The sequence below is a fragment of the Medicago sativa genome, chromosome 4 (assembly GCF_051527215.1).
Source record: "Medicago sativa cultivar Bolivia chromosome 4, Bolivia_mono, whole genome shotgun sequence".
NCBI classification, from domain to species: Eukaryota; Viridiplantae; Streptophyta; class Magnoliopsida; order Fabales; family Fabaceae; genus Medicago; species Medicago sativa.
In genome coordinates this window covers 57,041,251-57,112,201 of record NC_140752.1, presented here as the reverse complement: position 1 = coordinate 57,112,201, position 70,951 = coordinate 57,041,251, and the positions used below count along the sequence as shown (strand labels likewise).

The window sequence follows — 70,951 nt, the reverse complement described above, 5'->3', positions numbered from 1 at the left end:
GCTAGCTGCGCGGTTAGCTAAGGTGATGAGTCCTATTATTTCCGCTTCTCAATCGACGTTTTTAAAAGGGAGACATTTGGTGGAAGGGGTATTAATAGTCAATGAGGTGGTGGATCTTGCAAAAAGAAAGAAAAAGGAGTGCTTAATTCTTAAAGTGGATTTTGAAAAGGCCTACGACTCGGTGGATTGGGGCTTTTTGGAGTACATGTTGAGAAGGTGCCGGTTTTGTGATAAATGGAGGGATTGGATGAAAGCATGTGTGTTTGGTGGAATATGAGACTTTGAAACAAGGTGATCCTTTAGCTCCATTTCTTTTTCTTCTTGTGGCGGAAGGGTTTAGTGGGTTGATGCGGAATATGGTGGATCGTAATATGTTTGAAGGTTTTGAAGTCAAAAGGGGGGGTATCACTCTCACGTCTACAATATGCGGATGATACTATTTGTATTGGCAAATCTAGTGTGGAGAACCTTTGGACATTAAAGGCGATTTTGAGGGGTTTTGAGTTGGTTTCGGGTCTCAAAGTGAACTTACACAAGAGTTGTTTAATTGGTGTTAATGTGCCTCTGGATTTTATGGAAAGAGCTTGTTTATTTTTGAATTGTAGACAAGGAACGGTGTCATTTATGTATTTGGGTCTTCCGGTGGGGGCTAATCCTAGAAGAGTGGAGACTTGGGAACCTTTGGTGGAACATTTGAGGCGAAGACTTCTTTCTTGGGGAAATAGGTATATTAGTTTGGGAGGACGAATTGTTCTTCTAAACTCGGTGCTTAATTCTATTCCTATTTTCTACCTTTCTTTGATGAAGATGACGGCTAAGGTGGTGAAGTTGATTGTGTCACACCAAAGAAAGTTCCTTTGCAGAGGGGTGATGGGGAGGAGGAGGCTATGTTGGGTGAAGTGGTCGAGAGTTTGTCAACCAAGGTTAAAAGGGGGGTTGGGAGTGAGGGATATTAGGCTAGTTAATATAAGCTTACTAGCGAAATGGAGATGGAGGCTTCTTACGGATAATGGATCTTTATGGAAGAAGGTGCTTTAAGATAAGTATGGGGAGGGTGTAGTGGCCTTGGGGGTATCGAGTGGAGAGATTCGGTGTAGTGTGGCTTCTAATTGGTGGAAGGATTTGATGAAGATGGAAGGTGGTGGAGGGGATAGTTGGTTTGTTACAAAGGTAGTTCGTAAATTGGGAGATGGGATGAATACGAGTTTTTGGAATGATAAATGGCATTCTGAAGGGGTTCTCCGTAATCTTTTTCCGAGACTTTATGCTTTGTCAACCCATAAAAATATTAGTATAGGTGAAGTGGGGATTGGAAGTGGGGAAGGAAGAGTTTGGGAGTTTACTTGGAGGAGAGCACTTTTTGAGTGGGAAAGAGCTAACCTTCAAAATTTGTTGGGTTTGTTGGAGGGGGTGAGGTTAGGTGGGGGGTCGGATGTGTGGAGGTGGCGCCCGGGGAAGGAGGGGGTTTTCATGGTTAACTCTTGCTATAAATTGTTGGAGGGCTTGTGGTTGGTAGATGGGGAATTGAATGGTCTTGAGAAGGTGGTGTTCGATCATCTTTGGAAGTCCCGGGCAATGGCGAAAGTTTTGGCTTTTGTGTGGGCTACTCTTATTAACCGGATTCCAACTAGAGGTAACTTGGCGGCTAGAGGGGTTTTGGAGGAAGGTAGTCCGAGAAGTTGTGTTGTGTGCGGTGTAAGCGATGAAACGGAGGTGCATCTATTCTTGCATTGTGAAGAGGTTCAAAGAGTTTGGAGAAAGCAAATGTGTTGGTTAAATTGTAATTTTATTATTCCTAATAACCTTTTGGTACATTTGGAATGTTGGTCGAAAGAGGTGTCCACTAAAATACTTCGACAAGGTTTTTGGTTAATTTGGCATGCGTCTTTATGGGAGATTTGGAAGTCAAGGAATGATATTATTTTCAATAATGGGACGTTTGATGTTGAGGCGGTGGTGGAGAATATTAAAGTTTTATCGTGGTCTTGGAGCCTACATCGACTTAAGATTGGTACGAGCTTGTTTTATGAATGGTGTTGGAATCCTCGTGAATGTCTTCTTAGATAGCTTGGAGAGGGTCCGTTCTGTTGGTGTGTTTTTTCAGGATGAGGCTTCGGCAGATTTGGTCCTGTTAGGTGCCCATGTATTTGGTCAACTATAGGCTTTGTTTTATTTGCAGATGTTTTTTCCTCCTGTTAGTTCACGCCTTATACAGTTTGGCTTGTGGGGAGGTTTTTTATTTTCTGCGTGTTGTGTTCCTAAGCTTTGGCGCTGGGAATTTTGTACTGTTCTGTTCAACAACATTTTCCTTTTCTCATGGATTTGCTTGTTTAATAACATTGGTTGTTCAAAAAAAAAAACTTATAGCTGATGACTAATGAGTGATAGCTGATAAACTAATTGAAGTGTTTGGTAAAATTAGTGGTTCAACTACCTCATAAACGTAAAATGACATAAAAGGACAATTTTAATTCATAAAAAAATTTATATCAATTGATATTTAAAATATTTTCTTTAAAAAAAATATTTAGAATGCTTAAAATTTAGTAAATTTAAATTTATTATTCTAATATATATATATATATATATATATGTATATATATATATATATATATATATATATATATATATATATATTATACACTATTATTAAATTAATATTCTCCACTGAAATTTTATTTTAAACTTGTATTCATTTAAGTTTTAACTAACAAAGAAATTTAAGAATAAAATATATTTCTTTTTTCTTTAAGAAAAATAAAATATGTTTCTATCTATCCATTTTAAATTATAAATCAAAGAATAAAATTATAAACTATAAACTAACCATAAAAATGTTAAATTTAACTAACAATGCACATATATGTGCCTTAAAAAGAAGCGTAACAACATATTTTTTTTTAAGAAAAAAAAAAGGTAACAATATATGTATTATTATAAACGTAACTTAGCTATGCGGAAGGGTTTGGAATTTGCAAAAGACATGTCTTTTCTGAATCTTATCGCAGAATCAGATGCTTCTAATGTGGTTTTAGCGTTGAATGATCACCAACAATCTTCCAACTATGTTGGCTCTATTATTCGAGATCGTATTAGTTTTAAGGGTAGTTTTGGTAGTTTAAATTTTTTGCATGTTAGGCGTGAAGCCAACCAAGCTGCTCATTATTTAGCTAAATATGCTCTTAAGAATTTAGATTGCATATGGGTAGAAGAAACTCTGCTTTGTATTTCTACAGTCTTGGCATTTGATTTATTGCCAGACTTTGGTTATTGAAATTGTCTTTAACGTCAAAAAAAAAAGAAACGTAAAATGTAAAAAAAAAAAGAATATATTGTTTAAAAAAAATATAAACCTAACACTTTGTTAAATATATATATATATATATATATATATATAATCGTAACATGTTAGTCAAAACAATCTTTAAAAAAAATGTTAGTCAAAACAAAATATATAAAGTAACATTAAATAAATTATAAAGGGGTAGAAATGGATATTAGATAAATCAATAAGGGTAAAGATGGAAGAAAATATGATAAGTTATAAGCTATAAGCTCCAACGCTACTTGAAATAGCGTCTGAAAAATAAGCTATAAGCTCCTGAAATTAGTTATAAGCTCATTGTAAAAAGACCGTTACCAAACGGGGCTTTATTTGTCATACGAGCTTATAAGCTATCCGTTATAAGCTATAAGCTAATATTTTTGTCTTGCCAAACAGAGCCAATGTGAGTTCTAAAGCAAACATTAAAATGAGACCTAACAAAGAAACGTGGCTTTTTCTCAACATTACAAAAAAAGTAAGAAATAATAACATAATAAAAATTATATTTTAAAAAATAAACTAAGATTTTTTTTTTTACAAAAGTTTATATATATATATATATATATATATATATATATATATATATATATAAATTATGTCTGGGTTTCGCATAGAATGTAACAATTCGTTAATATGGGTCAAAAAACATGTTCAAAGAATCTGACCAGCCATTAAAACTGGTAAAACCCTTTGAAACTGTTCTAGACACTCTGCGGTGGTTCAGATTATACAATTTAAAACTGTTTCAGATACATTTGAATAATAAAATCCTAACTGCTTCAATAATGTGTTAAAACTCGTACTTTATGAAGTGAGGGAAATTTTGGATTACACAATATCCGAACCTGTTTAGATTTTTTTTATATGGTCCACATTGTACCGACAGTTTATGTGGTCCACAATACCCTAAAACATCTATAAATTAGTGTACATGTCTTCATAAGGAGTAAACCACACCAAAAAAATCATGGACATTGATGTCTTTGATTCGAACACCAAGCTAGCTGCAATTTACTACAACTGGGGAAAACCACCCGATATTTTCAAAGTTCGGAATGATGTCACACTCTTCGAGTTGAAGGATCAGCTGAATCAAATCAACCATAGACACAAGGGGGTGGATGGCGTTGAGTATAGACGTCCATCGACCGAATCAACTGAAAGAGTGTAGTTCAACAGGATGAAGCTTAGGATTGACAAGACGTGAGAATCATGCTCTCGATATTTGGTCAGTACAGTGCTAAAGGACCAATCGAGTTAGACGCTTCATTGGCAGATCTGTTGAAGATATTCATAAAAGTTTGATTCGGCCTAGAAACTACGAAGAGATCAGGGCTCTATTGGAGAAACCAGATGAAGAAATTAGTTTAGCTGATCCGTGATTTGTTATTTTTTATTTTATCATGTGTTTTACGTTGTTGAATTATGTCTCTAGTATATTTGAAATTGTTATATTTACTGTACGTCGCTGAAATTAAATTCACTGTGTTAAAACTCTTGTTTTGTAAGATGCAAGTCAGGTTCGAATTATATAATATGAACCCGTCCATCACAGGTTTTCCATGTGGTCCACATTGCACCGACAGTTTCAGTGGTCTAAGAACGCACCTAAACTTCTATAAATTGGTGTGCTCTGTTCATTTGTTGTAAAACAAAACAAAAAACTTTGAAAAATCATTCAAAAGATATGAACACCAAGAGGTTGCTATGAGCTAGATCTTGATGTCTTGGCAATAGGAATATGGCAGTTGGCAAGTCAGCATGATCTAACTCAAAGCATCCTCTTGAAACACTTTACCTTTCATCATCATGTTGCAGATCTGATTACAAAGAGGTTGTTGTGAACTTGATCTAGTTGATATTCCGATCGAAATATGTTAGTTGGCAACCCAACTGGATCAAGTACAAAAACCCCTCTTCAAACACATTCCCAGAAATTTCATCACTTTTGTTATTATGTTGTTTTATGTCGTTTAATTATATTTTTTTACCCTTTTTCTTCCTATGGCATTCACCATTAAAACCCTCTAAAAATCAAACTTAAACACTGTCTGCGACTGTTAAGATTATACAATCTGAAAGGTTTTAGATAGTGTCAGATTGTATAATTTGAAACCTCCCAGACTGTGTGGATTGTGGCGTTACACCTAAGGTTTGGACGGTTTGTGGCGTGTTTAATGCATTTTTGGTCAGTTTATGCATTGTATACATTTTATTTGATTGTAGATATAGTCTAGGATAGGTTTATGGCTATAAATAGCGTTGTATGCTTCAACATATTCACCCATTCTTCATTTCTCATCGTTTCTTACTTTTTCCTGCTCTTTTTTTAGTTAGGAGTGTTTATGATATAATGGTCACTGCTGGCCGCTTATACAATCTCTGAAATTGCTTTGCAGTTTATGCGAGGATTGTATGACAGTCAGCAGAGACCTTTAATATCAATTACAATATAGTTTTTATTTATCATGTTATATTTTTTATTATACAATCCGAAAACACCTACGAATCTGTTTCTTATTACAGAATCCGAACAAAGTGTATTTTCGAGAGAAAAAAAAGGGCGTGCAAGAATAAAATAGGGTGAAAAAAATATTAATCATTTCATTATTTGGTTTGGAAACTTAAAATCCCTTAAAAAATGTAATTTTTTGGAGGGCCTAAAAGCAAGGGTCTAGGCCGTCTTATGTTTTAGCCGACCTTGATTTCAGCACTCCACATTTTCAGGTGGCACTTCAGTGACTTTGTGTTGGGTGACTTTGGTGACTTTAGTGTATTTTAGATGAAAGTGAGTGATGATTGAATGATTAAAATAAATTATTTAGATGAGAGAGAATTATTGGTTAGGAGAGAGATAGAGACAAAGACACCCAAAGACATCAAAGGCAAAGACACCCAAGTGCTGCCCTTTTCATACATTCATTCAACAAACTATCACATCATTTACACCACTCTCTTTTTCTCTTTATTTAAAGGTGTACATTTTTTTTTTGAGAGGATTTAAAGGTGTACATATTCATATGAGATTTACACTAAACATTTTCTTTATCAATAATCAACAATATTATACAACAACAACCTTATAATTTCCATTCTTTCAGGTACATACTTTCTCATACGTTGTTTATGGTTCTCACTTTTGAATATAATTATTTTATTCAAACTCAAAGCTCTAGATTAATATGAGATGTAGCCAACCATTTTGAGGTAATATACGATTTCAAGACTATTTTGTTTGAGACTTAAGGAGACCAGGAATGTGTATATTCATCATATAATCTGTCCAATCAATGCTAGTGGGGTCAAAGTTCAATGCTTCATTCTCGGCCTTGAGATGATCCTTTGTTGCCATCCTTAAAATTTCCGTGTTGGTGTCATCAAAACTGAAATGAAAAATAATAAAAATGTTTCATAATTATGACAATAGTTGAATCAGGTAGATCAGATTTTCTACTAAATTAATCAAAGGGGGAATAGACCATCAAATTTTCTAACTTTGTAAGCGCTATAAAATAAATCCTTGATTTTACAAATATTTCAAAAAGATTTCTGACTCTATCAAAAGTATTTGTTATTAATCCTTTAAAAAATATGTTAGAGACTAATTGATAATAAGTGGATAAAACATATAGGAACAAACTGATAGCGAGTTTTTTTTTTTTTTTTTTTTTGAGAGGCAACTGATAGTGAGTTGTTAGTAATTGATTAAATTAACAGTAGTGCTATTCCTCCCGAAAAAAAAACAACCTGAAACCATCCCGAAAACTGCTTAGCCAATAGAATTTAGTTATTGCCGGAAAACATGGGAGGCATGGCATACACACAACAAAAGGATAAAAGTCGGGATAACGGTCGGGAAAGCTTTTTGGGGATAAACATCATTATCCTTAAATTAATTACAGAAACAAACTTAACAATTGAATTGAGTCAGATAACTTTTCGAAGTACTCATATATAATTTCAAGGACCTATTTGAGCATGTCCTACAAAACCGGTGAGTAATTTGATGGATTATTTGTTAAAGTCCGTAAAATTACGTACACAGACTTAAAAAACACAAATGGTCTGTATAGTTTTGCCAATCGTTCCATCATGCTAATGTTTATGCTTTTCTTCTCATAGACATCTTGGAAGCTATGGCGACAAATTTTGTTCACCAAATTTAAGACCTTGAAAATGTGTCAAACATGTAAATATGATTAATTAGTATAAAAAGTAAACAGTTGGAAGAATGATTAGGTTGTTGTCAGGCTATAATATGAATTTGGTAAAAAAAAAAAAAAAAGGCTATGATATTAGTGCAACGTACCATTAGTGGCAAGATATATCGGACTATCATATAAATGTTGAAAGCAACAAAACTATTCACCACAATACCCTTGGAAATGACTATTGGCTTTCCATTTTGATTTATGCAAGGGGTTTTCATGAAATAATGATGGCTAATGTTCCATACATCAGATAATTTGAGAGGATTTCTTAATGATGAAGAAACATGGTAGATGAAATTCGTAGGAGCTTGATTTGAGTGCATAACAATGGCAGCAATCACGCAATTGATGACCATGTCTGCAGGTATCTGTATATCGTTATCCAAAGTAAAGTTAAAGAACGCATACAAATGCATGCGTTAATTAATAAATCATGAGTTTGAACTGTTAAATAATAAGTTATTGTGCATATACTATTGCGCCTTTTAAATTTTTTAAGTTATTAGTTTAGTCCATTATGTTTTACTTATATTTGCTTGTAACCTTTATTATGTATTGTTATTGTGATACTAGTGAAAGAACGCATACAAATACTAGATCCAAAGAGTAGTACACATATACTTACTGCATCTAAAATTGTGTTGGGATTGCCAAGAAAGAATTTCAGTTTCCCTTGACCAATCCTATATATCACGCTGTCAATAGTTCTGAAACACAAATTAAAACAATTTGTTATCTAACGATTCATTTATCAAGAAATCAAACATTTAATAATTTGTTTGAGGAATAGTTAAGGATCGGGGGTCCAAATACGGCGAAATAGAAAATGATAACGTAAGGATTATTTAATTACATTTTTTTTGAAGAAACGATTATTTAATTATATTAACATTTGTCAATAAAAAATAAAACAATTTGTTACAATTTTACAAACAACAATTCATCAACAAAATCTAAAGTGACAATTAAGTTACCCTTCAACAAACGGATAGAGTTGTCTAGGTTGAGTTTTTTTTTTTTTTGAGGGAAAGGTTGGGTTGAGTTGACGTGTTGATTAAAACCATTTATTAATGTTCCATTATTTATGTCATAAATATAATATACTTTATCCGTTGTCAATTATAAGCAAATTTGATTGTTGTCAACTCATTACGACTAACTCTCTCCATTTTTTGTTGATGGTTAAAAAAGAATTTGTCTTGTAATAAAATTTAAGAACTTGCAATAAAAACCTTTACCATAAAAGAAGAAATCTAAGTTTTGTGATGGGAATTAACGTGGAGGATAGAGAGCTGGAACTAGCATTTGATTTCCTGTCTTGTTGCACAGGCTCAATTCCGTTTAAATTCCTGGGAATTGCCGTCAGTGCTAATCCTCGTGGGAGCCGGTTGTGAAAGCTTTCCAGAGAAGATTATATTCTTGTGTGGGAAGATGCTTTTTGTTAAATTTACTTTTATCTTCCTTACCGATATATTTTCTTGGTGTATCAATGGTTGGGTGTGTCTTTTGTCTCACATAGTGATCTGCTACTGCTAGTACAGATAGTGCATAATGATTTGTCTCTTTGGGGAATTAGAAATCAAAGATTGAGTTTGGCCATTTGAGGACGGTTGTTTGGGTACTATGAGTACAAGAAACAATTTTGTATTTATGGGCTGCTTGTGTAATGTATTGAGTGTTGTCGGAAATAGGAGGTAGAGCAGGTTTGGATTTTGCAGCCTGGTGATTGTTGTATCCTCTGGAATGTTTGAAGATGTTACAAGCATGATTTGATTTGTCTTGTAATGGATTGAGAACTCCTTATCAATAAATTGTTGCTTACAAAAACAAAAAACTATATTTGTGTTTAAGTTTTATATATTTTTTCACATAGAACAAAGTTTGGGGGAGTTGGGTTTTGGAGACTCATAAGAGTCGGTGCAGACCTCAAGACTCAACGAACGTTGACAAAGATATCCTTATATTGACTGCAGAAGTTGAATCCACGATTTTGCAGACGAGTCTACTCATTAACAACTAAATAAGATTTGTGAGGTGAATTCATATTGATCCCTTAACAAAAACAAAAGTGCATGTTGGTCCTTTAATTGAAGTTGAATCCACGATTTCGCGGATGAGTCTACTCATTAACAACTAAATAAGATTTGTGAGGTTTATATTTTTTTTTTTTTTTGAGGGAATGTGAGGTTTATATTGATCCCTTAACAAAATCAAAAGTGCATGTTGATCCTTTAATTTGAGTAAATGGTAGTTAGTTTTTTCCAACCATTTTGTTTGTCAAAGTCAACATCTGTGACACATGAAGATGTGATTAAGTGTCAGCGTCACGTGTCATAAATATTTACTTTGGCTAACAATATAGATGAAAATTACCAATTTGCTACCAATTAATCAAATTAAAGAATCAATATTCACATTTTTTTTGTTACCCCACCAATATGAACCTCACAATAGAGATAGGGAACTAAATAGGTGTTTAATTCTATGGTTTTTTTTTTTATTTTTTGAAAGGAGCCTAAGTTGTATATATGTACTAATATTTGTGTAAATACACATGCATTCAATCACATAACTTTATAAATAATTTTTGAAGAGATATTTTAAGAACTATTATAATAAAATGGCATGATAGTATATTGGCAATTAAAAAAATATTAAATTTGTGTGTTGTGTGAATATGATATATACCTTAAACCTTCAATCCAACCAGGAAAGGGATCCTTGCTTGTACTAGTTACCATCGTAGGGCGTATAATGATCAATGGTACTTCATCTTTATGATGCCCTAAAAGCATCTCTCCCATTGCTTTTGTGAATGTATATGTATTTGGCCATCCGTGCAAATTTGCTCTAATTTTGAATTATATATAGTTTAAATTGGATAAAAAAAAATATATATATTAGATACATAACCATGCAGAATAAAAGAATTTCATAAAAGAATAAAAAAGAATTGGTCAAAAAAAAAAAAGAATAAAAAAGAAACAACACAATTAGAATGTGATGAACCTTCCCATTCCATAATCTTTCATTGCCCATTTAGTTGTATTTAGATCCGCATTCATTGCTTTGAGTTCAACTAATTTTCTCTCCAACAAATTCATTTCTTTGTGTATGTCCAAATTTGAGGTCCCTTTTAGGGATTGATCCATCTTGAATGGTGTCTCTCTTAAAAGTGTATGTCCTTCTTTAGCATCTCCGCATACATATGCTAGAATGAATGAATAAAAGAAGTTACAATGTTTACGTTATATTAGAAAAACTTGAATCATATAAATTACAGACAAAAAAATGAAACTGATTATTTCCAATTTTAAACTTGAATATATATATGCTTAGAGATAAATTTTACATTTTTCGTCTTAAGCTTTCTGTTATTAATAAGTAAATTTTTCTTGCAATAGACTGATGCTTTTTGGAATTTTGGTTAAATACTTTACCGGTAGATATATGCAGAAAAGCCTTTATTCTCTTGCAGTTCTTTGCGATGTTCATGGCATGTAAAGGACCTTTTGTATTAACACCCATCGATATGTCAAACCTATAGTGAAATAGAGTATTATATCTTAAATGAATAAATTAATTTGACAACAATTAGTTTTAACTTTTATTACTTTATGTGTAAAAAAAAAAAAACTTTTATTACTTTACTTTATATTATTTGACAATAATTAGTTTTAACTTTTATTCTTTTACTTTATATTATTTTTAAAATTAGATTTCACCTTTCGTCAAATTTGGTGGATGCAGCAAAATGGACAATAAGGTCTATCTCTTCAAACATCATATTTAAAATGTTATCATCTTTTATTCCCAAATTTTCAACAGCAACATCTCCTGCTATTGCAACAACTTTCTTTGATATGAAAGAACTAAACTTTTCACCCCACTTTGCTCGCAACACCCGAAATAAATCAATTTCAAACACCTGTTATTGGACAATTCAAGAAATTTAAGTCAGAAAATAACCTCTGTTTACTTTTTAATTTCGTTTTATTTTTGTGTACACATACTAAAATAATCAATATAATTTACTATTTTTGATGTAATATTTTTTTTTTCTTCCTGCAGTACCCTTTTCCTGTAATACTCTTAAATATTAACTAACTTATTCTACATCATTTTCATCTTTGTACCAAATAGTTAGAGATAATTTTAACAAAACAATTAATATTACTTTAAACTTTAAAAATAATAATAAAAAATTTAAAAACACGTCATTGTGCAGCATGAACTATATTTGGAAAAAATACAAAAGATCTTGATATCAATAAAAAGAAATGAAGATTGACGATGCACCTCATTTTGCAAACGGTGTTCAGCCAAGTCAGTCTTTGAAGCTCTTACGAGTAGATACAGTTTTTTTATATCTGGTTGGATCCTTAGTATCTTTTCAACAAAAACTGCACATAAAGATAAATACAAACATAATAATATATAGTGATATTTTAAATGATTTATTATATATATTACAATCTATGCTAAATACTAGTACCTTTTGCTAAGAAGCCAGTTGCTCCTGTCACTAAAATAGTCTTTCCCTTCAGGAAGTCTTGTGAGTTCATTATGTATGTAAACGATTCTGATTGGTAATGCTTATTATGGCATGCCAAGTACCATATTTATACATGTATTTTTTTTTTTTCTTTCCGGTGTGTACCCTTAATCAAGACTTGAAATTCATGTATTTTACTTTTTTTTACTATTATACACTAACGGATCCAGAAATGTTAGCTAGTGGGAGCATGATTATTTATCTAAAATATTTATGAATAAAATATATATAAATGCAAGTAAAAAAATTGAAAATTATGAATATTGTATATCTAAAAAATAAAAACAAATTAACATATATGAATTATAATTACCCTCTATATGTCTTCATGTTTTTTAAAAAGTAGTAACTTTTTTATTTTTTAATACTATCAAATATATTGCAATCAATGTATATCATAAAACAATTTAAAATTAGGAGACATAGAAAAGGAGTAAACATATAAAAAAAGGAGTGAAAAGATTTAATTTTTCCTTTGTATTATTTTTTATTCCTTAATAAACCTTTTAAATTTTATTGAAGCCCCGTTCTTTTGTCTCTCCATCTTGAAAGTTGAAATATTAGGTTTAGGTATCGTTGACATTGCTTTTTTGAACGCAGTATTCTCATATTTAGTAGCAATATTTTAACACTATAAATAATTATTATAAGAGGAACGCCATAAATAATTTGTGAATGTTTAATAATAATAATAATAATAATAATAATAATAATAATAATAATAAAGTAATAATTTGTGTATGTATCTTCATTAGTGGCCTTCTGGTGGGGTCAACCACAATTTTCATGTGAGGGCAAAACATAAAATTATCATATTATTAGTTAATAAATAATTAAAGAAGTGGGGTCAAGTGACCCCAATGTGCATTGAATGGATCCGAGTTAATAAATATCTTAGAGATTTATTGTAATTCATGCATTGTAAATTTGTACGTTAAAGATGTTTTTGATTCATATAAATATTTCAATTTTTTGTTCTAGTCCTCTAAAACATTTCTTCGACTTTTGATATCTTAAAGTTTTCCATCATCACTTTGAAACTAAAACAAAGTAAAGAAAGATAAACAAAGAAGAGAGAAGAGAACAACACAAAGAGTTATCGTGTTCACCCCACAATCCTAGGCTAATTTTGTTCCCTCACTTCCAAAGGATTCTTCATTATATTCACACTAGATTGCAAAGGCTGCCCCACCATGAGGACTTCTACGATCAAAGATTACAAATAAATATGATTTGTGTTCACACTTAAGACTCAAAGAGTGGTAAATTAAGTCAAGCTCAATTGGATTATAAACACTTGTGAAATTTTAAGATTAAAAGTTTGTAAGATTTTTTTTAAGTGTTTGCTATAGAATTTATCAAAGTTTTAGCACAGTTTAAATACACGAAGTATCATAATTTTTTTAAAAGCTAAGGTCCCTAAATGGGAGAAAAGAAAAGATTTGGTGTTTGAAGAAGTGCCAACACATTAATCTTCATTGAGAATCTTTGATCAAATTTGAATACATTGTGAAATTCCGGCAGGCTAGCTTTTATGTGTTTTATACGATGTTATGATCAGAATGTCGAGTAAGATGTTTTAACATCGATCTACAAGAAAACAGACAGATCAAGGCAAATATAACAGATATAGAATTTTAGCGCGTTAGCTATAAGCTGTTTTTATGTGATGTTTTAGTTCCAGATCTGCAGAAAGCAGATGTTCCGTTTAATGTTCCAACATCATTCTGACAGTAAGCATAAACAAACAGAAAAATAAACGACAGCGAATTAAAAGGCACAGTGAGTTTGTTGACCCAGTTCAGCACAACACGCTTACATCTGGGGGCTACCAAGCCAGGAAGGAAATCCACTAGTGTAGTCCATATTCAATAGCTCTCAGCAAACTCCTCGTTGACACTCTATGACCTAGGACCTACCCGTATAGACTTCAACCTAGGAACTCCTAGATCTGAGATCCCATCTCACTATCCTAATGGTCAATCACTACCCCAGTGACCTATCAGACCTCAAACACAATAAAAAGTAGAAGTTACCTTCCAACACAAACAACCAAACCTTGTTTCACAACTTCGGTTTGATGCACAAGAGTATCAATACTCACAAAACCAGTCCTAAGCAAGTATCTAACATGACACAAGAAAGAATACAGTAAAGATTCTAAACCTGCATCAACATGATACAAGAGTAGAATACATGGAAGACGACTCAAAACCCTAAAAATCTATTCTTTTACAAATTGATGGTTTTGATAAATTACAACTCAACTAAAAGTCCATCTCGATGCATCAAGGTGATACAAAGAGAGGCTCACAAATAACGCCTGAGTTGAAACCCTAATGACTCAATCCAATATTCTTGAATTGGTAAATAAAACTAGGGTACAAGTCTTCCTTATATAGCCTTTCAAAGCATGGGCATTTTCGTAATAGGCTAAACATATATTTGTATCAAATATTCTCATCAGAAATATGTTGAAACAAATATTCTTCAGAAAATATTTTTTCTAAAATTTGTTTTGAAAATATATTTTACAAATATGGTAACCCCTAAAAAGTAGGAACATTTTTAGGAACTTCCATATACACCACCAAGGAAATCTAAAATATTGTTTATATTTTAGAAACAAATCTTCCAGTTTATTCTGGACAATAACGCGCTGCTTGGTGAACAAGAAATAGGGCGTGGTTTCCTTACTGAGATAAAGATTGCGTAAACCAAGCCACATGAACCGGACACACTGAACCGTGCCAAGATGTTGGAACATTGTATCCAACATACACGAGTATTTGTTTTAGAAACAATGAAGCCAATACCCAAATACTCCAACAGTCTCCCCCTTTGGATTTATTTGTTGTTAAAACAAATCTTAGATCATTCAGACAAGGTAGAGAGATACCACACATACATTTCTTCATTCGCAACTATGAAGAAAAGTAACTGCAAAATGGACATGTTACATCATCATCCAGCACATTTATCCAGCATCTTGCAGAGATGCCTAACCACATGTTAGAACATTGGTTCCAACTTACAGGACAAGGATATTTGTTTTAGCAATAATGCAGCCAACACAAATACCCAACAATCTCCCCCTTTGGCAAATTTTTGGCTAAAACAAATTAAGGCCAATACTTATGAAACCGAGGGATACATAAATACCATTCCTCCAAGAGCATGAGCACACACCAATGAAGAAACAGCTAGCACACAGAATCTAAAGAGACACCATAGATAAACTTCCTCAAGTCATCACGAACACATATTCAAGAAGAAGACGTAGCAGATAGTATCACTCTAGAAAGAGCAAAAGTGTGCATACATAGAATACCTCACAAATCTTCAATCACAGCTTAAGCTGGCAGAGGTATTACACTGGATCAGAGACATGTAGCAGCGGATCAGATCAGTAGCACAATCTCCAGAGCTAAGGAAAAATAAATTCCTGAGCTACAACTAGGGAACCAAAGTTCTTGTACAGATGATGAAGAGAGAACCATATTTCTCTCAAGAGCAGTGGAAAACTAATTTCCAATGCTACAATCAAGGAAGATAACTTCCAACACAGAAGATGATAGATGCAAGCTCTCTCAAGAGCAGAGGAACATTCAAGTTCCAAAGCTACAGACATAGGATGTTCCAACATCCTTTAGCACATCAGACAGGAGTACCTGCCACACATAGAGGCAAGGGAAAAAATAAATTTCCCATACCTTCATAGTACTGTCACCAACCAACCATAGAAGCACAGAAACCTAAATTCCTATACTTACATGTGACAGACTTGGATGCCTTCAGAGAACTATCACCAACAGCAAATAGAAGTCAGGAAACACAAATTTCCCAACTTAAAAGTGATAGATATAAATGTTTAAACTTCTGACTCAACATCCTTCACTCATCTTGGTCTAAGCACAAGCACACATAGAAGTATCACTCCCCCTGAATATGAGATCTTATGAGTGAATACTTACAGGAATATTCCATTACTCCCCCTGAATACATGCGTACAGATAATATGATCATTCAAAACTCCTAATGCATAGACATATTAGATTCAGGATCTGGGCATAAGATATCAAAGGAATATTCACAAGCTAGCAAGCTTATCAGCAGATACATGCTAGCAGACCTATCAAAGGTCACACACAAAAATTAGACTTCAAGAAGTCACCAGACATGTTCCATAATATAAGAGTAGCAGGGAACATGTACACTAGAATTCTGAGAAAAATAAATTCTCAGGATTACACCAAGATGTTGCAGCTTAAGTGCCAACATCTGCACAGAGACTCACAGACATGTTCCAACGTTGGATTGAGCATTTGCAGAGAACATATACAACATCTGAGAAAAACAGAATCTTAGAAGCAAAGAGATGTTTTAGCACAACTACTAACATCTACACCAGTCTTCATAGACATGTTCCAACATATCAGAGAATGTCAGCAAGGAACATGTACAAATCACAGAATGACTGAGAACAGATTCTCAAACTAACATGAAGACCTAACAAATCATCAAGATGTCGCAACATGAGAGCCAACATCTACACATAACCTGAAATAGTTGCAAAAGAAATGCAACAACATAGAGTAGCAGCAACAACAATCATAATCAAACAGGCATACACAAAAATAGGCATATATAGATACATGCAGAGCATATATACAGAAGGGAGTATAAGCAAAGAAACATCAATTTTTCTCCCCCTTTTTAGCCATAAAATATGCCAACAAAAAAATACTAAAGGTTAAACTCTCAAAACAGTAGGAGAAAGCAATAATACCAGAATCTTGAATAAACCCCCAGGAGTACTTTCTCTGTCATCTGCACTGCCTGCCTAGTCAGCATCAAATATCCAATTAATTTGGACTTTTCACTGTGAGAGTATAGAAATTCATAGTCACTTAGTCCCATTGATGTGCTTCAGAATCCTTTTCACTTGATTCAGATGACTCATCTTTCAGCTCAGCTTGCTATCTGGCACAAACCCCTACAGACTTCCAATCATGCTTCAATACATGATTTGATGCTTGAATTGAGATATAAAAGACTTCCAATCATGCTTCAGTACATGATTGGATGCTTGAAGTGAGATATAACAGATTTCCAATCATGCTTCAGTACATGATTTGATCAACATCAACCCCTTTTACATCTTTTGACAACTTCAAGTGAGTGGCGACTGGTGTTCTCTTGTGACATGTATCGTCCATGCCAAACCACTTTACTATCTTTGCATACTTACTCTAGAAAATAAATATGGTGTCTTCCATTTATTTGACTTGTATACCAAGAAAGTAAGTCAGTTCTCCCATAAGTCTCATTCTAAATTCAGATTGCATATGATGAACACAATGTTGGACCATCTGGTTCGACATTCCTCCTAACACAACATCATCTATATATGTATGGTCTTATCATAAGTCTCCCCTTTTCTTCTTTGACAAACAAAGTCTTGTCTGTCCCTCCTATTCTGTATCTTTGATTGATCAAGAATTATGTAAGTCTTTCTTAAATTCTCCATGCATATATACTTCAGGAGGTACCAGAAGTTCGCAAATTAGCATAATATCATATCGTCCAAAAAAATGCATAGAACCATAAGGCCAATCAAAGTACAGAATACCACAAGGATTACCGACCAAAGACGTGCTATAGGAAGAACTTCATGAGCCAAAATGAAGTTTAGATAGATGAGATGTTTCAACTTCATTGGGCACATCAGCATGGCATCAGGAAAAACATGAATGTTCCAGAGTGCACACAAATAGAATACTACCATGCAACATAAATGCAGAAATGACAGAACATAATACTTTCAACAATCTACCTCCAGAAGATATCAGACCTGCAGCAAGAGCACTTCCAGATGTTCCAACAATGTCTGGACCATAATCCGCACCACACAACTTATAGTGCAACATGAGAGGAGATTCCCTCTTCTTAGCAATAACATAGGCAGTCTTAATATTAGGGTGCTGGTCTAAAATAATACTACTCAACAAGGTAGAGAAGTTATGGGGAACTTAACAACATTAGGTTCGGCATGCTTAACAGTTTGTTCAAAGATATAAGCACAAAAATTTTAGCCTTAGAATCTATAGCATACACAAACTTACCCAACCTTGTGGTAATATCAGTGGAATGAGTGGTAGGGAACTAGTTTGTTGCAACAATCATGTTGGGCATAGCATACTTCATAGACAATATGCAGAGGAAATCTTTTTCTTCTTAGGAAATACTTTGACCTGTTTGGCAGTGATCTCTTTGCACACCTGATTTTCAGTCACCTCTAACTCAGGAATCTTGGTCTCTTCCACCCCAAGAAACTTGTTGATGGTGTTGGAAGTGAAGTTGACACATTCTTCTCTAACATAGACTTTTTGGTACTTCTTGCTCAGAGGATAGTCACAGACATGAAAGACATACACCAGAAACTTCTTCACCAGATTTCCTTCAAGGGCGAGCATCCCACTATTCAGCATGGTGTTCTTCAGAACCTCAATTGTACTCAAATATCCCAGTGTTGGAACATCTTGTTCAACATTAAATTCTTTTAACATTTCCTTCCTCCACACATGGTTAGAACCATTGACACCAGCTTATGAGTACTCAGATCCATCAGTAGATTGAGACACACAATGATGATTCTCACAGACAAATAGATTTGGTTATTTCTTGAATAGAACAATATGAGATCATATAGACAAACCAGTGGGATACAATCATACCTTCTTTCATTTAAACACAAGAACTCATCTTGAAAGAAAGTAACAAATTTTAGCATACTTCAAATGAACATCAAAAGAAATAATAGAAATGCACAGTTGGATATGTTGAAGCGTTTCCTAGAACATCAGAGGCATATACAGCAGAATAGAGATAGAACTCAGCCTCATAGAATAACCCAGTGAGAAATAAACTCCCATAAACATCCAATTTCAGAGAAAAATAAATTCTCATAACAGGATGTTAGAACATATGGTACGACATCAGGTCACCAGAATACGCATACCCACATCCAGCCATACTTCAATAAATCAATATCATGACATTATCAGGCTAGTTAAAAATAATGCTCCCCCTCAACGGCAGATTATCAGAACAAACCATACTACTCCCCTTTAATAGGCATATATATATGAATAAAAGAACAACTCAATTACCTCCTTCCTTGAATCTGTCCACGAGTCCAGAATTTATCTTCCCTAGAGCTCACCCAGTAGCAGGTCGGATGCCTGCTCTGATACCAAATGAAATTCTGGCAGGCTTGCTTTTATGTGTTTTATACGATGTTATGATCAGAATGTCGAGTAAGATGTTTTAACATCGAGCTAGCAGAAAACAGACAGATCAAGGCAAATATAACAGATATAGAATTTTAGCGCGTTAGCTATAAGCTGTTTTTATGTGATGTTTCAGTTCCAGATCTGCAGAAAGCAGATGTTCCGTTTAATGTTCCAACATCATTCTGACAGTAAGCATAAACAAACAGAAAAATAAACGACAGGGAAGTAAAAGGCACAGTGATTTGTTGACCCAGTTCAGCACAACACGCTTACATCTGGGGGCTGCCAAGCCAGGAAGGAAATCCACTAGTGTAGTCCATATTCAATAGCTCTCAGCAAACTCCTCGTTTACACTATATGACCTAGGACCTACCCGTATAGACTTCAACCTAGGAACTCCTAGATCTGAGATCCCATCTCACAATCCTAATGGTCAGTCACTGCCCCAGTGACCTATCAGACCTCAAACACAATAAAAAGTAGAAGTTACCTTCCAACACAAACAACCAAACCTTGTTTCACAACTTCAGTTTGATGCACAAGAGTATCAATACTCACAAAACCAATCCTAAACAAGTATCTAACACGACACAAGAAAGAACACAGTAAAGATTCTAAACCTGCATCAACATGATACAAGAGTAGAATACATGGAAGACGACTCAAAACCCTAAAAATCTATTCTTTTACAAATCGATGGTTTTGATAAATTACAACTCAACTAAAAGTCCATCTCGATGCATCAAGGTGATACAAAGAGAGGCTCACAAATAACGCCTGAGTTGAAACCCTAATGACTCAATCCAATATTCTTGAATTGGTAAATAAAACTTGGGTACAAGTCTTCCTTATATAGCCTTTCAAAGCACGGGCATTTTCGTAATAGGCTAAACATATATTTGTATCAAATATTCTCATCAGAAATATGTTGAAACAAATATTCTTCAGAAAATATATTTTCTAAACTCTGTTTTGAAAATATATTTTACAAATATGGTAACTCCTAAAAAGTAGGAACATTTTTATGAACTTCCATATACACCACCAAGGAAATCTAAAATATTGTTTATATTTTAGAAACAAATCTTCCAGTTTATTCTGGACAATAACGCGCTGCTTGGTGAACAAGGAATAGGGCGTGGTTTCCTTACTGAGATAAAGATTGCGTAAACCAAGCCACATGAACCGGGCACACTGAACCGTGCCAAGATGTTGGAACATTATATCCAACATACACGAGTATTTGTTTTAGCAACAATGAAGCCAATACCCAAATACTTCAACAATCTCCCCCTTTGGATTTATTTGTTGTTAAAACAAATCTTAGATCATTCAGACAAGGTAGTGAGATACCACACATACATTTCTTCATTCGCAACTATGAAGAAAAGTAACTGCAAAATGGACATGTTAAATCATCATCCAACACATTTTTCCAGCATCTTGCAGAGATGCCTAACCACATGTTAGAACATTGGTTCCAACTTACAGAACAATGATATTTGTTTTAGCAATAATGCAGCCAACACAAATACCCAACACATTGCCTCTAATGGATAACTTTGTCGATTAGTCTGCTTCCATCAGAGTCTGTTATGATATAAGCTTTGACTTTTTGTTAACTTTTCTTCATATTAGAGCCTACTCATTAGAGCTTTTTATTGGGTAAAAGGTATGTTTAATGGTGTGTTCAGAACAAATTTAATTTACCAAATAACTGAAAAATATATTATTTTTGCGTGAGACGTATTTTTTTCTTCTTTAAATTAATTTACAATTTTATTTGAAATAATATTTTTTTTACCAGTATTATATAAATAGGTTAATTTTCTGTACTTTATATGTCACCACTTTTCGTTTTATTGTCCAAATTGTTTTTTTTCTTTTTTCGTTAAATAAGTGATATTCACATATTTTCAATCTTATTTTGTTAGTTTTTGTTATATTATCGTATTTGCATGACACTGTTTGTGTTGATTTCTTGTCTTTTTCCAGTGTTTTTGATTTTCCTTCTTAGTGTGGTGTTTATTTGATTCAGGTTGAAATATTAACTTTGGGAAAGTGCAGATTCAATCAAGGTTAAAATTTTAAAAAAAATTTGGTCACTATAAAATTGGAACTTTCTAAGTTTAGTCCTTACTTGACTTTAATAGTTTTTTTAGTCACTATAAAAAATTTATGCACTTAGTTTTAGTCCCTACGAAATTCAAATTTGTTAATTATGCTTAAACTCTCAGGTTTTGAACAATTTTTTGCAGATATGTTAAGAACATTACCAAAAGTTTCTCGGCAAAAAATTATCTCAAAATTTGATTTCTACGTTTAATGTTTTGTTGCTTTTATCTTGAACTTTTGTTGTTTAAAAAAATTATATTTAATTCATTTCATGTTAAAAAATTCTAAATTTTAGTAAATGAACCTTTTGTAATGTTCTAAACTTGTCTTAGAAAAATCATTCAAAAATTTAACAGTTTAAGGATAACTGTAACAGCCCGATTTTTCGCTAGATTTATTTTATTATTTGCTTTTATGTGCATTTGTGTGTGCTCTTATGTGATTATTTGCCTCTGTGTGTATTTTGGTTGGGGTTTGTAGAATTCGGTGTTAGAAGGGTATTTTAGTCATTTTGGACTTAGGGGTATTTTGGTCATTTTGAGAATAGGCGTAATTTAGTAATTTCGTTGAGGAGTATTTTTAGTGCTTAGTGAGAGTTGTTATTTTACTAAGTGCTAGGGAGTTGTAGTAATTTATTTTATTACTGGTAGATTACCGTTAGTATTACATTTTACCGTTAAGTGAGTAGTAACATTTTGGGTTAGAATAGAAATGGGTTAGGCTCATTAAGGCATTGTGAGTCGAGCCCAATTAGGTGGAACCTATATAAACTCTAGTTTGTAGAGAAATAGGGTTTTTACGAACATTTTCAAAATTGAGAAGAGATAGACATAGAGATAAGATAAGGGTTTGAAGAGGAAGATCTAGAGAGGGCTAGACGAGGCTAGAGATTCAAGCTTTGGGAGCTAAAGTGAAGCCCTAGTTGATTTTGTGAAGAATTAAGGTAAGGGGGTTAGGCTTTAATCATAATCTAGTAGTTTAATTTATACCCTAATTCTTTGCATAATTGTGGTTAAGTGGTTAATTTGATTTTAGATGTAGAAATTCGTGCTTAATTTTGATGACATGATTATGTACATGAATTGCATGATAATTGTGTTGTTGTTGAATTTGTATGTCAAAATGGGTTTATATGCATATGACATGTTCTTAGATGAAATTGATGATGAATGATGTTGTGGTTGTTAAATTGTGATGAATTCATGTTCAAATGTTGTTGTTGTTGTTGTTTTAACATGTGTTGTTGATGAATTGATGCATTGGGTATCATGATTTGGTGAATTATGAGGAGATTTGTTGTTGTTGTTGAAAGTTGTGAGAGTTTTGGTGAATTGGTGAATTTTGATGAATTGATGTTGTGATTGTAAGTTGTATACATGTTTAAGTGTTCTGAAGTATATATGACCTATAAACATCTTTGGGATTAAGTTTTGGGGTTTGGAATGATCAAAATTGGGATTTTAGGGTGAAAAATGTTGGAACCCTAACATTTTTGCTGCAGAACTATGATAGTTCGCTTAAGCGAACGCGTAAGCGAACTAACATGTATGTTCTGACTTCAGTTCGCTCAAGCGAACCAGCCCTTCGCTTAAGCGAACCTGCACAGGTTCAACCACTTTTGATTTTTTCGTTTCGTGCACTTGGGGACCAATCTGAGCTTTCGAAAATGTTTCTTTTGACTTGTTTAACCTCTGTTTATACATTTAATCCTACTGGAACTTCATTTGAATTGAATTGGACTTGGTTTGTGAATTGAACTTAAACTTTTGAAAAATGGTCCAAGAACGTCGATTTTCTGAACACTCGTTTTTATCTGGAAAATAAAGTAGGATTGAGGTTGTATAATGTTTATATGATTTCTAAAATTGGTTGTGATTGGTTTCATCAAGTCTTAACATGTTTTGCTTTGAAAATGGGATTCTTTTGTAAAAATGACAAGGAGAGACGAACTTTGGGAATTTCATGATTTCGTCGTGTTTAGCCGGTGAAACGCAATTGTATGCTCTACTGCACTTATATGTGGTCTATAGGTATACTTAGTTGAGGCATTGAATCTTGTTTACTTGGTTTTGATTCAAAAGCTTCAATTATTTTAAAATGGTGAAGTTAGAGACGAACTTTGATGAAAATGGTTTTACGAGCCGAATGCTTTATGAATCCTCTAAGGATAGTTTGATATGATTGTAAGAAGATGTTTTGAATGATTGTTAGGTGAAGAATATGATGTTTGTTATCATTTGTTGTGTTGAATGGAGTTGTTGAACATTGTGATAAAGTTGAATGTTGATGATAGCCGTTGATGATAGTCGTTGATTATAGCCGTTGAATATAGTCGTTCAATTGTTGTGAACGCATGCTTAGTGGATTGAGTTATGTGTTCATGCATCATATGTCATGTCGGATGTTATATCCATATTGCCGTTGACTATAGCCATTGATAATGATGTTTTTTGTTGCATCATAGGTGACGACCTTGAGGAGATTTGGTACCACATGCATATATGTGTCGAGTTAGGCGCATATCATTATAGCATGAGTCTTGAATGTTGCATTTAATGATGAATGTAATGAAGGTGTGGTTGATGTATGTGTGATGAATGCATATACTTGTGTTATTCGTAAATGTTATGTGAATGAATATATGGAGAATGAATATGTGGAGGTTAATTATTCATGTTATTAGGTGAAGAATTGAAATGATATATATATGCCTAGTTGTTTGTATTGATTATGATTAATTTAATGCTAACCTCCAGTGGTTTTTGCCGCCTACCTGTCTGTATGGATGGGTAGACGTTGTGCAGGAGTAGTTGCTTTGTGGTGAGTGCTTGATAGCTGGAGCTTTCTCCGTTATCATCTGGAGTCGTAGTTTTAGGCTCTGATTAGGTCGTAGAGTCTTTTATGTCTTGTTGATTTCCGTTTTATCTTGTTGATGTTGTCCACTTGTCGGACTTGGAGGATTTTTAGTTGAAGTTGTATTTGACCATGGCATGTATATGTTGGAGTTATTTGATTTGTATCCGCTGCGACATGTTGAGATATTATATATATATATATATATATATATATATATATACATGTATGTTTGGATTTTGGATTTTATGTTAGACGTAGCGTCTATTTCTTGAATATTTGTTATATTCGCGTGTTTTATCGCTTTAATAGAAATAGGGTGTTACAAGTTGGTATCAGAGCCGTGGTCAGTCTTGTCCGGACTAGCATCCGATGAATTTTCCTGTTAGTATGCGAATGGTAATGAGCTACCTTCGGTACTTGTTTGTTGTGCTGTTGTTCTTATCTGTTGGTTGGTTTTGATGTAGAAGTGAGATGGCTGGTGGTAGAGATGATTGAGCGATTGCAGTGGCTTTGACTGCAATGGCACATGTGTTGACTTAGGCTAACGAGCATGCGGCGGTTGGTCATCGTGATCCTGGAGAGGCTGAGAAGCGGAGGCTTGATCGTTTCTTGCGAAACTGTTCGTCAACGTTCAAGGGTAGGTATGAGCCGGATGGAGCTCAGACATGGATGCAAGCCATGGAGAGGATCTTTCGTTCTGTGGTGACTAGTGAGGACCAGAAGGTTCAGATGGCTACTCATATGCTTGCTGAGGAGGCTGAGTATTGGTGGACCAATGGTAAGGGAAGGCTTAAGGCCGGTGGTGAAGCTGTGACTTGGGCTAGGTTCAAGACTGAGTTTTTGAGGAAGTATTTTCCTGAGGATTTGAGGACCAAGAAGGAAGTGGAGTTCTTGAACTTGAAGCAAGAGAACCGTTCAGTGGCTCAGTATGCTGCAAAGTTTGAGGAGCTTTCGAGGTTTTTCCCGTACATCAATGCGGAGGATGCTATGGTTTCTAAGTGTGTGAAGTTCAAGAGCGGTTTCAGGCCCGATATCTATCAGTATATGTGTATTCAGGAGATCCGAGACTTTGGCACTTTGGTGCATAAGTGCCGTATGTTTGATGAAGCGGGAAAGGTCAAGGTGAATCATTATAAGGCTATGAATGAGAAGAAAGGAAAAGGTCATGGATTTGGGAAGCCGTACAACAAGGACAAAGGAAAGAAAAATGAATCTGGTGGAGGCTCTAAGCCGAATGTTACTTGGGTGAGATGCTACAAGTGTGGAATCTTGGGTCATTACTCTAGTGATTGCAAGAAGGGAGAAAGTTGCTACAAGTGTGGGCAGAAGGGTCACAAGGCGTTTGAGTGCAAGAAGGATATTACTTATTTCAACTGTGGTGAAGATGGTCATCTTAGTACTAAGTGTACCAAGCCAAAGAAGGCGGCGGGGAAGGTGTTTGCACTGAATGCGAAAGAGGTGGAGCATCCGGATATTCTCATCCGAGGTACGTATTTTATCAATAGTACTCATTTGATTGCAATTATTGATACTGGTGCTACGCATTCCTTTATCGCGGTTAGTTGTGTTGAGCGTTTGGGTTTGGTTGTGACTCCGTTGTCGCGAGGGATGGTTATTGACACCCCGGCTAGTGGTTCGATGACTACTTCTTTAGTGTGTGCTAAGTGTCATGTTGGTTTTGGTAATGTTAATTTTGAGTTGGATCTTGTGTGTCTTCCGTTGAAGCATAGGGACGTGATTTTTGGTATGGATTGGATGTTGACTTTTGGTGTTAAGATTAATTGTTTGACCAAGAGTGTAACATTTTCTAAGTCGGTAGCTGAGATGGGTGAGAAGTTCTTGACTGTGGAACAAGTGAAGAAGTCTTTGGACGGTGAAGCTAGTGTGTTCATGATATTTGCTTCTGTGAAGGAGAGTAATGAGAAAGGAGTTGGTGATTTGCCGGTAGTGCAAGAGTTTCCAGAAGTTTTTCCGGACGACATTACCGAGTTACCGCCAAAGTGGGAGGTTGAGTTTGCAATTGATTTGGTACCAGGAACGAGTCCTATCTCGATTGCGCCGTATCAGATGTCTGCATCAGAGTTGGGTGAGTTGAAGAAGCAGTTGGAAGAGTTCCTCGAGAAGCAGTTTATCAGGCCGAGTGTTTCTTCGTGGGGTGCTCCAGTGTTGTTGGTGCAGAAGAAGGATGGGAGCATGAGGTTGTGCGTGGATTATCGGCAGTTGAACAAGGTGACGATTAAGAATCGGTATCCGCTTTCGAGGATTGATGATTTGATGGATCAACTAGTTGGTGCGGAAGTGTTTAGCAAGATTGATTTGAGATCGGGATATCATCAGATTAGAGTGAAGGCGGAAGATATATCCAAAACTGTGTTCCGAACGAGGTATGGACGCTATGAGTATTCTGTGATGCCATTTGGAGTATCTAATGCGCCAGGTGTTTTCATGGAATATATGAATAGAATAATTTATCCTTTTCTAGACCGTTTTATGGTGGTGTTTATAGATGATATTTTGGTGTATTCGAAGTCGGAAGAAGAGCATGTCGAGCATTTGAGGATTGTGTTGGGATTCTTCAAGGAGAAGAAGTTGTTTGCTATGTTGTCGAAGTGTGAGTTTTGGTTGCGTGAAGTGAGTTTCTTTGGTCACGTGATTTATAAAGGTGGTATTGTCGTGGATCCGTCATAGGTTGATGCAGTGTTGGAGTGGCAATCACCTAAGTCTGTTTTTGAAGTTAGAAGCTTTCTTGGGTTGGCAGGTTATTATCGGAGGTTCATTGAGGGATTCTCTATGTTGGCGTTGCCATTGACGCAGTTGACTCGGAAAGGACAAGCTAATATTTGGGATGCTAAGTGTGAGAAAAGTTTCCAAGAGTTAAAGAAGAGGTTGACTTCAGCTCCAGTGTTGATTTTGCCGAATCCGAAGGAATCGTTTGTTGTGTATTGTGATGCTTCTAAGATGGGTCTTGGTGGTGTGCTTATGCAGAATCGTCAGGTTGTGGCTTATGTTTCAAGACATTTAAAAGTGCATGAGAAGAATTATCCGACTCATGACTTGGAATTAGCAGCTGTTGTGTTTGTGTTGAAGATTTGGAGGCATTATCTGTATGGTTCTAAGTTTGAAGTGTTCAGTGATTACAGGAGTTTGAAGTATTTGTTTGACCAGAAAGAGTTGAATATGAGGCAGAGAAGATGGTTGGAGTATCTTAAGGATTTCAATTTTCAGTTGAGTTATCATCCTGGAAAGCCGAATGTTGTTGCTGATGCTTTGAGTTGGAAGTCGTTGCATATGTCTGCTTTGATGGTGAAAGAGTTGGAATTGATTGAGCAGTTTCGAGATTTGAGTTTGGTTAGTGAGTTGACGTCGGATGGTGTGAGGTTGGGAATGTTGAAGCTGACGAGTAATATTTTGGAAGAGATTAAGAATGGACAGAAGGAAGATTTGGAACTTGTAGATCGTGTGGTGTTGGTTAACCAAGGCCAGGGTGGAGACTTCAGGTTGGGTGAGAACGGTGTTTTGATGTTTCGTGATCGTGTTTGTGTACCAGATGTTCTTGAGCTTAAGAGACGGGTTTTGATTCGATTTGAGTGATTGTTGATCGGTTGACGAAGTCGGCACATTTTGTTCCTATTAAGACTGGTATGACTATGGCTAAGTTGGCAGAGATCTACATTGAGCAGATTTTTAGATTGCATGGTATTCCTTCTAGTATTGTGTCGGATCGGGATCCGAGGTTTACTTCCAAGTTTTGGGAGAGTTTACAGGTTGCTTTAGGAGCTAAGTTGAGGTTGAGTTCTGCTTATCATCCCCAGATTGATGGTCAGACAGAGAGGACTATTCAGAGTTTAGAAGATTTGTTGAGAGCTTGTGTTTTGGAACAAGGTGTCAGTTGGGTTGAATGTTCACAGTTGATTGAGTTTACTTACAACAATAGTTTTCATTCTAGTATCGGAATGGCACCGTTTGAGGCTTTGTATGGTCGGAGGTGTAGGACGCCGTTGTGTTGGTATGAGTCAGGTAAAAGTGTTTTGTTAGGACCGGAAGTTATGCAAGAGACTACGGAAAAGGTTAAGATGATTCAAGAGAAGATGAGAGCGTCTCAGAGTAGGCAGAAGAGTTATCATGGTAAGAGGATGAAAGACATTGAGTTTCAAGTTGGTGATCATGTGTTTTTGAGAGTGAATCATGTAACCGGTGTTGGTCGTGCTTTGAAGTGTCGGAAGTTAACTCCTCGTTTTGTTGGACCGTTTGAGATTATTGAGTAGGTTGGGGTTGTAGCTTATCGGATTGCGTTACCATCGTCTTTGTCAAATCTTTATGATGTGTTTCATGTGTCTCAGTTGCGGAAGTATGAGTATGATGCGTCTCATGTGATTCAAGTGGATGATTTGGAAGTAAGAGATAATTTGACCGTTGAGGCTTGGCCAATTAGGATTGAGGATCGGGAAGTGAAGCGTTTGGTTAAAGTGATTTGGGTTGGACCAACTGGTGAGAGTGCCACTTGGGAATCGGAGAGTAGGATGAAGGTTTCATATCCGGAGTTGTTTCCTTCAGGTAATTTTCGAGGGCAAAAATTCTTATAGTGGGGGAGAGTTCTAACAGCCCGATTTTTCGCTAGATTTATTTTATTATTTGCTTTTATGTGCATTTGTGTGTGCTCTTATGTGATTATTTCCCTCTATGTGTATTTTGGTTGGGGATTGTAGAATTCGGTGTTAGAAGGGTATTTTAGTCATTTTGGACTTAGGGGTATTTTGGTCATTTTGAGAATCGGGGTAATTTAGTAATTTCGTTGAGGAGTATTTTTAGTGCTTAGTGAGAGTTGTTATTTTACTAAGTGTTAGGGAGTTGTTGCAATTTATTTTATTACCGGTAGATGATCGTTAATATTACATTTTACCGTTAAGTGAGTAGTAACATTTTGGGTTAGAATAGAAATGGGTTAGGCTCATTAAGGCATTGTGAGTCGAGCCCAATTAGGTGGAACCTATATAAACTCTAGTTTGTAGAGAAATAGGGTTTTTACGAACATTTTCACAATTGAGAAGAGATAGAAATAGAGATAAGATAAGGGTTTGAAGAGGAAGATCTAGAGAGGGCTAGACGAGGCTAGAGATTCAAGCTTTGGGAGCTAAAGTGAAGCCCTAGTTGATTTTGTGAAGAATTAAGGTAAGGGGGTTAGGCTTTAATCATAATCTAGTAGTTTAATTTATACCCTAATTCTTTGCATAATTGTGGTTAAGTGGTTAATTTGATTTTAGATGTAGAAATTCGTGCTTAATTTTGATGACATGATTATGTAGATGAATTGCATGATAATTGTGTTGTTGTTGTTGTTGAATTTGTATGTCAAATGGGTTTATATGCATATGACATGTTCTTAGATGAAATTGATGATGAATGATGTTGTGGTTGTTAAATTGTGATGAATTCATGTTCAAATGTTGTTGTTGTTGTTGTTGTTTTAACATGTGTTGTTGATGAATTGATGCATTGGGTATCATGATTTGGTGAATTATGAGGAGATTTGTTGTTGTTGTTGAAAGTTGTGAGAGTTTTGGTGAATTGGTGAATTTTGATGAATTGATGTTGTGATTGTAAGTTGTATACATGTTTAAGTGTTTTGAAGTATATATGACCTATAAATATCTTTGGGATTAAGTTTTGGGATTTTGGGATAAAAAGGGTTGGAACCAGTAACATTTTTGATGCGGAACTATGATAGTTCGCTTAAGCGAACGCCAAGCGAACGTGTAAGCGAACCTGCACAGGTTTAGCCACTTTTGATTTTTCGTTTCGTGCACTTGGGGACCAATCCGGGCTTTCTAAAATGTTTCTTTTGACTTGTTTAACCTCTGTTTATACAGTTAATCCTACTGGAACTTCATTTGAATTGAATTGGACTTGGTTTGTGAATTGAACTTCAACTTTTGAAAAATGGTCCAACAATGCCGATTTTCCAAAAACTCGTTTTTATCCGGAAAACTCGTTCTTAACATGTTTTGCTTTGAAAATGGGATTCTTTTGTAAAAATGACAAAGAGAGACGAACTTTGTGAGTTGTCCTTAAACTTGATCCCATGATTCTTGACTTGTGCTTGCTTCTTTGAGGGAGGTCCTCCTTGAGACCTTGCTGGTTCCTTACAACTTCTTCTTGAAGCCATTAGACCTTGACTTTGGGTTGACTTTGTGTGGTTTGGTTGAAGGTTAGGGTTTTGGAAGATTTGTGGTGGAAAGGATTGGTTTAGGGTTGGGGTTGATGTTTGAGTAAGGTTTATGAGTTTGATGATGAAGATTGGTGAAGAAATTGGGTTAGGGTTTAATGGTGTATGAATTTGGTGTTTGGTTGGATGAAGGTTGGTTTTGATTGGTGGTTAAGTTTGGAATGATGAATTGGGATAATTTGGTTAAGAATTTGTTGGATTTGGTGGAGTTATGGAGGTTTGGAGGTTGGGGGTTAATGGAGTTTTTAGGGAGAAGTGAGTGAATGGGGAAGGAGAAGAAAATTTTTGAGGGTATGTGGTGCAAAAGCTTGGCACGGGCAGTGCCAACATTCTGCCATTTTTTTGGTTTTGGGTGGTTTTGGGTTGGCACGGCCGTGCCAACCTTAGCAGGGACCGTGCCAGCTTTCTGGACACGGGGACTTAAAAAATCTTCACTTTTCTTGAATCATATTCGGACAATTACCTACAAAACACTTAAAACAACCAAAAACAAACAAAACAAAAGCAATTAAATGTGTGGGTTGCCTCCCACGAAGCGCTCGTTTAATGTCATTAGCTTGACGATCAAAAGGTTTCTCTATCTGATACCTGATCTCTCATTAAGGGACAATGGCATCAAACTAATATTCTCCCCCAAATCACATGTGGCTCTTTCTATTTTCTCTGATCCTATGACACATGGTATGGAATAACGCTCTGGATCCTTAAGTTTAGATGGCAACTTATCTTGAATTATTTCAATTAGTTTCCTAAACTGCTCATCTAACTTAGACTCATCAAACCCTTGTGGTAAAGGAGTGTTTGGATTATATGGTGGTGGTATGTTAAGCTTTTCACTCTCTACTACAACTTTCTCACTGTTTGGTTTTTCGCTCTCTACCCCAACCTCAATTGTCTTGGTTTCTACAACAGGGTCCTCTAACTTCTTATCATCCCTAAGTGTAATAGAATTTATCAGGCCTTTGTGGTTGGTTTCAGTTTGACTCGGGAAGACTCTGGAGGGTTGTGGGGAAGAGGTTACTTGTTGGGCTACTTGAGGGATTTGAGCCTCAAGCATTTTGTTGTGAGTAAAAAGAGAATCCACTCTATTGAGAGAGTCATTCAAAATTCCAGCTTTGACTTTAAACTCTTGGTTATGCCTGATGTTATCGAATTCAAAATTTTCTATCAAAAGTTCCAAGTCAGATTTTTGAGGGACTCCTTGGTTGTTAAAAACAGGTGGTGTTGTTTGTTGTCCAAATTTTTTTTGAGGGTTTTGAAAAAAAAATTGACTATTCCTACACAGTTGTTTGTTGTCCAAATTTTTTTGAGGGTTTTGAAAACCCTTGGTTAAATTGAACAAATTGCTCAGGATTTTTAACAACACTACCTAGTTGACATTCAACACCGGTATGACCAAATATTCCATAAACTCTTAAAGGAGGTAAAACAGGGGTAGAAGTCCATTGATAGTAGTTTTGAGCCATGCATAAAATCAAAACCGTTAAAAAAAAGAAATAAATAAATAAATTAAGAGAGAGAGAGAGAGAGAGAGAGAGAAAGATATTTTTTTCAGTCTAATCACTATTAAAAAGTTAATCAAATTACAATAACTCCCCGGCAACGGCGCCAAAAACTTGATAGGCCAAACCGCAAGTGCACGGTCTATCGAAGTAATAGTAGTAAGAGAGAGTATCGTTCCGCTAGGGAGTTGTGAATTCAATTAACTTTTAGAGAATGATTAAAAGAGAAGAAAGATTATAAAATAGGGGGTTAATTGCTGAAGGTAAATAACAATAATAATAAAAGAACCTTGGGATCATTGGTTCGTCATAATAACAAACCCTTCACTAGACAAGACTTTAACTTCTAATTTCATGGTTTACACCTTAATTTCTAAAGACCGGTTTCCCTTAGCCCCTCACCTTTCCGATGAAAGTCCGGTGAGAGTTTACTCCTAGTAACCAAGCCTATTTCGCTGACTTGATTACTAGAAGATGCTTATAAGGATTGAAACTACTTGTGTCTCAATAATTGCAAAGACTATTTCGCTGCCTTTGCAATTATTGTCTAGATTCACTTGTTCCAACATCAAAGCTCCGCTCTCGCTTTATGAATTGATGTTTGGGATAATGGATTAACAATTATCAAACCCTCCACTTTCGCTTCTACAGTTTGATAATTGTTAATTCATGTTAAAACGGTGAATCTAAATTAGAAATTATGGTTACATGAAATTAGGGTTAAAACTTGGTTCGATTAGGATTATGTCATTAGACTTATCCAACAACCCCAACACAAAAAGAATCTACTCACTAACGTTCATTGTAGACATAGAGAAGAAGGAGAAGAAGAAGAATAAAACGATAAAGTAAATAAAGATGAACTTTTATTCCAAGAACAAAAGATAAATATTTGTGATGGAGAGGTACTCTATTTATAGATTTACAATCGACTTAAAATCTAAGCTATTACAATGGCTTTTCGGTAAAACCAAAACAGAGTAACTTGGGCATGAAGAAAAAGCAGCAAAAGGCCTTCTGGAGGGTGGCACGGCCGTGCCACATGTTGGCACGGGCCGTGCCAAGCTTCTGACTTTGGGGGACTTTATTTTGTTTCCGAATCTTTCGTATTTTTGTTCTGAATCAGCTCTAGACTCCTTTCTTTTGCCCCAAGACACCTTCCATCCAATATTTGTTCCTGAAATATAAAATATGCAATTGTAGTAAACAAGCTCAAAAAGGAAATAATATTTAAATAAAATAAAACTAAATCTAATTAAAACGAAACTAAATAATGCATAAAAATAGACTAAATATAGACTCATCATTATTTTATTCTGATTGTTGTGTGTTGTGTAGAGAACTAAGATGGTTGGAAGAAATGATACTGCTATTGCTGCTGCGTTGGAAGCTGTAGCTCAAGCTGTGGGACATCATCCTAATGTTGGTGCTAATAATGGAGTTAGGTTCTGGAAACTTTTCTGAGGAATCGTCCACCTACTTTCAAGGGAAGGTATGATCCTGATGGAGCTCAGACGTGGCTCAAAGAAGTTGAAAGAATTTTTCGGGTTATGCAATGCAGTGAAGTTCAGATGGTGCGTTTTGGCACGCACATGTTAGCTGAGGAAGCTGATGATTGGTGGCTGAGTGTTCAACAATCCTAAACAACGGAGATGGAGCTATTACTTGGGCTGTGTTTAGGAGGTAGTTCATGAACAGATACTTTCCGGAAGATGTTCGTGGTAAGAAAGAGATTGAGTTTCTTGAGTTGAAGCAAGGTGAAATGTCGGTGACTAAGTATGCTGCTAGGTTTGTGGAATTGGCTAAGTTTTATCCACACTACACTGCTGAGACTGTTGAATTTTCTAAGTGTATTAAGTTTGAGAATGGCTTGCGTCCTGAGATCAAACGGGCCATTGGATATAAGAAGATCCGTAACTTTTCCTAGCTGGTGAGCAGTTGTAAAAATTTTGAAGAAGATACTAAAGTCCATTACAAGACCAGGAATGAGCGGAAGAGTAAGAACCAACAGAATCATCATAAGCCTTACAGTGCCCCTGATGATCAAGGTAGTCAAAGAGGGAATGATGAGAGGAGACCTGGAAAGAAAGATACTACTGCTGAGGTTGTTTGCTACACTTGTGGTGAGAAAGGTCATAAGAGTAATGCTTGTACTGAAGAGGTGAAACGGTGTTTCCGTTGTGGTAAGAAGGGACATACTATTACGGAACGTAAGTATGATGATGTGGTGTGTTTTAATTGCAATGAAGAAGGACACATGGGTTCACAATGTAAGAAACCTAAGAAGGCTCAGGCTAGTGGGAAGGTGTTTGCTTTATCTGGTACTCAGACAGAGGATGAGGATCGTCTGATCTGAGGTAAATTTTCGAGGACGAAAATTCTATAAGTTGGGGAGAGTTGTAACGCCCGTTTCGATTATTTAATTATTTTAATAGTTTTAAATCATATTTATATGATTGGCGTGATTTATATGAGATTTATGTGATTTATATGATTTTAGAGAAATTTATGAGACGTTCTGACTTATTTTATTGTTTAATAAAATAAGATTCGAAAATAAAATAAATATTAAGTTGTGGGGTTATTTTGTGAATTTAGAAAGTTTAGTGGTAGAAAGAGGAATAAGATAAAATAGATGAGGGGTTATAAATAAGAGAAGTTAGGTTAGAAAGACATAGAACGCGTACGATCAGTTTTTGGTGAAAAATGGAGAAAAAGTCAAGAGAAGAGGAGAAGACCTAGAAGTGTTGCGATTTCTACTTTCTAAGGTAAGTGTGAGACGATCTTTCAGTAATATTATGTCTGTGATTCTGAAATTGCATCTAGCATGTTGTAGGTTTAGTTTGTGAGAATTTGGGAATTCTGGTTAGAAGTTGTAAATTGTTGATTAGATGATGGAAACCTGTTGAATTGATGTAGGAAAACAGTGTTCAGACCTTAGAACTTTCATAGTAGAATGATTAGAACCAGTTTTGGGGTTGGGTTGATGAAAATTGAGATTTTGAGAAAAAGAGATTTTAAGTGTTTTTGGGAAATAAATGATATTGAATAAGCTGTTTTAGAGATTTGAAAATATGATTTTTCAGTATAATATGATAGGATTTGCCGAATAGAACGCGTAGGCGAAAACGGAATTGGAATCAGGGTAACGGTTAGGTTTTTACGGACGAAACAGTAAAACCGGGAAAAAACCAGGACTGCACAGAGCTGCAGTGCAGGTCACTAGCTACTGCCTGCCCACGCCTGGGCGCAGCTTGTCAGCGCCTGAGCGTAGCAAGGCAGCCCCTCATGGGTGACTGCTTTGTTGTGCCTTCGTTTGCGTGCTGTTAGGACTTCGATTTTTTTGTGTTCTTGTGTCTTTTTCACACATTTCTATTTTGAATTGTCCTTAGGTGTAAACATGAAAGTTTTAGATAATTCTGTTAGTTTTCTAATGGTCTTTGTTTGGCTCAAAAATGATTTTTAGATTTTGAGTTATGATGAAAATACTCCAAGTGGGTCTTAGTAAAACTTTATGAAAATTCAGCATAACTATTTCTAAGTTAAACCAAAACTTATGGATTGTCTCCAAACTTGAAAGCTTGTGTACTATGAGTTTAATTAAGGTTTTTAAGAGTATTTCACCTATGCTGTGATGAGTCTAACTAGTGGTAGGTTGCCTTGAATTGTTTCCTTGCGATCCTTTTCGCACATGTAGTCTTGAGATGACCTTGGGGTAGGAAATGAAAGTTATTGCTGACGTTAGAAGTTGTCCAGAAGACCTGAATTAAGATGATTAATATTAATAGTAATGCGATGTTGTTAAATATGCACCTTAAGTATTACTTATGATGATTGTGTTGATGCGATCCATTCTTTAATGATTATATGATGTATAAGAGCTGTTATTTGCTGCATATGTTGTTGTTTTGCTGTTGTTGACCATTAATGTCATAAAGTTGTAAATGTCGGTCTAAGTTGTAAAGTTGTAAGATGTCGTCCAAATTATTGGAGTCATATAAGATGTTCATGATGTTTCAAGTTGTAAGAAGTTGAGTCCATGCATACTCATTCAAGTTGAGGGATTGATGCCCTGGAGCCATTGCTCAAATATGTTGGGGGCTTGATGCCCTGGATCCTTTTTACGCTCAAATATGTTGGGGGCTTGATGCCCTGATTGGTACCACATGCATTTGCATTGTCAAGATGATTTAAGATGTTAAGAGCTGCATGGTCGAGTTGAAGTTGCATAGCCGAGTCAAAGTCGTCAAGTTGTTAAAGATTAATTTACGAAGTTGATTATGAAGTTGATGTTGATGATTGATTATGAAGTTGATGTCGATGATTAATATGAAGTTGTTTATGATGATGATATGATGTTTCATGATTATTATTATGATATGTTGATGATGTTTATGTTGTTAAAGGTAATTGATGAATTATATACTTAATATTGTTGTTTGTGAAATCTCACCCCTTCTGCTTGAAAATGTTGCTCTTCGTATGGGTAACTTGCAGGTAACCAAGACTAGTTGCGGTCGTGAGTGGACTCCTCACAAGTGTGTGTCTTAGGTGCTTTGATACATAACGGGATGGGAATTTTGTCATTGTTTTCTGTTCCTTACGTATTACCTTATGAATTTTCCAAGAGCTATTGTTGAACCAAGATATTATGAGATTTTATGTTGAGGCCCTTGTGCCAAAGATTATGTTTAAGTTGTTGAAACTATTCCGCTGCGAAGATTAAAATAATTATGTTGTTGGATTTTGAAGGATAAATATTTATATATTCAGTTTATGATTTTAAGAAAAGAATGTGACATTCCGTTATGATTGAGAAACTCTGATATTTATTATGAAATTTTTATGTTGGGAAAACGGGGTGTTACAATTGGTATCAGAGCAGGCCGGTCCATCCGGCAGAGTAGTTGAGTCGAGTAGTGTCGTCTAACAGTTGGGATACCATTATTATGTTAATCTGATTGTTGTGTGTTATGTGGAGAACTAAGATGGCTGGAAGAAATGATGCTGCTATTGCTGCTGCGTTGGAAGCTGTAGCTCAAGCTGTGGGACATCAGCCTAATGCTGGTGCTAATAATGGAGTTCGGATGCTGGAAACTTTTCTGAGGAATCGTCCACCTACTTTCAAGGGAAGGTATGATCCTGATGGAGCTCAGACGTGGCTCAAAGAAGTTGAAATTTTTTTCGGGTTATGCAATGCAGTGAAGTTCAGATGGTGCGCTTTTGCACGCACATGTTAGCTGAGGAAGCTGATGATTGGTGGTTGAGTGTTCAACCAATCATAGAGAATGGAGATGGAGCTATTTCTTGGGCTGTGTTTAGGAGGGAGTTCCTGAACAGATACTTTCCAGAAGATGTTCGCGGGAAGAAAGAGATTAAGTTTCTTGAGTTGAAGCAAGGTGAAATGTCAGTGACTGAGTATGCTGCTAAGTTTGTGGAATTGGCTAAGTTTTATCCACACTACATTGCTGAGACTGCTGAATTTTCTAAGTGTATTAAGTTTGAGAATGGCTTGCGTCCTGAGATCAAACGGACCATTGGATATCAGAAGATCCGTAACTTTTCCGAGCTGGTGAGCAGTTGTAAAATTTATGAAGAAGATACTAAAGCCCATTACAAGATCAGGAATGAGCGGAAGAGTAAGAACCAACAGAATCGTCATAAGTCTTACAGTGCACCTGATGATCAAGGTAGTCAAAGAGGGAATGATGAGAGGAGACCTGGAAAGAAAGATACTACTGCTGAGGTTGTTTGCTACACTTGTGGTGAGAAATGTCATAAGAGTAATGCTTGTACTGAAGAGGTGAAACGGTGTTTCCGTTGTGGTAAGAAGGGACATACTATTACGGAATGTAAGTATGATGATGTGGTGTGTTTTAATTGCAATGAAGAAGGACACATGGGTTCACAATGTAAGAAACCAAAGAAGGCTCAGGCTAGTGGGAAGGTGTTTGCTTTATCTGGTACTCAGACAGAGGATAAGGATTGTCTGATCTGAGGTAAATTTTTGAGGACGAAAATTCTATAAGTTGGGGAGAGTTGTAATGCCCGTTTCGATTATTTAATTATTTTAATGAGTTTTAGATCATATTTATATGATTGGCGTGATTTATATTAGATTTATGTGATTTATATGATTTTAGAGAAATTTATGAGACGTTGTGACTTATGTTATTGTTTAATAAAATAAGATTCGTAAATAAAATAAATATTAAGTTGTGGGGTTATTTTGTGAATTTAGAAAATTTAGTGGTAGAAAGAGGAATAAGATAAAATAGATGAGGGGTTATAAATAAGAGAAGTTAGGTTAGAAAGAAATAGAACGTGTACGATCAGTTTTTGGTGAAAAAGGGATAAAAAGTCAAGAGAAGAGGAGAAGACCTAGAAGTGCTGCGATTTCTACTTTCTAAGGTAAGGGTGAGACGATCTTTCAGTAATATTAAGTCCGTGATTCTGAAATTTGATCTAACATGTTGTAGGTTTAGTTTTTGAGAATTTGGAAATTAGGGTTAGAAGTTGTAAATTGTTGATTAGATGATGGAAACTTGTTGAATTGATGTAGGAAAACAGTGTTCAGACCTTAGAACTTTCATAGTACAATGATTTGAACCAGTTTTGGGGTTGGGTTGATGAAAATTTAGATTCTGAGAAAAAGCGATTTTAAGTGTTTTTGGGAAATAAGTGATATGGCATAATCTATTTTGGAGATTTGAAAATATGATTTTTCAGTAAAATATGATAGGATTTGCCGAATAGAACGCGCAGGCGAAAACGGAATTGGAATCGGGGTAACAGTTAGGTTTTTACGGACGAAACGGTAAAACCAGGAAAAAACCAGGACTGCACAGAGCTGCAGCGCAGGTCACTAGCTACTGTCTGCCCACGTCTGGGCGCAGCTTGTCAGCGCCTGAGCGCAGCAAGGCAGCCCCTCATGGGTGACTGCTTTGTTGTGCCTTCGTTTGCGTGCTGTTAGGACTTTGATTTTTTTTTGCGTTCTTGTGTCTTTTTCACACATTTCTATTTTGAATTGGCCTTAGGTGTAAACATGAAAGTTTTAGATAATTCTGTTAGTTTTCTAATGGTCTTGGTTTGGCTCAAAAATAATTTTTAGATTTTGAGTTATGATGAAAATACTCCAAGAGGGTCTTAGTAAAACTTTATGAAAATTCAGCATTACTATTTCTAAGTTAAACCAAAACTTATGGATTGTCGCCAAACTTCAAAGCTTGTGTACTATGAGTTTAGTTAAGGTTTTTAAGAGTATTTAACCTATGCTGTGATGAGTCTAACTAGTGGTAGGTTGCCTTGAATTGTTGCCTTGCGATCCTTTTCGCACATGTAGTCTTGAGATGACCTTGGGGCAGGAAATGAAAGTTATTGATGATGTTAGAAGCTGTCCAGAAGACCTGAATTAAGATGATTAATATTAATAGTAATGTGATGTTGTTAAATATGCACCTTAAGTATTACTTATGATGATTGTGTTGATGCGATCCATTCTTTAATGATTATATGATGTATAAGAGCTGTTATTTGCTTCATATGTTTTTGTTTTGCTGTTGTTGACCATTAATGTCATAAAGTTGTAAATGTCGGTCTAAGTTGTAAAGTTGTAAGATGTCGTCCAAATTATTGGAGTCATATAAGATGTTCATGATGTTTCAAGTTGCAAGAAGTTGAGTCCATGCATACTCATTCAAGTTGAGGGATTGATGCCCTGGAGCCATTGCTCAAATACGTTGGGGGTTTGATGCCCTGAAGCCTTTTTACGCTCAAATATGTTTGGGGCTTGATGCCCTGGAGCCTTTTTACGCTCAAATATGTTTGGGGCTTGATGCCCTGGAGCTTTTGCTCAAATATGTTGGGGGCTTGATGCCTTGGATCCTTTTTACGCTCAAATATGTTGGGGGCTTGATGCCCTGATTGGTACCACATGCATTTGAATTATCAAGATGATTTAAGATGTTAAGAGTTGCATAGTCGAGTTGAAGTTGCATAGTCGAGTCAAAGTCGTCAAGTTGTTAAAGATTAATTTACGAAGTTGATTATGAAGTTGATGTTGATGATTGATTATGAAGTTGATGTCGATGATTAATATGAAGTTGTTTATGATGATGATATGATGTTACATGATTATTATTATGATATGTTGATGATGTTTATGTTGTTAAATGTAATTGATGAATTATATGCTTAATATTGTTGTTTGTGAAATCTCACCACTTCTGCTTGAAAATGTTGCTCTTTGTATGGGTAACTTGCAGGTAACCAAGACTAGTTGCGGTCGTGAGTGGACTCCTCACAAGTGTGTGTCTTAGGTGCTCTGATACGTAACGGGATGGGAATTCTGATACTCCTCACAAGACTAGTGGGAAGGTGTTTGCTTTATCTGGTACTCAGACAGAGGATGAGGATCGTCTGATCTGAGGTAAATTTTCGATGACGAAAATTCTATAAGCTGGGGAGCGTTGTAACGCCCGTTTCGGTTATTTAATTATTTTAATGAGTTTTAGATCATATTTATATGATTGACGTGATTTATATGAGATTTATGTGATTTATATGATTTTAGAGAAATTTATGAGACGTTGTGACTTATTTTATTGTTTAATAAAATAAGATTCGAAAATAAAATAAATATTAAGTTGTGGGATTATTTTGTGAATTTAGAAAGTTTAGTGGTAGAAAGAGGAATAAGATAAATTAGATAAGGGGTTATAAATAAGAGAAGTTAGGTTAGAAAGAAATAGAACGTGTACGATCAGTTTTTGGTGAAAAAGGGATAAAAAGTCAAGAGAAGAGGAGAAGACCTAGAAGTGCTGCGATTTCTATTTTCTAAGGTAAGGGTGAGACGATCTTTCAGTAATATTAAGTCCGTGATTCTGAAATTTCATCTAACATGTTGTAGGTTTAGTTTGTGAGAATTTGGAAATTAGGGTTAGAAGTTGTAAATTGTTGATTAGATGATGGAAACTTGTTGAATTGATGTAGGAAAACAGTGTTCAGACCTTAGAACTTTCATAGTACAATGATTTGAACCAGTTTTGGGGTTGGGTTGATGAAAATTTAGATTCTGAGAAAAAGCGATTTTAAGTGTTTTTGGGAAATAGGTGATATGGCATAATCTATTTTGGAGATTTGAAAATATGATTTTTCAGTAAAATATGATAGGATTTGCCGAATAGAACGCGTAGGCGAAAACGGAATTGGAATCGGGGTAACAGTTAGGTTTTTACGGACGAAACGGTAAAACCGGGAAAAAACCAGGACTGCACAGAGCTGCAGCGCAGGTCACTAGCTACTGTCTGCCCACGTCTGGGCGCAGCTTGTCAGCGCCTGAGCGCAGCAAGGCAGCCCCTCATGGGTGACTGCTTTGTTGTGCCTTCGTTTGCGTGCTGTTAGGACTTTGATTTTTTTTGCGTTCTTGTGTCTTTTTCACACATTTCTATTTTGAATTGGCCTTAGGTGTAAACATGAAAGTTTTAGATAATTCTGTTAGTTTTCTAATGGTCTTGGTTTGGCTCAAAAATAATTTTTAGATTTTGAGTTATGATGAAAATACTCCAAGAGGGTCTTAGTAAAATTTTATGAAAATTCAGCATTACTATTTCTAAGTTAAACCAAAACTTATGGATTGTCGCCAAACTTCAAAGCTTGTGTACTATGAGTTTAGTTAAGGTTTTTAAGAGTATTTAACCTATGCTGTGATGAGTCTAACTAGTGGTAGGTTGCCTTGAATTGTTACCTTGCGATCCTTTTCGCACATGTAGTCTTGAGATGACCTTGGGGCAGGAAATGAAAGTTATTGATGATGTTAGAAGCTTTCCAGAAGACCTGAATTAAGATGATTAATATTAATAGTAATGTGATGTTGTTAAATATGCACCTTAAGTATTACTTATGATGATTGTGTTGATGCGATCCATTCTTTAATGATTATATGATGTATAAGAGCTGTTATTTGCTGCATATGTTTTTGTTTTGCTGTTGTTGACCATTAATGTCATAAAGTTGTAAATGTCGGTCTAAGTTGTAAAGTTGTAAGATGTCGTCCAAATTATTGGAGTCATATAAGATGTTCATGATGTTTCAAGTTGCAAGAAGTTGAGTCCATGCATACTCATTCAAGTTGAGGGATTGATGCCCTGGAGCCATTGCTCAAATACGTTGGGGGTTTGATGCCCTGAAGCCTTTTTACGCTCAAATATGTTTGGGGCTTGATGCCCTGGAGCTTTTGCTCAAATATGTTGGGGGCTTGATGCCTTGGATCCTTTTTACGCTCAAATATGTTGGGGGCTTGATGCCCTGATTGGTACCACATGCATTTGAATTATCAAGATGATTTAAGATGTTAAAAGTTGCATAGTCGAGTTGAAGTTGCATAGTCAAGTCAAAGTCGTCAAGTTGTTAAAGATTAATTTACGAAGTTGATTATGAAGTTGATGTTGATGATTGATTATGAAGTTGATGTCGATGATTAATATGAAGTTGTTTATGATGATGATATGATGTTACATGATTATTATTATGATATGTTGATGATGTTTATGTTGTTAAATGTAATTGATGAATTATATGCTTAATATTGTTGTTTGTGAAATCTCACCACTTCTGCTTGAAAATGTTGCTCTTTGTATGGGTAACTTGCAGGTAACCAAGACTAGTTGCGGTCGTGAGTGGACTCCTCACAAGTGTGTGTCTTAGGTGCTCTGATACGTAACGGGATGGGAATTCTGATACTCCTCACAAGACTAGTGGGAAGGTGTTTGCTTTATCTGGTACTCAGACAGAGGATGAGGATCGTCTGATCTGAGGTAAATTTTCGATGACGAAAATTCTATAAGCTGGGGAGCGTTGTAACGCCCGTTTCGGTTATTTTATTTTAATGAGTTTTAGATCATATTTATATGATTGACGTGATTTATATGAGATTTATGTGATTTATATGATTTTAGAGAAATTTATGAGACATTGTGACTTATTTTATTGTTTAATAAAATAAGATTCGAAAATAAAATAAATATTAAGTTGTGGGATTATTTTGTGAATTTAGAAAGTTTAGTGGTAGAAAGAGGAATAAGATAAATTAGATAAGGGGTTATAAATAAGAGAAGTTAGGTTAGAAAGACATAGAACGCGTACGATCAGTTTTTGGTGAAAAATGGAGAAAAAGTCAAGAGAAAAGGAGAAGACCTAGAAGTGCTGCGATTTCTACTTTCTAAGGTAAGGGTGAGACGATCTTTCAGTAATATTAAGTATGTGATTCTGAAATTGCATCTAATCAATTTGCATATATTATGATTAAAAAATAATTTGATTGTTTTACTATGACACTAAAAAGTGTAAAAGTTATATATTTTAGTAAGTTATATTTATAATTAGTTTAAAAACTATCGACATTACAATTCATTAGTACATTATATATTAACTGTGGTGAAGATGGTCATCTTAGTACTAAGTGTACCAAGCCGAAGAAGGCGGCGGGGAAGGTGTTTGCACTGAATGCGAAAGTGGTGGAGCATCCGGATATTCTCATCCGAGGTACGTGTTTTATCAATAGTACTCCTTTGATTGCAATTATTGATACTGGTGCTACGCATTCCTTTATCGCGGTTAGTTGTGTTGAGCGTTTAGGTTTGGTTGTGACTCCGTTGTCGCGAGGGATGGTTATCGACACCCCAGCTAGTGGTTCGATGACTACTTCTTTAGTGTGTGCTAAGTGTCCTGTTAGTTTTGGTAATGTTAATTTTGAGTTGGATCTTGTGTTCTTCCGTTGAAGCATAGGGACGTGATTTTTGGTATGGATTGGATGTTGACTTTTGGTGTTAACATTAATTGTTTGACCAAGAGTGTAACATTTTCTAAGTCGGTAGCTGAGATGGGTGAGAAGTTCTTGACTATGGAACAAGTGAAGAAGTCTTTGGACGGTGAAGCTAGTGTGTTCATGATGTTTGCTTCTGTGAAGGAGAGTAATGAGAAAGGAGTTGGTGATTTGCCGGTAGTGCAAGAGTTTCCAGAAGTTTTTCCGGACGACATTACTGAGTTACCGCTAAAGAGGGAAGTTGAGTTTGCAATTGATTTGGTACCAGGAACGAGTCCTATCTCGATTGCGCCGTATCGGATGTCTGCATCAGAGTTGGGTGAGTTGAAGAAGCAGTTGGAAGAGTTGCTCGAGAAGCAGTTTATCAGGCTGAGTGTTTCTTCGTGGGGTGCTCCAGTGTTGTTGGTGCAGAAGAAGGATGGGAGCATGAGGTTGTGCGTGGATTATCGGCAGTTGAACAAGGTGACGATTAAGAATCGGTATCCACTTTCGAGGATTGATGATTTGATGGATCAACTAGTTGGTGCGGAAGTGTTTAGCAAGATTGATTTGAGATCGGGATATCATCAGATTAGAGTGAAGACGGAAGATATATCCAAAACTGTGTTCCGAACGAGGTATGGACACTATGAGTATTCTGTGATGCCATTTGGAGTATCTAATGTGCCAGGTGTTTTCATGGAATATATGAATAGAATAATTCATCCTTTTCTAGACCGTTTTGTGGTGGTATTTATAGATGATATTTTGGTGTATTCGAAGTCGGAAGAAGAGCATGTCGAGCATTTGAGGATTGTGTTGGGATTCTTCAAGGAGAAGAAGTTGTTTGCTATGTTGTCGAAGTCTGAGTTTATGTTGCGTGAAGTGAGTTTCTTTGGTCACGTGATTTCTAAAGGTGGTATTGTCGTGGATCCGTCAAATGTTGATGCAGTGTTGGAGTGGCAATCACCTAAGTCTGTTTTTGAAGTTAGAAGCTTTCTTGGGTTGGCAGGTTATTATCGGAGGTTCATTGAGGGATTCTCTATGTTGGCGTTGCCATTGACGCAGTTGACTCGGAAAGGACAAGCTAATATTTGGGATGCTAAGTGTGAGAAAAGTTTCCAAGAGTTAAAGAAGAGGTTGACTTCAGCTCCAGTGTTGATTTTGCCGAATCCGAAGGAATCGTTTGTTGTGTATTGTGATGCTTCTAAGATGGGTCTTGGTGGTGTGCTTATGCAGAATCGTCAGGTTGTGGCTTATGTTTCAAGACATTTAAAAGTGCATGAGAATAATTATCCGACTCATGACTTGGAATTAGCAGCTGTTGTGTTTGTGTTGAAGATTTGGAGGCATTATCTGTATGGTTCTAAGTTTGAAGTGTTCAGTGATTACAAGAGTTTGAAGTATTTGTTTGACCAGAAAGAGTTGAATATGAGGCAGAGAAGATGGTTGGAGTATCTTAAGGATTTCAATTTTCAGTTGAGTTATCATCCTGGAAAGGCGAATGTTGTTGCTGATGCTTTGAGTAGGAAGTCATTGCATATGTCTGCTTTGATGGTGAAAGAGTTGGAATTGATTGAGCAGTTTCGAGATTTGAGTTTGGTTAGTGAGTTGACGTCGGATGGTGTGAGGTTGGGAATGTTGAAGCTGACGAGTAATATTTTGGAAGAGATTAAGAATGGACAGAAGGAAGATTTGGAACTTGTAGATCGTGTGGTGTTGGTTAACCAAGGCCAGGGTGGAGACTTCAGGTTGGGTGAGAACGGTGTTTTGATGTTTCGTGATCGTGTTTGTGTACCAGATGTTCTTGAGCTTAAGAGACGGATTTTGGAAGAAGGTCACAGAAGTAGTTTGAGTATTCATCCAGGAGCGACTAAGATGTATCAGGATCTGAAGAGGTTATTTTGGTGGCCTGGAATGAAGAAGGAGATTGCGGAGTTTGTGTATGCTTGTTTGGTTTGCCAGAAGTCTAAGATTGAACATCAGACACCGTCAGGTTTTATGCAACCGTTGTTTGTACCAGAGTGGAAGTGGGATAGTATCTCTATGGATTTTGTTGGAGCGTTGCCGAAGACAGTGAAGGGTTTTGATTCGATTTGAGTGATTGTTGATCGGTTGACGAAGTCGGCACATTTTGTTCCTATTAAGACTGGTATGACTATGGCTAAGTTGGCAGAGATCTACATTGAGCGAATTTTTAGATTGCATGGTATTCCTTCTAGTATTGTGTCGGATCGGGATCCGAGGTTTACTTCCAAGTTTTGGGAGAGTTTACAGGTTGCTTTAGGAACTAAGTTGAGGTTGAGTTCTGCTTATCATCCCCAGATTGATGGTCAGACAGAGAGGACTATTCAGAGTTTAGAAGATTTGTTGAGAGCTTGTGTTTTGGAACAAGGTATCAGTTGGGTTGAATGTTCACAGTCGATTGAGTTTACTTACAACAATAGTTTTCATTCTAGTATCGAAATGGCACCGTTTAAGGCTTTGTATGGTCGGAGGTGTAGGACGCCGTTGTGTTGGTATGAGTCAGGTGAAAGTGCTTTGTTAGGACCGGAAGTTGTGCAAGAGACTACGGAAAAGGTTAAGATGATTCAAGAGAAGATGAGAGCGTCTCAGAGTAGGCAGAAGAGTTATCATGGTAAGAGGATGAAAGACATTGAGTTTCAAGTTGGTGATCATGTGTTTTTAAGAGTGAATCATGTAACCGGTGTTGGTCGTGCTTTGAAGTGTCGAAAGTTGACTCCTCGTTTTGTTGGACCGTTTGAGATTATTGAGTAGGTTGGGGTTGTAGCTTATCGGATTGTGTTACCATCGTCTTTGTCAAATCTTTATGATGTGTTTCATGTGTATCAGTTGCGGAAGTATGAGTATGATGCGTCTCATGTGATTCAAGTGGATGATTTGGAAGTAAGAGATAATTTGACCGTTGAGGCTTGGCCAATTAGGATTGAGGATCGGGAAGTGAAGCGTTTGGTTAAAGTGATTTGGGTTGGACCAACTGGTGAGAGTGCCACTTGGGAATCGGAGAGTAGGATGAAGGTTTCATATCCGGAGTTGTTTACTTCAGGTAATTTTCGAGGGCAAAAATTCTTATAGTGGGGGAGAGTTCTAACAGCCCGATTTTTCGCTAGATTTATTTTATTATTTGCTTTTATGTGCATTTGTGTGTGCTCTTATGTGATTATTTCCCTCTGTGTGTATTTTGGTTGGGGTTTGTAGAATTCGGTGTTAGAAGGGTATTTTAGTCATTTTGGACTTAGGGGTATTTTGGTCATTTTGAGAATCGGGGTAATTTAGTAATTTCGTTGAGGAGTATTTTTAGTGCTTAGTGAGAGTTGTTATTTTACTAAGTGTTAGGGAGTTGTTGTAATTTATTTTATTACCGGTAGATGATCGTTAGTATTACATTTTACCGTTAAGTGAGTAGTAACATTTTGGGTTAGAATAGAAATGGGTTAGGCTCATTAAGGCATTGTGAGTCGAGCCCAATTAGGTGGAACCTATATAAACTCTAGTTTGTAGAGAAATAGGGTTTTTACGAACATTTTCACAATTGAGAAGAGATAGAAATAGAGATAAGATAAGGGTTTGAAGAGGAAGATCTAGAGAGGGCTAGACGAGGCTAGAGATTCAAGCTTTGGGAGCTAAAGTGAAGCCCTAGTTGATTTTGTGAAGAATTAAGGTAAGGGGGTTAGGCTTTAATCATAATCTAGTAGTTTAATTTATACCCTAATTCTTTGCATAATTGTGGTTAAGTGGTTAATTTGATTTTAGATGTAGAAATTCGTGCTTAATTTTGATGACATGATTATGTAGATGAATTGCATGATAATTGTGTTGTTGTTGTTGTTGAATTTGTATGTCAAATGGGTTTATTTGCATATGACGTGTTCTTAGATGAAATTGATGATGAATGATGTTGTGTTTGTTAAATTGTGATGAATTCATGTTCAAATGTTGTTGTTGTTGTTGTTGTTGTTTTAACATGTGTTGTTGATGAATTGATGCATTGGGTATCATGATTTGGTGAATTATGAGGAGATTTGTTGTTGTTGTTGTTGTTGAAAGTTGTGAGAGTTTTGGTGAATTGGTGAATTTTGATGAATTGATGTTGTGATTGTAAGTTGTATACATGTTTAAGTGTTTTGAAGTATATATGACCTATAAACATCTTTGGGATTAAGTTTTGGGATTTTGGGATAAAAAGGGTTGGAACCAGTAACATTTTTGCTGCGGAACTATGATAGTTCGCTTAAGCGAACGCCAAGCGAACGTGTAAGCGAACCTGCACAGGTTCAGCCACTTTTGATTTTTCGTTTCGTGCACTTGGGGACCAATCCGGGCTTTCTAAAATGTTTCTTTTGACTTGTTTAACCTCTGTTTATACAGTTAATCCTACTGGAACTTCATTTGAATTGAATTGGACTTGGTTTGTGAATTGAACTTCAACTTTTGAAAAATGGTCCAACAATGCCGATTTTCCGAAAACTCGTTTTTATCCGAAAAATGAAGTAGGATTGAGGTTGTATAATGTTTATATGATTTATAAAATTGGTTGTGATTGGTTTCATCAAGTCTTAACATGTTTTGCTTTGAAAATGGGATTCTTTTGTAAAAATGACAAAGAGAGACGAACTTTGTGAGTTGTCCTTAAACTTGATCCCATGATTCTTGACTTGTGCTTGCTTCTTTGAGGGAGGTCCTCCTTGAGACCTTGCTGGTTCCTTACAACTTCTTCTTGAAGCCATTAGACCTTGACTTTGGGTTGACTTTGTGTGGTTTGGTTGAAGGTTAGGGTTTTGGAAGATTTGTGGTAGAAAGGATTGGTTTAGGGTTGGGGTTGATGTTTTTGAGTAAGGTTTATGAGTTTGATGATGAAGATTGGTGAAGAAATTGGGTTAGGGTTTAATGGTGTATGAATTTGGTGTTTGGTTAGATGAAGGTTGGTTTTGATTGGTGGTTAAGTTTGGAATGATGAATTGGGATAATTTGGTTAAGAATTTGTTGGATTTGGTGGAGTTGTGGAGGTTTGGAGGTTGGGGGTTAATGGAGTTTTTAGAGAGAAGTGAGTGAATGGGGAAGGAGAAGAAAATTTTTGAGGGTATGTGGTGCAAAAGCTTGGCACGGGCAGTGCCAACATTCTGCCATTTTTTTGGTTTTGGGTGGTTTTGGGTTGGCACGGCCGTGCCAACCTTAGCACAGACCGTGCCAGCTTTCTGGACACGGGGACTTCAAAAATCTTCACTTTTCTTGAATCATATTCGGACAATTACCTACAAAACACTTAAAACAACCAAAAACAAATAAAACAAAAGCAATTAAATGTGTGGGTTGCCTCCCACGAAGCACTCGTTTAATGTCATTAGCTTGACGATCAAAAGGTTTCTCTATCTGATACCTAATCTCTCATTAAGGGACAATGGCATCAAACTAATATTCTCCCCCAAATCACATGTGGCTCTTTCTATTTTCTCTGATCCTATGACACATGGTATGGAATAACGCTCTGGATCCTTAAGTTTAGATGGCAACTTATCTTGAATTATTTCAATTAGTTTCCTAAACTTCTCATCTAACTTAGACTCATCAAACCCTTGTGGTAAAGGAGTGTTTGGATTATATGGTGGTGGTATGTTAATCTTTTCACTCTCTACTACAACTTTCTCACTGTTTGGTTTTTCGCTCTCTACCCCAACCTCAATTGTCTTGGTTTCTACAACAGGGTCCTCTAACTTCTTATCATCCCTAAGTGTAATAAAATTTATCAGGCCTTTGTGGTTGGTTTCAGTTTGACTCGGGAAGACTCTGGAGGGTTGTGGGGAAGAGGTTACTTGTTGGGCTACTTGAGGGATTTGAGCCTCAAGCATTTTGTTGTGAGTAAAAAGAGAATCCACTCTATTGAGAGAGTCATTCAAAATTCCAGCTTTGACTTTAAACTCTTGGTTATGCCTGATGTTATCGAATTCAAAATTTTCTATCAAAAGTTCCAAGTCAGATTTTTGAGGGACTCCTTGGTTGTTAAAAACAGGTGGTGTTGTTTGTTGTCCAAATTTTTTTTGAGGGTTTTGAAAAAAAAATTTGACTATTCCTACACAGTTGTTTGTTGTCCAAATTTTTTTTGAGGGTTTTGAAAACCCTTGGTTAAATTGAACAAATTGCTCAGGATTTTTAACAACACTACCTAGTTGACATTCAACACCGGTATGACCAAATATTCCATAAACTCTTAAAGGAGGTAAAACAGGGGTAGAAGTCCATTGATAGTAGTTTTGAGCCATGCATAAAATCAAAACCGTTAAAAAAAAGAAATAAATAAATAAATTAAGAGAGAGAGAGAGAGAGAGAGAGAGAGAGAGAGAAAGATATTTTTTTCAGTCTAATCACTATTAAAAAGTTAATCAAATTACAATAACTCCCCGGCAACGGCGCCAAAAACTTGATAGGCCAAACCGCAAGTGCACGGTCTATCGAAGTAATAGTAGTAAGAGAGAGTATCGTTCCGCTAGGGAGTTGTGAATTCAATTAACTTTTAGAGAATGATTAGAAGAGAAGAAAGATTATAAAATAGGGGGTTAATTGCTGAAGGTAAATAACAATAATAATAAAAGAACCTTGGGATCATTGGTTCGTCATAATAACAAACCCTTCACTAGACAAGACTTTAACTTCTAATTTCATGGTTTACATCTTAATTTCTAAAGACCGGTTTCCCTTAGCCCCTCACCTTTCCGATGAAAGTCCGGTGAGAGTTTACTCCTAGTAACCAAGCCTATTTCGCTGACTTGATTACTAGAAGATGCTTATAAGGATTTAAACTACTTGTGTCTCAATAATTGCAAAGACTATTTCGCTGCCTTTGCAATTATTGTCTAGATTCACTTGTTCCAACATCAAAGCTCCGCTCTCGCTTTATGAATTGATGTTTGGGATAATGGATTAACAATTATCAAACCCTCCACTTTCGCTTCTACAGTTTGATAATTGTTAATTCATATTAAAACGGTGAATCTAAATTAGAAATTATGGTTACATGAAATTAGGGTTAAAACTTGGTTCGATTAGGATTATGTCATTAGACTTATCCAACAATCCCAACACAAAAAGAATCTACTCACTAACGTTCATTGTAGACATAGAGAAGAAGGAGAAGAAGAAGAATAAAACGATAAAGTAAATAAAGATGAACTTTTATTCCAAGAACAAAAGATGAATATTTGTGATGGAGAGGTACTCTATTTATAGCTTTACAATCGACTTAAAATCTAAGCTATTACAATGGCTTTTCGGTAAAACCAAAACAGAGTAACTTGGGCATGAAGAAAAAGCAGCAAAAGGCCTTCTGGAGGGTGGCACGGCCGTGCCACATGTTGGCACGGGCCGTGCCAAGCTTCTGACTTTGGGGGACTTTATTTTGTTTCCGAATCTTTCGTATTTTTGTTCTGAATCAGCTCCAGACTCCTTTCTTTTGCTCCAAGACACCTTCCATCCAATATTTGTTCCTGAAATATAAAATATGCAATTGTAGTAAACAAGCTCAAAAAGGAAATAATATTTAAATAAAATAAAACTAAATCTAATTAAAACGAAACTAAATAATGCATAAAAATAGACTAAATATAGACTCATCATTATTTTATTCTGATTGTTGTGTGTTGTGTAGAGAACTAAGATGGTTGGAAGAAATGATACTGCTATTGCTGCTGCGTTGGAAGCTGTAGCTCAAGCTGTGGGACATCATCCTAATGTTGGTGCTAATAATGGAGTTAGGATGCTGGAAATTTTTCTGAGGAATCGTCCACCTACTTTCAAGGGAAGGTATGATCCTGATGGAGCTCAGACGTGGCTCAAAGAAGTTGAAAGAATTTTTCAGGTTATGCAATGCAGTGAAGTTCAGATGGTGCGCTTTGCACGCACATGTTAGCTGAGGAAGCTGATGATTGGTGGCTGAGTGTTCAACAATCCTAGACAACGGAGATGGAGCTATTACTTGGGCTGTGTTTAGGAGGTAGTTCATGAACAGATACTTTCCGGAAGATGTTCGCGGGAAGAAAGAGATTGAGTTTCTTGAGTTGAAGCAAGGTGAAATGTCGGTGACTAAGTATGCTGCTAGGTTTGTGGAATTGGCTAAGTTTTATCCACACTACACTGCTGAGACTGTTTAATTTTCTAAGTGTATTAAGTTTGAGAATGGCTTGCGTCCTGAGATCAAACGGGCCATTGGATATAAGAAGATCCGTAACTTTTCCTAGCTGGTGAGCAGTTGTAAAATTTATGAAGAAGATATTAAATCCCATTACAAGATCAGGAATGAGCGGAAGAGTAAGAACCAACAGAATCGTCATAAGCCTTACAGTGCCCCTGATGATCAAGGTAGTCAAAGAGGGAATGATGAGAGGAAACCTGGAAAGAAAGATACTACTGCTGAGGTTGTTTGCTACACTTGTGGTGAGAAAGGTCATAAGAGTAATGCTTGTACTGAAGAGGTGAAACGGTGTTTCCGTTGTGGTAAGAAGGGACATACTATTACGGAATGTAAGTATGATGATGTGGTGTGTTTTAATTGCAATGAAGAAGGACACATGGGTTCACAATGTAAGAAACCTAAGAAGGCTCAGGCTAGTGGGAAGGTGTTTTCTTTATCTGATACTCAGACAGAGGATGAGGATCGTCTGATCTGAGGTAAATTTTCGAGGACGAAAATTCTATAAGTTGGGGAGAGTTGTAATGCCCGTTTCGATTATTTAATTATTTTAATAGTTTTAAATCATATTTATATGATTGGCGTGATTTATATGAGATTTATGTGATTTATATGATTTTAGAGAAATTTATGAGACGTTGTGACTTATTTTATTGTTTAATAAAATAAGATTCGAAAATAAAATAAATATTAAGTTGTGGGGTTATTTTGTGAATTTAGAAAGTTTAGTGGTAGAAAGAGGAATAAGATAAAATAGATGAGGGGTTATAAATAAGAGAAGTTAGGTTAGAAAGACATAGAACGCGTACGATCAGTTTTTTGTGAAAAATGGAGAAAAAGTCAAGAGAAGAGGAGAAGACCTAGAAGTGTTGCGATTTCTACTTTCTAAGGTAAGTGTGAGACGATCTTTCAGTAATATTATGTCTGTGATTCTGAAATTGCATCTAACATGTTGTAGGTTTAGTTTGTGAGAATTTGGGAATTCTGGTTAGAAGTTGTAAATTGTTGATTAGATGATGGAAACCTGTTGAATTCATGTAGGAAAACAGTGTTCAGATCTTAGAACTTTCATAGTAGAATGATTAGAACCAGTTTTGGGGTTGGGTTGATGAAAATTGAGATTTTGAGAAAAAGAGATTTTAAGTGTTTTTGCGAAATAAATGATTTTGAGTAAGCTGTTTTAGATATTTGAAAATATGATTTTTCAGTAAAATATGATAGGATTTGCCGAATAGAACGCGTAGGCGAAAACGGAATTGGAATCAGGGTAACGGTTAGGTTTTTACGGACGAAACAGTAAAACCGGGAAAAAACCAGGACTGCACAGAGTTGCAGTGCAGGTCACTAGCTATTGTCTGCCCACGCCTGGGCGCAGCTTGTCAGCGCCTGAGCGCAGCAAGGCAGCCCCTCATGGGTGACTGCTTTGTTGTGCCTTCGTTTGCGTGCTGTTAGGACTTCGATTTTTTTGCGTTCTTGTGTCTTTTTCACACATTTCTATTTTGAATTGTCCTTAGGTGTAAACATGAAAGTTTTAGATAATTCTGTTAGTTTTCTAATGGTCTTGGTTTGGCTCAAAAATGATTTTTGGATTTTGAGTTATGATGAAAATACTCCAAGTGGGTCTTAGTAAAACTTTATGAAAATTCAGCATAACTATTTCTAAGTTAAACCAAAACTTATGGATTGTCTCCAAACTTGAAAGCTTGTGTACTATGAGTTTAGTTAAGGTTTTTAAGAGTATTTCACCTATGCTGTGATGAGTCTAACTAGTGGTAGGTTGCCTTGAATTGTTTCCTTGCGATCCTTTTCGCACATGTAGTCTTGAGATGACCTTGGGGTAGGAAATGAAAGTTATTGATGATGTTAGAAGCTGTCCAGAAGACCTGAATTAAGATGATTAATATTAATAGTAATGCGATGTTGTTAAATATGCACCTTAAGTATTACTTATGATGATTATGTTGATGCGATCCATCTTTAATGATTATATGATGTATAAGAGCTGTTATTTGCTGCATATGTTGTTGTTTTGCTGTTGTTGACCATTAATGTCATAAAGTTGTAAATGTCGGTCTAAGTTGTAAAGTTGTAAGATGTCGTCCAAATTATTGGAGTCATATAAGATGTTCATGATGTTTCAAGTTGTAAGAAGTTGAGTCCATGCATTCTCATTCAAGTTGAGGGATTAATGCCCTGGAGCCATTGCTCAAATATGTTGGGGGCTTGATGCCCTGGATCCTTTTTACGCTCAAATATGTTGGGGGCTTGATGCCCTGATTGGTACCACATGCATTTGCATTGTCAAGATGATTTAAGATGTTAAGAGCTGCATAGTCGAGTTGAAGTTGCATAGTCGAGTCAAAGTCGTCAAGTTGTTAAAGATTAATTTACGAAGTTGATTATGAAGTTGATGTTGATGATTGATTATGAAGTTGATGTCGATGATTAATATGAAGTTGTTTATGATGATGATATGATGTTTCATGATTATTATTATGATATGTTGATGATGTTTATGTTGTTAAAGGTAATTGATGAATTATATACTTAATATTCTTGTTTGTGAAATCTCACCCCTTCTGCTTGAAAATGTTGCTCTTCGTATGGGTAACTTGCAGGTAACCAAGACTAGTTGCGGTCGTGAGTGGACTCCTCACAAGTGTGTGTCTTAGGTGCTTTGATACATAACGGGTGGGAATTTTGTCATTGTTTTTTGTTCCTTACGTATTACCTTATGAATTTTCCAAGAGCTATTGTTGAACCAAGATATTATGAGATTTTATGTTGAGGCCCTTGTGCCAAAGATTATGTTTAAGTTGTTGAAACTATTCCGCTGCGAAGATTAAAATAATTATGTTGTTGGATTTTGAAGGATAAATATTTATATATTCAGTTTATGATTTTAAGAAAAGAATGTGACATTCCGTTATGATTGAGAAACTCTGATATTTATTATGAAATTTTTATGTTGGGAAAACGGGGTGTTACAATTGGTATCAGAGCAGGCCGGTCCATCCGGCAGAGTAGTTGAGTCGAGTAGTGTCGTCTAACAGTTGGGATACCATTATTATGTTAATCTGATTGTTGTGTGTTGTGTGGAGAACTAAGATGGCTGGAAGAAATGATGCTGCTATTGCTGCTGCGTTGGAAGCTGTAGCTCAAGCTGTGGGACATCAGCCTAATGCTGGTGCTAATAATGGAGTTCGGGTGCTGGAAACTTTTCTGAGGAATCGTCCACCTACTTTCAAGGGAAGGTATGATCCTGATGGAGCTCAGACGTGGCTCAAAGAAGTTGAAACTTTTTTCGGGTTATGCAATGCAGTGAAGTTCAGATGGTGCGCTTTTGCACGCACATGTTAGCTGAGGAAGCTGATGATTGGTGGTTGAGTGTTCAACCAATCATAGAGAATGGAGATGGAGCTATTACTTGGGCTGTGTTTAGGAGGGAGTTCCTGAACAGATACTTTCCAGAAGATGTTCGCGGGAAGAAAGAGATTGAGTTTCTTGAGTTGAAGCAAGGTGAAATGTCAGTGACTGAGTATGTTGCTAAGTTTGTGGAATTGGCTAAGTTTTATCCACACTACATTGCTGAGACTGCTGAATTTTCTAAGTGTATTAAGTTTGAGAATGGCTTGCGTCCTGAGATCAAACGGACCATTGGATATCAGAAGATCCGTAACTTTTCCGAGCTGGTGAGTAGTTGTAAAATTTATGAAGAAGATACTAAAGCCCATTACAAGATCAGGAATGAGCGGAAGAGTAAGAACCAACAGAATCGTCATAAGTCTTACAGTGCCCCTGATGACCAAGGTAGTCAAAGAGGGAATGATGAGAGGAGACCTGGAAAGAAAGATACTACTGCTGAGGTTGTTTGCTACACTTGTGGTGAGAAATGTCATAAGAGTAATGCTTGTACTGAAGAGGTGAAACGGTGTTTCCGTTGTGGTAAGAAGGGACATACTATTACGGAATGTAAGTATGATGATGTGGTGTGTTTTAATTGCAATGAAGAAGGACACATGGGTTCACAATGTAAGAAACCAAAGAAGGCTCAGGCTAGTGGGAAGGTGTTTGCTTTATCTGGTACTCAGACAGAGGATAAGGATCGTCTGATCTGAGGTAAATTTTTGAGGACGAAAATTCTATAAGTTGGGGAGAGTTGTAATGCCCGTTTCGATTATTTAATTATTTTAATGAGTTTTAGATCATATTTATATGATTGTCGTGATTTATATTAGATTTATGTGATTTATATGATTTTAGAGAAATTTATGAGACGTTGTGACTTATGTTATTGTTTAATAAAATAAGATTCGTAAATAAAATAAATATTAAGTTATGGGGTTATTTTGTGAATTTAGAAAATTTAGTGGTAGAAAGAGGAATAAGATAAAATAGATGAGGGGTTATAAATAAGAGAAGTTAGGTTAGAAAGAAATAGAACGCGTACGATCAGTTTTTGGTGAAAAAGGGAGAAAAAGTCAAGAGAAGAGGAGAAGACCTAGAAGTGCTGCGATTTCTACTTTCTAAGGTAAGGGTGACACGATCTTTCAGTAATATTAAGTCCGTGATTCTGAAATTTCATCTAACATGTTGTAGGTTTAGTTTGTGAGAATTTGGAAATTAGGGTTAGAAGTTGTAAATTGTTGATTAGATGATGGAAACTTGTTGAATTGATGTAGGAAAACAATGTTCAGACCTTAGAACTTTCATAGTACAATGATCAGGACTGCACAGAGCTGCAGCGCAGGTCACTAGCTACTGTCTGCCCACGTCTGGGCGCAGCTTGTCAGCGCCTGAGCGCAGCAAGGCAGCCCCTCATGGGTGACTTCTTTGTTGTGCCTTCGTTTGCGTGCTGTTAGGACTTCGATTTTTTTGCGTTCTTGTGTCTTTTTCACACATTTCTATTTTGAATTGGCCTTAGGTGTAAACATGAAAGTTTTAGATAATTCTGTTAGTTTTCTAATGGTCTTGGTTTGGCTCAAAAATAATTTTTAGATTTTGAGTTATGATGAAAATACTCCAAGAGGGTCTTAGTAAAACTTTATGAAAATTCAGCATTACTATTTCTAAGTTAAACCAAAACTTATGGATTGTCGCCAAACTTCAAAGCTTGTGTACTATGAGTTTAGTTAAGGTTTTTAAGAGTATTTAACCTATGCTGTGATGAGTCTAACTAGTGGTAGGTTGCCTTGAATTGTTGCCTTGCGATCCTTTTTGCACATGTAGTCTTGAGATGACCTTGGGGCAGGAAATGAAAGTTATTGATGATGTTAGAAGTTGTCCAGAAGACCTGAATTAAGATGATTAATATTAATAGTAATGTGATGTTGTTAAATATGCACCTTAAGTATTACTTATGATGATTGTGTTGATGTGATCCATTCTTTAATGATTATATGATGTATAAAAGCTGTTATTTGCTGCATATGTTGTTGTTTTGCTGTTGTTGACCATTAATGTCATAAAGTTGTAAATGTCGGTCTAAGTTGTAAAGTTGTAAGATGTCGTCCAAATTATTGGAGTCATATAAGATGTTCATGATGTTTCAAGTTGCAAGAAGTTGAGTCCATGCATACTCATTCAAGTTGAGGAATTGATGCCCTGGAGCCATTGCTCAAATACGTTGGGGGTTTGATGCCCTGAAGCCTTTTTACGCTCAAATATGTTTGGGGCTTGATACCCTGGAGCTTTTGCTCAAATATGTTGGGGGCTTGATGCCTTGGATCCTTTTTACGCTCAAATATGTTGGGGGCTTGATGCCCTGATTGGTACCACATGCATTTGAATTATCAAGATGATTTAAGATGTTAAGAGTTGCATAGTCGAGTTGAAGTTGCATAGTCGAGTCAAAGTCGTCAAGTTGTTAAAGATTAATTTACGAAGTTGATTATGAAGTTGATGTTGATGATTGATTATGAAGTTGATGTCGATGATTAATATGAAGTTGTTTATGATGATGATATGATGTTACATGATTATTATTATGCTATGTTGATGATGTTTATGTTGTTAAATGTAATTGATGAATTATATGCTTAATATTGTTGTTTGTGAAATCTCACCCCTTCTGCTTGAAAATGTTGCTCTTTGTATGGGCAACTTGCAGGTAACCAAGACTAGTTGCGGTCGTGAGTGGACTCCTCACAAGTGTGTGTCTTAGGTGCTCTGATACGTAACGGGATGGGAATTCTGATACTCCTCACAAGACTAGTGGGAAGGTGTTTGCTTTATCTGGTACTCAGACAGAGGATGAGGATCGTCTGATCTGAGGTAAATTTTCGATGACGAAAATTCTATAAGCTGGGGAGCGTTGTAACGCCCGTTTCGATTATTTAATTATTTTAATGAGTTTTAGATCATATTTATATGATTGACGTGATTTATATGAGATTTATGTGATTTATATGATTTTAGAGAAATTTATGAGACGTTGTGACTTATTTTATTGTTTAATAAAATAAGATTCGAAAATAAAATAAATATTAAGTTGTGGGATTATTTTGTGAATTTAGAAAGTTTAGTGGTAGAAAGAGGAATAAGATAAATTAGATGAGGGGTTATAAATAAGAGAAGTTAGGTTAGAAAGACATAGAACGCGTACGATCAGTTTTTGGTGAAAAATGGAGAAAAAGTCAAGAGAAAAGGAGAAGACCTAGAAGTGCTGCGATTTCTACTTTCTAAGGTAAGGGTGAGACGATCTTTCAGTAATATTAAGTATGTGATTCTGAAATTGCATCTAATCAATTTGTATATATTATGATTAAAAAATAATTTGATTGTTTTACTATGACACTAAAAAGTGTAAAAGTTATATATTTTAGTAAGTTATATTTGTAATTAGTTTAAAAACTATCGACATTACACTTCATTAGTACATTATATATTAACTCCAAATACCATGAAGTTGGTTACTCTAACGATGCTTCTTACCCTAGAACTTAGGGAAATCTCACAAGCGAAACCTTAGAATTTGAGAAAAATACAAATTTGGGAAAAAAATTACAAGAGGATTGGTTGAGTTGGGAAAAGAAGAACTAATTACTTGTGTGAAAGACAATTGATTGAGTACTCTGGTGGGAGGGGCGATCAAAAAGAAACGTGAAGGTGAGAAAAAACATAAGAATGGAGGGTTAATTGGGTTGGCTTTCTGAAAATCTTTTTATAAGTTTAAAACTATAGAAAAGTAAAGAAAGATAAACAAAGAAGAGAGCTGAGAACAACATAAAGAGTTATCGTGGTTCACCCACACAATCCGAGTCTAGTCCAGTCTCTCTGCACTTTCAAAATGTTATTAATTATAATCGCACTATATTACAAATTACTTTGACACACATGCCTTAAATTTCCTGCCTCACCTTGAGACTTCTACAATCATAGTTTACAAATAAATATGATTTATGTTTAGACTTAAGACTCAAAGAGTGGTAAACTAAGTCAAGCTCAATTAACTTTTAAACAGTTATGAGAAATTCTAAGATTGGAGTTTTTAAAAAGTTTTCTAAGTGTTTGTGCATCGTAGAATTTATCAGAGTTTTGGCAAAGTTTAAATACATGAATTTTCTTCCATAAAAAAAAAAAATACATGAATTTTCTTAATATTTTTAAACGCTAAGGTCCTTAAATAGGAGAAAAGAAAAGCTTTCTTTGAAGAAGTGCCAATACATTAGTCTTCCTTGAGAAGCTTTAATCATATTTGAATACTTTCCCTCAAAATTGATAATTTTCTTGATCGGGTCTGCTTTCATTAGTGCCCGTTTTCCGATCAGAATCTTCAAGATTTGATGCGCTCTGATATAAGTTTGACTTTTTGTTGACCTTTCTTCATATCACAACCTAGTCATTAGAGCTTCTTCTTAGGCAAAAAGTACGTTTCATGGTGTGTTCAGAACCCAAATGTTAACTTCAAAATCAAAATTCAATTATATAGTCATGCACACATTATGCAAACATTATAGTACCCAATTTTTCTTTCGAACATTGTAACAACTCTTAGTTTTCCAAATAGAGTACCCAATCTTTAATTGATTTTGAGGCAAAATTGTTGATGTCGGTAAACCTCAAGTATACCTATTTCAAGCAAATATGGGCATAACTTAACAAAAAGAAAAACATATACGTGCATAATTGATTTTTTGTGTGTAAATGCTGACATAAAAAAATATACATTTTTAATATTTATTTGAATATTTTTATTTTATAAAATCTAAATTACATCGCATTAAATGAGGTAGGAAATAATAGAATGCTAGATGTACTTCTTTTTTTTGACAAGAGAATGCTACTCCCTCCGGTCCTATTTATAAGAAAAAGTTAGGCCAACAAAAATTAATGTATTTCGACTGAATTTTTAACTAGATACATTAACTTTTGTTGACCCAAATTTCTCTTATAAATAGGATCGGAGAGAGTACATGTACTTAATATGGGATGCACAGCAAATGTTAATTATTATAAGGGTTTTGCTAACCAATGCTCTTAGGGCAATGGTTAAGGAATCAAAAAAAGGAAATAATTGTGAAATTTCATGTAGAAAAAGTTGCTTTTTACTATTTCAATAAGTTGAATGCACAATTTTCAAGATAAAGTTATTACTTTAAGTTTCTTATCAAGTGCCCTTAGGACACTTGTTAGCATTTTCCTTATTATAAAATAATGATTATAAAGATATATATATTTTTTAGGGATCTCACACCATCATCCGTAGGGCATAACTTATTGAGTGAGACGCTTGTTCGATGTGTTGCTATATCATTGGTTATTGTTGTAACTTGTAATTGTTGACTATCGTTCGCATCGCATGTGCTATAACTTAACTGATAGCATGCACCTATGGTTCGCATTTATAGTTTTCACATTTAATAGTGTTTTATTTTTATTTTTAGGGATTAATAATAGTACTCCCTCCGTCTTACAATAAATGTTACTTTACCATTTTTTCTTTTATTTAAAATAATTGTCACTTTAGAATATCAATGCAGTATTTATTATTTTTTTCATTACTATACTCTTATTTATTGAATTTCATCCAACTTAACTACTCCACTAACAAAAGTTAATGTATTTCGACTAGATTTTTAACTAGATACATTAACTTTTGTTGACCCAAATTTCTCTTATAAATAGGACCGGATGGAGTACATGTACTCCCTCCGATCACTATTATAAGCAAATTTTGACATTTTAGGTTCATTCAATAAATGATGTATGTGGTTTATATTGTATACCGCATACATCATTTATTGAATGAATATAAAATTAGAAATTTGTTTATAGTAGTGACCCGAGGGAGCACTTAATATGGGATGTAGAGCAAATGTTAATTATTATAAAGATAATGATTATAAAGATATATATATTTTTTAGTGATCTCACACCATCATCCGTAGGGCATAACTTATTGAGTGAGACGCTTGTTCGATGTGTTGCTATATCATTGGTTATTGTTGTAACTTGTAATTGTTGACTACCGTTCGCATCGCATGTGCTATAACTTAACTGATAGCATGCACCTATCGTTCGCATTTATAGTTTTCACATTTAATAGTGTTTTATTTTTATTTTTAGGGATTAATAGTAGTACTCCCTCCGTCTCACAATAATTGTCTCTTTACCATTTTTTCTTTTACTCAAAATAATTGTCACTTTAGAATACCAATGCAGCATTTATTATTTTTTTCCATTACTATACCCTTATTTATTGAATTTCATCCAACTTAACTACTTCACTAACTACAATTAATAAGGGTATTTTAGTAAATGAAACTAATTTTACCATTGAAATCAACACAATTAATCATTTTCTTAATAACCGCGCAGAAACCTTAAACGACTATTATTTAGAGACGGATGGAGTATTGTTTATGTCGTTAAACCTCGAGTATACCAATTTTCAAGCAATATTGAGATCATAAAGCCGTCGGTCAATGATTGTTGGTGACATACTACACTGAAAAGGAGACGACATGGCTGGGTGCGCCTAGGGCTGGATAAGATGGTCCGACCCGCCCCGGAACCGGCCGAACCGCAAGAAAATAAAGGTGAACGGGCGGGTCAAACCGGGTTGGCGGGTTGGCGGGTTGGGGAATTCGGTTTCTGCTGGGTAGTAAGGGACGGTTACGGGGGGGTGTGTATAACACCGTTTTAAACCGAACCCGAACCGAAGTCAGGCCCAAATGATATTTGCAACCCAGCCCAATACAACACAACACAAAACAGCCTCCATATTTATACTCCAATTTTTTCCCCCACAAACCCTAGAAAACATGTGCACCGTTTCATCCCTTTCCCTTGCACAAGAATCATCCCTCTCACTCAAATCTTTTTCATTCACAGTTCATCGTCATTCTTTCATGATTCTGCAATAATCTTTCTTTCTCATCTCTTCTTCTTTGTTGTTGTTCCCACAAATCTGCCAGATATTGTTGCGAATGACATAGATCTGTGCTAATTTTCCCAATGATTTCCTCTGCTGAATCTGCGTTCCACACAATAATGGTTTTCTTGTTTTTCTCCTTCTGGAAATTAAAAGAGGAAGTAACATAACCCACCACTCAACCGCAACAGTGATATTATTGCCGTCCCAGATCTGTCTAAGCAACCTTACAAGAAGCACTGCGAAATCGATTTTTTTCTTCTTGAATCTGGTTTTATTAGATGTTTTTTTCTTTAATCTTCAACCGTCGGAAACCAACCGAAACAGCCGCTCAAACCGAGAAACTGAAAGCTCGGTTAACCGATTGTGAGATGGACGGAGATGGGGCTTGCGGTGTCACCCGCGGTTTACGGCGGATTGAGGTTTTGGGCCCGAAAACCGGCCGAACCCGTCCGTTGTCCACCCCTTGCGCCTACATAAAAAAGACTTTTCAGAGCTAAAAAAGAAAGCGAATGTTAAACTTGTGCTTTACGAGCACAAGTTTAGAAGCCAAATGTAGAAATAATGTACTGGAATTATTATAAATTTACTAGCGAAAAGACGGGCACTCACATGTCCGTCTTTCCGCTCTTTTTATTGCGTTAACGATTATGAACGATGTTTTTTTTAATGAAATTTTGATTTTGATTAAAACTAAAAATATAAATGTTTGATGCTTTCAAGTTATAACAAATCAAATTAAGCATGATTATCTATTTCAATGACATAAATAATATAACAAAAAGTATATAGTCTAATTTTTTTTAGTGAAACCAACAACAATCTTTATTATAGAAAAAGTTGTTTAAGGATATAATTGGGATAGTGAAAAAGTAAGTATAAATATACCCATCTAGTTTGTGACATTTTCTAAATTATAAAGAAAAATAAAACATATATATATATATATATATATATATATATATATATATTCATATCGTGTTTGTTATATTTTTTTAATATTTAAATTTATTCTTATCCATTTTTTACATGTGTTATTTATATTAAAAATTGAGGTTATTTTTTAAAATAGAAAAAATCAGCCCAAAAGAACTGAAAGGAATTGATTTCTTTATATATAGTATAGAATAGATAGTAACTTATATGCCGAATAATTGAAGTATTGTTTTTATACTAATATTATATAAATACGTTAATTTCCCGTACTTGATACGAATATCCTCATACTAGTTGTAATAATTTGATAGATAGAAACCAGCACTTGATGATCATAGATAGCATATGTGGTATACGTAGTGGTACCTATCGTTCGTATTTACTCCCTCCGTTTGATGGATGGAAACCAAACTAACCTTGTTTTAAATATATCATATATCATCTAGTTTTTTATTGTAACAAAGTTACTTTTGAGCTTCCTTTAAAACTTTCTTTTTTACAATAGAAAACTAACTCATTTCATTAAATAAAATGACATCAATACATGTGAGGACGTCAAAATAATTTTGAGAGCTAGCACTATACACGACCGCCTTAGCAAGCTTATAAGTTACCACATTATCTTCTCTCTTGAAAAACTCAACATGAGAGTACTTATAATTAGACTTAAGTAAAGATCAACATTAACTCAGAAAAATCAAGCCTAAGGTCAATAATAGAATCGATGGTAAAACTACATTATCAAATTCAAGCTCTTTTATCCAACAAATGGCGGTATGAACTATGAAGTGCCTTAGCCTCACCAGCTTGCACGAAAAGGATAGGTTTCACCCAATCTGCTCTTGCATCAACAAACGATCCCAACTCATCTCTACTACACACATTGATCCTTTACTTTATTCGAATGTGATGAAAACGATGCTTCCACATTTCACTTTAAGAAACCGTGTAGAGGGCGCACCCACTTGATGTTGTTGTGCTCAACATTTACCAATTTATTTCTTCTACTAACTCCAGGAGCTGACATCCACTCTTCCAATAACAACTTTCATTTGTAAATTATGTCAAATGGATGTTCCGTTTTATTATCCCAAATGGTGTTATTTCTCCCACTGCATAATCTTATAGCAAACATCCCTTTTATGCGGGGACGGACCCAGAAATTTTATATAGTGTAGGCCAATTTTATATAACATTCATTTTTAAAAACATAAAATACATTATAATTGTTCTCTACAGTTTCTTTCATATTCTTGAAACATTGCAAAATATATTATAATAAGAGACAACTCTAATTTTCTTCAAAAAAAAAAAAGAGACAACTCTAAAAACAAATATACCAGTAGAAAAATAAGCACTACCAAAACAAGTAATATAAATTCACTCAAATAATCACTACCAAAATAATTATATATATTTTGTGCTATGAAATTATTACAATAAATAGTATTTCCACCCCTTACTAATTCCTCGAAAGAAAAAAAATCTTTACCCCTTACTTCTCTCTTTGTCGTGCCTTTTGTATATATGATAATTTATACCTTTCTATTTTCTATGTACTCATTATTGTAAGGCAAAAAAATTAGAGTAAGCTACTGTCTGGAACTACATGCACGCAAAAGCTAATAAGAAAAAGAACTCTATTAAACCACCAACACAATGAGTACTAGTTTTCTGTTTTATTTCTCAAATATAGTGAGGGCCCAGGTCCACATAGGGCTCTACCTGGGTCCGTCCCTTTTATGTCATGAGAAAGATGGTGCAACATAAAAAATATAAATTCCCTGCACTCACCATACAAAACTCGCGCTTCTTCATCTAACTCCAACATGCCTAAATTCCAAAAAATATCCACATACTTACTGCAACCTGTGAATAAGTGGATCAGGTTATAATAATCCTCAATACATGAGTGAATAAAAATTTGCAATGGAAAACAATCATCATACATAAATTCTCAACAACATGTAATAATCCTCAATACATCAGTGAATTGAAATCTCAACACCATATCTCAGACTTCAAATACATAACCAAAGTCCCATCAAATAAAATCCAACAACAGATGATGAAATAAATATAAATGTCCGACACCCTAATCAGAGCCTAACTAGACTCGAGCAAAAGAGAAAGGAGGTAGCTTCACGCTATCCTCAAGCAATTCACTATCAAAGAAAACAACTCAATCCTGCAAGCCGTCTACCTATTCATACAAATATGATGTTTCTTAAGTTTCACAAGGTCTTGTAGCATTTGCATGGAACAAGGATTTTGTTTAAGCATTCCTTGTGTTGGCATTTCCACCTTTAACCTCAAAAGCTTTTGCAAGAATTGCTCAAAACTTCCTTCTTGACCTTGGCATTTCTTTGGAGACCATCAGTACTCTCTTCTTCAAAGGCTTCAATACCCTTGACTTTGAAAGCTTCGGTACCTTTGGTTGCGAAAGCTTCAGTACCTTCGTCTTCACTCGGGTCTTCATTTGATTTGAGTTATTTAGCTGAACCTATCGAACCACATTGAGCCGAACCGAGTTGTTTGTAAGCTTGAATTGCGTCGAATCCAAACTTAAAAAAAGTTTTTGATAAACTCGAGTCGAGCTTCAAACCGAGCTAAATTTTATCGAGTCGAACTGAACTGAACTAAGTTCGACTCAGCTCGACTTATTTCCAACTTTAGTTCTGGTTGAGTTATTTTGAAACGAAGAGAGTATTTAATAGATAGTTTGTAAAAATCTCTGTAAATGCTTTTTGACCTCTCTTTAAAAAAAATGCTTTTTGACCTGTCATTGTCTATGTGAACCTTCGAGATCTGTCCAAGAAAAAATTGTAGTGTCACTCACAATCAAAGGACGGCAGCTTCTGATTGATTGAGATGGATATGTTTACTCGACCCTTCAAAACAGTGCCATATTAAGAAACAATAAAATTTGATTGAGTTAACTAAATTAAGTGAGCGCAACTAACTGTGTTGTTTTGGTTTCATGTATAGTCTTTGTCTCTTTGACAATTAGTGACTGGCGGCCATATGGTCGATTGAAACGGGAATACTCCAAACAAACACTGCCATAATAATGATATGATTGATTTTTTTTTTTGATGTTCTGATTGAAATGGGTATAGATGCTTAAGAGAAAAAGCAACCATTTTCTAAATCCAAATTCAAAAACATTTGTTTGTATACACGCATAAATAAACGAAATTAAAAAAAAATTAGTTGCATCACTTTTTTCATTATCTTATAATTTTTTTTTATCTAAATGTGTATCTAAATATTTTTTTATGACAAATATTAGTTGTTATGTTGAAAGAAAATTTTATAGAAACTAAAGAGTGCAATATTTTTTTGTAGAACCTAAATATAAAATTCTGAATATTTGTAGAGATAATTTCCTCAATTAACCCTTAATGATATGATTGAAATTTTTATTCAATGACAATGAGTGAAATGTTGGGTTCGTTGAACATTGCCAAATTAATATGCTCCCACACATTACCATAGTAATGATATGATTGAGTTTTCTCCTTCTTTTGACGGTGATTGGAATGATTGAAATAGGTATACTTAGAGTCCGTTAAACAATGGCCCCATTAAGCACATGCTTGAAATGGGTATCGATGAGGTTTAAGACAAATAAAAACGACCATTTTCTATGGCTCAATAAAATCAAGCACTATTAAATGAATAAACGAGCAATACCAGATACTATCATCAAATAATTCATAATCATCAATAATAACTGTTTCGGGCCGGCCAAAAGGATTCTTGACCCATTAACCTAGACCCAATATCTACCAAAGCCCAAACTCCACGTTTGACATTATTGCTCGCAACTTACCCTCTCTTCGAGGGGGTGAACGAAGCAAACAGTTCAAACGAACCCCAACGTCTCTTTTGCACATTCTGCACGTTCCCGCAATAAACTCTTTGGCGATTACACTTCCCACGATTTCGTAACTGCCAGAGCCAGGTGTGTCTCCTCAACGGCTCTGCAGCTCTCCACCTCTATAAATAGGGGACTCACTGCAGTCCCCAAGGTAGAACTCTTTCTCCCTCTCAAACCCTCATTCTCTGATCTCTACTGACTTGAGCGTCGGAGTGCCTGCAGGTACACACCCCCCATCCGCTCCAAGAAGCATTCTGACGTATTCCACCACTGTCACAACCACCGCATTCAAAGCACCGGCAGTCGCCTTCTGATCAGGTACGATCAGTGGCGCCGTCTGTGGGAATACATAAGCTCCCCCGTTTTTATACTCCTAAAAACCAAAGCTTTCCATAAAAATACCATGGCTGCCAACGGTGCCAAATCCCAGTTACGAAGTGAAGTGCGCATTCCTCAACGGAATGGCATGGCATCCTCACCTTCACCTGTGGATACACCCAGGGAGGAACCAAATCAAATAGTTCCTCTCCAGCAAAGGCATCTGCAGGGTCCCAGCCGACTTACAGAGACACCAGATGATGCAACACCAACCGGCGTACTCATCGGTAACCTGATGGGATAAACCGCAAATGCACAGTTTACCGTTGTAGTAATAAAAAGATATCGTTCCGACAGGGAGTTATGAATTCAATTAACTTTTAACCAATGATTAGATTGAAAGTTTAAAAGGTAGAAAATTGTATTTTTGTTTAATTAAAAGAAAATAACAAGAGTAAAATAAAAGAGCCTTGGGATTATTGGTTCATCGTAACGACGAATCCTTCACGAACAAACCCTTAAACTTATAACCTTATGTTAGTCCTAATTTCTAAAGACAAATTTCTCTTTAGCCTATCACATCTCCTTTCGGTCTCAATGAGTGTGTTCCTCCAACAACCACACCTATTTTCATGGGTGATTGCCTTTGGAATCCTTGAAGCTCAAAACTTTATATGTCTCAAGGGTTGCTAGACTATTTTCATGTTTCGCAATCCTTGTCTAGATTCACTTGTTCTAATACCAAAACTCCACTTTCGTTTTATGAATTGATATTTGGAATAATGAATTAACAATTATCAAACCCTTCACTTTCGTTTCCACAGTTTGATAATGGTTAATTCATGTTAAAACGGTGAATCTAGATTAGAAATTAGGGTTACATAAGATTAAGGTTTAAGGCTTGGTTTGATCCAGATTACGTCATTAGACTTATCCAACAATCCCAAGACAAGAAGAGTCTACTCACTAACGTTCATTGTAGACATGGAGAAGAAGGAGAAGAAGAAGAATATAAAATAAAATAACAATAAAGTAAAAGTGAACTTTTATTCCAAGAACAAAAGATGAATATTTGTGATGGAGAGCTACTTTATTTATAGCTTTACAATTGACTTAAAATCTAAGCAACTACAAGGGCTATTCGGTAAAACTAAAACAGGGTAACTTGGGCTTCAAGCAAAAGTGTAACGGCCCGATTTTTTGTTAGATTTATTTTATTATTTAATTATGTGTGTTATATGTGCTCTTATATGATTATTGCCTCTATGTCTATTTTTGGTTGGGAGTTGTAGAATTCGGTGTTAGAAGGGTATTTTAGTCATTTTGGACTTAGGGGCATTTTGGTCATTTTGAAAGTAAGGGTAATTTTGTAATTTTGGGTTGAAGATTATTTTTAGTGCTTAGTGAGAGTTGTTATTTTACTAAGTTACTAGTAAAGGTGTGGTAATTGTTTTATTACCGGTAGATGACTGTTAGTATTACATTTTACCTTTAAGTGAGTAGTAACATTTGGGGATTAGAATAGAAATGGGTTAGACCCATTAAGGCATTATGAGTTGAGCCCAATTAGTAAAGCCTATATAAACTCTAGTTGGTAGAGAAAATAGGGTTTTATTAACATTTCATTTTCATTAGAAAGAAGAGGTAGAGAGAGAAAGAACAAGAGGAGAAAAGGGTTTGAAGAGAAGGATCTAGAGAGAGCTAGAGGAGGCTAGAGATTCAAGTCTTTGGAGCTAAAGTGAGGCCTAGGCTTGATTTGGTGAAGAATTAAGGTAAGGGGGTTAGTCTTTAATCATAATTTTTAGTTTAATTTTACTTTAATTCTTTACATAATTGTGGTTAAGTGCTTTATTTGATTTTGGTTGTAGAATTTCGTGCTTAATGTTGTTGACATGATTATGTTCATGAATTGAATGTTAATTGTCATGTTGTTGTATTTGTAAGTCAAAATGGGTAGATATGAACATGATATGTTTTTGTATGAAATTGATGATGAATGAAGTTGTTGTTGTTGAATTGTTGATGAATTAATGTTCAAATGTTGTTGTTGTTATTTTGACATATGTTGTAGTTGAATTGATGCATTGGGTAACCTTGGAATGATGAATTGGTGATGAGTTTGTTGTTGTTGATGAAATTGCATGTTCATGATATGTATAAATGGGTATATTGTGAATTGTGCTTAAATTGATGAATTGTGACATGTTGTGGTTGATTAGTGGTTGAATTCATGTTTAATGAAGTTGTTGTTGAATTGGATATGTTTTTGTTGTTGATTTGTTCCATGGGTATTCCATTTGTGAAGTTGTTGTTTGGATTGGTGAAGTTTGTGCTAAGTTGTTCATGTGAAGGACCAAAATGAACTTTTGAAATATGAAGTTGTTGACTGGGTTTTTGATGTGGTTGGATGAATTAAACTTGGTAGAATTTCTGTTTTCATGTCGTGATTTTGTTAGTCGAATCATTTGGGAGAAAACGGGATTTTCGTGTGAAAATTCGAGTGTTAACCGTTTTGAAAATGAGTGTGATGTGAGGTTTTGGAAAATGATTTTGTGATGGTTGAAACTTGAATTTTTCTATAGATTATGTTAGAGCTAAGTGTCAGGAGCGCGTAGGCGAAAACAGAGTCGAAAACGGGTTAACGGTTTGGATTTTACGCACGAAAACGTGAAAATTGGAAAATCTGATGTTGTCTGTCAAGCAGCCATCGTACTACGATTTTGGCCATCGTACTACGATTTTTGACCAGTTTTTGGAGTGTTTTCGCACTGTAAAAATCGTACTGCGATGGAGGAAAATCGTACTATGATTTTGCCTGACTAGAAACTTTTAAAATGCATTTTTCTTCAACCAAATTGTTTCCAAACCTATTCCTAAGTGTAGGAACTTTATCGTAATCATCTAGGAGTGTTTTTATGAAAGAAATGACTTTGTTTAAGGGATCTAACTTGGTTTTGTTTTGTAAATGAGTTGGTTTTGCAAAATGATGCCATGAGACGAACTTTGTGATTTTAATGAATTGTCGTGTTTGGCCGGTGAAACGCCAAGGTATGCTCTACTGCATGTGTATGTAGTTGAAAGGTATACTTAGTTGAGACATTGGATCGTATTTACTTGATTTTGGTTCAATACTTCAATTGTTTTGAAAATGGTGAAATTAGAGACGAACTTTGATGAAAATGGGTTAAAGGCCAATTTCCTTATAAATCTTTTATGGATAGTTCTATATGGTTAATTGATGATATGTGGAAGATTGTTGAAGATTGGATATGGTGTTTATCATGCAATAATGTGTTGTGCCATTTTACTTGGTTTATGAAAAGTATATGGAATTGTTGTGATATTTGGTAAGTTGAT

At 35.5% G+C, this 70,951-nt stretch overlaps 8 protein-coding genes across 8 annotated transcripts; 6 read left to right on the top strand and 2 right to left on the bottom strand.

Annotated features, from left to right (window-relative positions):
- Positions 1-1,131: 1,131 nt before the first annotated feature.
- Positions 1,132-2,161, top strand: LOC146930120 (uncharacterized). The gene is made up of 2 exons (XM_085707484.1): positions 1,132-1,666; positions 2,064-2,161. Exons 1-2 carry the CDS (start codon positions 1,132-1,134, stop codon positions 2,159-2,161), a joined length of 633 nt encoding a protein of 210 aa, XP_085563610.1.
- A 2,131-nt stretch (positions 2,162-4,292) lies between these two features.
- LOC146930119 (uncharacterized) lies at positions 4,293-4,707 on the top strand. Its single transcript, XM_085707483.1, has 2 exons — positions 4,293-4,492; positions 4,602-4,707. The coding sequence occupies exons 1-2, from the start codon at positions 4,293-4,295 to the stop codon at positions 4,705-4,707; spliced, it is 306 nt and encodes a 101-aa protein (XP_085563609.1).
- Positions 4,708-6,551: 1,844 nt separating this feature from the next.
- LOC146930118 (fatty acyl-CoA reductase 1-like) lies at positions 6,552-12,101 on the bottom strand. Its single transcript, XM_085708275.1, has 10 exons — positions 12,032-12,101; positions 11,836-11,939; positions 11,262-11,464; positions 10,977-11,077; positions 10,546-10,747; positions 10,225-10,386; positions 8,162-8,243; positions 7,635-7,904; positions 7,367-7,494; positions 6,552-6,708 (listed from the first exon to the last, which is right to left on the bottom strand). The coding sequence occupies exons 1-10, from the start codon at positions 12,099-12,101 to the stop codon at positions 6,552-6,554; spliced, it is 1,479 nt and encodes a 492-aa protein (XP_085564401.1).
- Positions 12,102-26,181: 14,080 nt separating this feature from the next.
- On the top strand, positions 26,182-34,438 carry LOC146930117 (uncharacterized). The gene is made up of 4 exons (XM_085707482.1): positions 26,182-26,286; positions 33,421-33,527; positions 33,781-33,995; positions 34,041-34,438. The coding sequence occupies exons 1-4, from the start codon at positions 26,182-26,184 to the stop codon at positions 34,436-34,438; spliced, it is 825 nt and encodes a 274-aa protein (XP_085563608.1).
- A 2,632-nt stretch (positions 34,439-37,070) lies between these two features.
- LOC146930116 (uncharacterized) lies at positions 37,071-38,080 on the top strand. The gene is made up of 2 exons (XM_085707481.1): positions 37,071-37,216; positions 37,285-38,080. Exons 1-2 carry the CDS (start codon positions 37,071-37,073, stop codon positions 38,078-38,080), a joined length of 942 nt encoding a protein of 313 aa, XP_085563607.1.
- An 11,189-nt stretch (positions 38,081-49,269) lies between these two features.
- LOC146930115 (uncharacterized) lies at positions 49,270-49,749 on the bottom strand. The gene has a single exon (XM_085707480.1). The coding sequence runs from the start codon at positions 49,747-49,749 to the stop codon at positions 49,270-49,272; it is 480 nt and encodes a 159-aa protein (XP_085563606.1).
- Positions 49,750-51,551: 1,802 nt separating this feature from the next.
- LOC146930114 (uncharacterized) lies at positions 51,552-52,560 on the top strand. The gene is made up of 3 exons (XM_085707479.1): positions 51,552-51,779; positions 51,892-52,038; positions 52,183-52,560. Exons 1-3 carry the CDS (start codon positions 51,552-51,554, stop codon positions 52,558-52,560), a joined length of 753 nt encoding a protein of 250 aa, XP_085563605.1.
- A 2,630-nt stretch (positions 52,561-55,190) lies between these two features.
- LOC146930113 (uncharacterized) lies at positions 55,191-56,200 on the top strand. The gene is made up of 2 exons (XM_085707478.1): positions 55,191-55,336; positions 55,405-56,200. The coding sequence occupies exons 1-2, from the start codon at positions 55,191-55,193 to the stop codon at positions 56,198-56,200; spliced, it is 942 nt and encodes a 313-aa protein (XP_085563604.1).
- Positions 56,201-70,951: the final 14,751 nt, after the last annotated feature.

Coding starts and splice junctions, on each gene's coding strand:
- LOC146930117 (XM_085707482.1), top strand. CDS start 26,182: ATGGGTGAGAAGTTCTTGACTGTGGAACAAGTGAAGAAGTCTTTGGAC. Junction 26,287..33,420: donor AGGAGAGTAATGAGAAAGGA/GTTGGTGATTTG, acceptor TGTGTTGTGTAG/AGAACTAAGATGGTTGGAAG. Junction 33,528..33,780: donor GGTGCTAATAATGGAGTTAG/GTTCTGGAAACT, acceptor GTTCATGAACAG/ATACTTTCCGGAAGATGTTC.
- LOC146930120 (XM_085707484.1), top strand. CDS start 1,132: ATGGAAGGTGGTGGAGGGGATAGTTGGTTTGTTACAAAGGTAGTTCGT. Junction 1,667..2,063: donor TAGAGGGGTTTTGGAGGAAG/GTAGTCCGAGAA, acceptor ATGTCTTCTTAG/ATAGCTTGGAGAGGGTCCGT.
- LOC146930118 (XM_085708275.1), bottom strand. CDS start 12,101: ATGAACTCACAAGACTTCCTGAAGGGAAAGACTATTTTAGTGACAGGA. Junction 11,940..12,031: donor AACTGGCTTCTTAGCAAAAG/GTACTAGTATTT, acceptor CTTTATGTGCAG/TTTTTGTTGAAAAGATACTA. Junction 11,465..11,835: donor AACACCGTTTGCAAAATGAG/GTGCATCGTCAA, acceptor GTCCAATAACAG/GTGTTTGAAATTGATTTATT.
- LOC146930114 (XM_085707479.1), top strand. CDS start 51,552: ATGGTTGGAAGAAATGATACTGCTATTGCTGCTGCGTTGGAAGCTGTA. Junction 51,780..51,891: donor AATGCAGTGAAGTTCAGATG/GTGCGCTTTGCA, acceptor TTTAGGAGGTAG/TTCATGAACAGATACTTTCC. Junction 52,039..52,182: donor CACACTACACTGCTGAGACT/GTTTAATTTTCT, acceptor TCCCATTACAAG/ATCAGGAATGAGCGGAAGAG.
- LOC146930116 (XM_085707481.1), top strand. CDS start 37,071: ATGGCTGGAAGAAATGATGCTGCTATTGCTGCTGCGTTGGAAGCTGTA. Junction 37,217..37,284: donor CCACCTACTTTCAAGGGAAG/GTATGATCCTGA, acceptor TATGCAATGCAG/TGAAGTTCAGATGGTGCGCT.
- LOC146930113 (XM_085707478.1), top strand. CDS start 55,191: ATGGCTGGAAGAAATGATGCTGCTATTGCTGCTGCGTTGGAAGCTGTA. Junction 55,337..55,404: donor CCACCTACTTTCAAGGGAAG/GTATGATCCTGA, acceptor TATGCAATGCAG/TGAAGTTCAGATGGTGCGCT.
- LOC146930119 (XM_085707483.1), top strand. CDS start 4,293: ATGGACATTGATGTCTTTGATTCGAACACCAAGCTAGCTGCAATTTAC. Junction 4,493..4,601: donor ACCGAATCAACTGAAAGAGT/GTAGTTCAACAG, acceptor CTTCATTGGCAG/ATCTGTTGAAGATATTCATA.
- LOC146930115 (XM_085707480.1), bottom strand. CDS start 49,749: ATGCTTGAGGCTCAAATCCCTCAAGTAGCCCAACAAGTAACCTCTTCC.